Consider the following 72,089-nt stretch of genomic DNA (forward strand, 5'->3'; position numbering starts at 1 on the left):
TTTGTCTTAATGATCACAGGTTTCCTAAATTGCCCGTAATCACAGGCGCATTCACTAATGTTGAGTTTCTACTTCAGCTTGTTTTTTCAAAATAGTTTTTTTGATGTATGATTTTCATTGTTCATGGGCATAAATAATGAGGAGGACTGAGTCTGTCATCAAAAAATTAGGGACAAAAATGAAAGAATTGAATCTCAGTAATGAAAGGTGTACAGACTTTTGTGGCATTGAGTTCCTACTGTGGGACCTGCATCTTTATTATAGCAAATCTAAACTGTTTGTTTTTCATTTAATTGAGGTCAAATACCTCAGCTTAGAAGTAATGCATTTATACAATACAATTGTGAATCATTTGACATTTAAGTGATACTGCACAGGGATTTTTACATCTGTTGAATACTGTAAGCCGAGGATGTCATAAGCTTACACTTCAGAAAAAAGAACACTATGTATCAAGTGTAGGTTAAGTGTACTGTGTGTTAATATTTTCCAATATAAGGCACATGTATTACTACTTGTTGGTATGTGGGCATGCACTCAAGCACTCAATACCACACATGTGAGCACTGGGGTCAATTCCACTACCTATACTGCAAGTATTTATTAATGCGTCCATTAAAACCACTAGTCTGTACAAGTTACATTTGACCTCACAGGTACACACTTGGGTAATAAAGACATCCCACAAATACAAATACTGTACATGACACAATCAAGCTTATATATGATTTGTTGAAACAAGTATGAACCATGCAGTGTTATACCTACATATATTACCATAAACACACACATTCAGAAGTGGACAGTGGTTAATGAATCAGTAAAGACATTAAATTGAATTATCTAAGCTCTGCCATAACTCTGCAGTGTTTGAATGTGAATCATAATATTCACGCTGAATTCAATCAAATACTATATTTTCTCCCTAGTTCTGCCCCAGCAGCTCCTCTTTACTGTTGCACTGTGTACACAAGTCAGTGTACAGTTCATGATAAATATATTAAATTTTGACATGAGCTGCACTTCGTGTGTAATTAAACTTGGAAGTCTCTTTTCAGTCAAGTATCTGCATAGTATTTCAGTGAAATAAGTAATTTTAAATATCTTGAAATGCAAATAAATTAAATTAAAACTAGGATTGCTCATTCCCAAGTAGTGAAGTTGAATCATCAGTCAGAGGAACTCCAACTCAGCTCTGTTTCTCTGTTGATTCCCATGCATAATAGGGAGGAGGACACTCAGGATATAGTCAGTGCCACTACCAGTGAAATTCCAGGATTGTTTTTTATGTCAAATCCCTGAAGTCTGGACACATAGGAAATGTCATTAATTATAATTTTCTCCCTCCACAGATTAAATATGTATATATATATATATATATATATACATACATACATACATACATACATACATACATACATACATACATACATACATACATACATACATACATACATACATACATACACACACACACACACACACATATATATATATATATATATATATATATATATATATATATATATATACACACACACACATATACGCGCAGACTGGACTGAGCTGAGTCTGTCAAATGCTTTCTTTAGTGGTTTTGTTCATATTTGCATTTATGAACTGTTCTTCATATAAAATGTTTAACCTATTGTTCTGTGTCTGTAAACATCAGAGTTTTATCCTAATGTGTCACCTTTCTTCTCTATGAAGTGATGTGACCAGAACGCCATGTGCCTGGTTTGTTTTTAAAAAACTGACTTGACTCACATCAGCTCTGAGTTGGCTTCATCAAACAGAGTAATCATGGTTCAGTTTGTTAGGTTAAATCAAGACAAGCTTTTCATAATAATCACCCTGATTTTTTCTGAGCCCACTTTATGAAACACCCTGTTGGTCTTTGTCAGCCACCACAGAATAAGCAGCTTTTCCATCAAGCGCTGCAGCCTGTGAATAGCCACACAGAAAGTAGACAGCTACCACAGCGATGTTCTTGTTAACCATCAACATAGATCCAGACTTTTTTGTCTCCATTGTTTAGCTTCTTCTCTGTATGTTGACACTGCCAACAGTGTTGTTTGCTCTGCTGAGCAGAGTTAGAACCAGGCCAGACCTCCCTCAGGGCCTTGCCACCATTCCATGTAAACAACTTGCTCCAGTGTATATTTGCAGACACTTTGATGTTACCAGCTGACTTAGTTTCTCTTCTCTTACTCTTAAATATTTTATTGATTTAGGCATATTCACAACAGTGCAGTGAGATATTTACTATAACAAGGGCCATGACTGCTGTTTTTCCAAAACTCTAAGGGATAGGTCTGTTTGTGGTGATCACAAACATGGCAGCAGCACAAACTGCATGAAGATCCTATGCGATTTTGAATTAATCTATTTAAATTTCTAAAGGACCAATAAGTGTGCAGGGACCTACAGAAATCCTGAAGTACCCTCAGACCGCGAGAAACATGTCTGTTTTTGAAATGTGCAGGGACTCCTGATGTACATGCTGGGCTTTCTGTCAAGCTGTTTTAAATGTGTGTCTACCTCCCTCTTGTGGCCACTCTAATTAAATGCAGAGCTACTTGAGGAACCACAGACTCCCTCACTGGAGCCTTATGTCCCCTCCTTTGAGAGGACACATGGAAAGAAAGGACTTTTGTGTAAAACATGCCGTCCATGTCACTGATGTAATTAATTTGCATTGGACTGAGGCTGATTGTAAACAAGCAGAGCCTAAGCAGGTCTAAGCAGGGTTGGTTGTTTCTACAGACAGGATTTCAAGTCACATGAGTAATGTGAACATACACTGTAAATCCACATTTTATTAATTCCCTTTACATTCAAAAGACAGAAAATTTAGAAACTAAAACAATATCACATGTCTGGCATCCTCAGCACAACAAAGTTTTCTGTAGAAAACATGTATGAAGTTTCTATACATATACCAGTCAAAACATTACACCATCCATCCAGCTATCCATTATCTTTACACTTTGCAGTTCTCATTATGGTCGCAGGGGGCTGGAGTCTATTCTACCTGACTTAGGGTGAAGGCAGGGGACACCACGGAGAGGTCGACAGTCTTTCGCAGGGCTACACATAGAGACAAACATTCACAGCCACATTCACACCTATGGACAATTTTGAAATTCCACTTAACCTCAGCATGTTTTTGGAGGAAGCTGGAGAACCTGGAGAAAACCCATGCATGCAAAGGGAGAACATAGAAACTCTGTGCAGAAAGATCCCAGGCCCTGACCTGGATGCGAACTGGGGATCTTCTAGCTGTGAGGCAACAGTGCTAACTGCATTTAAACCAACAGTGAAGCATTCTGTCAGTACCACTCATGCCACCAAAGCATCAAAGAAGTTCTGAAACATGGTTCTGATGCAAATCATGAGCTCCATAGAATGTCTGGAGGTTCTGTTCCTGTGGTATAAGACACCAAGACATGAGCAGTAGATCCTTTGAGCTTTGGAAGTTGTGAGCTGAGGCCTCCATGGATCACACTCATTTTTCCAACACATCCTAGAGTTGCATGGTCAGACTGGATGGTTTTGGAGGCCAGTCCAAGATCTTCTTTGTCATGTTCCTCAAATCATTTCTGAATATTTTCTTTCAGTGCTGCAGGGTGCCTTACTCTGCTGATGGAGGTCTCAACACCAGAGAAAACTGTTGCCATGAAAAGGGTGTTCATCAGTGTTTAGATAGGTGCTATGTGTCAAATAACATCCACATGAGTGTCAGGACTCGAGGTTTCCCAGTAGAATATTGTCTATAGTATCTCCTCACCTCGCTTGACTTCCTCCCATAGTCCATCCTGCTGACATCTCTTGCCCAGGTAAGCAACACCATTCAAATGATGTTAAACAACACGGAATTCATCAGAATCAGAATCACTTTATTCATCCCCGAAGGGAAATTCAGTTGTCAGGGTTCTTATCTGTTTAATTTTGAATTGAAAGACCAGACCAGGCCGCCTTCTTCCATTAATCCATGATCCCCGTTTTGAAACTCAAATAGCTACCCACTGCAGGTGCTTTCAGCAGTGGACAGAGGTCACCATGGACACTGATGGGTCTGAGGCTACACAGCTCCATGTGCAGCAAGCTGTGATACACTCTGTCTTCTGACACTTCTCTATCATAGCAGCACTGAGGCTTTCAACAAGGTGTAGTACATTAGTTCTTCTGTGGGACTGAACCTTCACTTTCCACACAGTAAGCTTTGAATGCCAGTGACCCAGTCGTCTGGCCCTTTGCTCTTGTCAAAGTCACTCAGATGCTCATGCTGCCCATTTTTATCTGCTTCCTGCACATCAGCCTCAACAACTGTCTGTTCACTGGCTGTCTATTATGTCCCACCCACTGAGAGGTTCCATTGTAATGAGAGAATCAATGTTATTCACTTCAATGATTTTAATGTTGTGCCTGATAGGTGGTGAATGTTACCCTGTCTTTTAATGGTATTAGACATACACGTAGTTGGTTGTTATGCCACACACACACACACACACACACACACACACACACACACACACACACACACACACACACACACACACACACACACACACACACACACACACACACACACACACTCCTACATCCTTAAAGGCTGTCCAAAGTATTAAGCTTTACATTTATTGCTCCAAAGTTGTTTACCCTTAAAATGTGAATGCAGTACTTCAAACTGATAAGGAAGGTATCAGGATCTGATAAGGATCGCCTCTGGTTTCTGATGACAACTATTTTCTGTATAGATCAATTTAATAGCATACATTTTAACCTTTCACAGCAGGAAAAACAGATGTACATCTAATGGCCCAGTAAACCATTCTACTGAGTCTCTTTGCACCAATACCCTGGACCGACCAGGCACATCTAAATAAAATACTGTAATCAATGACCTTATAATCAACACTGTGGTTTTTCTGCTATGGCAAGTCAGGACAAATGTATTTATTAATAGCCACCATACGGTGAAACACTGATTCCATGAAGCATGCTTGTTTTTCTTTGAATTCATAATGTATTTTTCAACTTTTTGTGATCTACAATTAAAGATTTATGGTGAAATGCTTTAAATGAAACAAATAATCCGACTATCTTTTACTTTTGCTTCACTAATTTATTATTCATACACGTAACATACAGAACAAACATGAAACAGGGTATGTATGTAAAATACAAATAGGAGTAACCTTCATATGCTATTACAGATCTGTACCTGTGTAAATTGTGTATATATACATAATCTCATAAGTATCAACCGTATTTAAACAAACATGCTGACACAAAACCTACTACGCATCCCTTGACATCACCTTTATATCTGATTCAGATCATGAACAAATAATCTCTAATTCATGTTCAGTAAAGCATTAGGATTGTACATATTATTAATGGTTCTATTTATGAGAATTTGAGCATTAATATAAGATTAATATAGTGGCAAATAACTGTTTGTTATGTAAAGATTAGCACTGATGGGCAGCAGAAGTAGGAAGTTCACAAGTTGGTGAAACTAATTATTAATATCTCATTAATGCTGGTGGTGCATTAATTAAACCAGTTTCACGATGTAGAAAAGGCAAAAAAAAAAGAAGTTTGCATGTAGGCTGTGTCAGAGTAAATTGGAACATACCTGCTCTGCTGGAGCAATTCACAACCACATTCAGCACAGGCATGTTGACATTAAACTGTCAGAAAACAGTTGTGTGAGTAATAATGGAAACCTCTCTGTTGTATGTACTGACAGCTGGTCCAGCCATGTGTTGATATTGGTGCATATGAGTCCCTCCCTTTGAAATAGTTGGCCATTTTGCATTAATAATCAGACAGATGAGGAGATTCACCTCTCACAATCTACTTAAAAATGATAGTGAACTCCAGAGCATTCAGCCAGTGCCCTCACAGCTCTGTTCACATATTCACAGAACATTTCATCTTCAACCACACTCATGTACACCGATCAGCCACAACATTATGACCACTGAGGGTCATAATGTTGACCCCTCATAATGTTGACCCTCAGTGTCTCAAGACGCTTTACAGACATATGGGTTCTGTAAAGTGTTTTGAGACACTTTGAACTGTAATTGATGCTATATAAATAAAATTGAATAGAATTGAACTGACAGGTGAAGTAAATTATATTGATTATCTTGTCATAATGCAATGTTCTGCTGGGAAACTTGGAGTCCCGACATTTATGTGGATGTTTGACATGTACAACCCACCTAAACATTGCGGGTCAAGCAACCCCCAACGCCCCATGGCAACAGCAGTCCTTGATGCCAGCTGCCATCCTCAGCAAGACAATGCACCCAGACACACTGCAAAAACTGCTCAAGCGTTGCCCGGGAAACACAACAGAAGTAAGGCGTTCACCCGACTTCCACAGCCTCCAGATCCAGATCTTATTGAGCATCTGTGGGATGTGCCAGGATAAACCTGATCCCACAGGAACCCACAGAATTCACTAGCACCATTCAAGTGCCACAGGACATCCCCAGAGGTCCTGTGTCCATGCCCCAATGGGTCAGAGGAGTTTTAGAAGCATAAAGGAGACCAACACGATATTAGGCAGGTGATCATAATGTTATGTCTGATAGGTGTATGTTTCAGTAGTAATTGTAATGGCAATATAGACCATGCTATCTGACTAGAGATTTTGCTATATTCTGTACCAATCCTATTGACAAAGTTTTAGATTTGTGTTAGCCGTTGTATAAAGATGCCACCTCTCACAAACAATGTGCAAACAATAATGGTAATACTTTGGACTATAAACATTGACTACATCTTGTACATCTTGCTTTAATATAAAGTGAACAACTGAAACTTGCTCATCTTAAATTCTGTGTACACATCTGGATGTCTATCTTTGATATCATGCTTTGATAAGTTTAAGGTGTTTGCTTCTTTTGTTCCAAATGCTCAGTTACATAGTTTGCATATTTGCTTTTGCTTATCTCTTGTTCCTAACTTTTATCTCTCATCATCTGACTCCAGTGAAAATATCTCCATACTTGAGTGAGGATTTTTTTTCCTCATCCCAGCTGGATACTGTTGAATCTGCTCTTGCCACGTTGTTGTTGTTGTCCAGTATCTTCAGTATCGATGCCATTTATGGTCCTTTTGTACTTAAAGTATCATATTATGTATCAGATAAACTCTAATTAAAGAGACCATGTTTTGCACATTTACTGGTTTCTTTCTCTATTGAGGTGAGCTAGAATATATTTACATTCTTTGATGATTTTTACCACTGTCTCCTTAAGGCCCCCCTCCCAAAAAGCTCAGGCTGCTCTTATTGGTCAGCTGGCCCAAAAATCATGAGGCAGCATGGGTTACATATCATAACCTCAGATGTTTGAGTATAAACAGGGAGATGTGCCCCGAGCAGAAGCAACTGTAAAGAAGAAATATTGATGGAGTTGAGGCTGCTGCTTCTTCTTTGTTTGAAATAGTGTCCAGACAGTTGTTGCACAAAGTGTTGCATGGGGATGTAAATAAGTAATGGTAGAAAAACCTGGACTTGGACTTTGGCTTTTGTCCTTGCAACCCCTTTGTATGGACAAAAAACAGCTATATAACACAATGAAGGAAAAGGAAACCCCTCTAAAACATATAATGGACTCTTAACTATTTTTTCCACCTGTGTAACGTTTCTCTAATAGGCAGTCATTTTTTAGTTTTTGATTCTTGACACTTTTCTTCTGCCCATGTTTGAATTTGCCCGCTTTCATGTTAAGATATAGCTTTGGATTGCTCCATTGTACTGCACTTGTCCCTCATTGTAGAATGTGGGTCAGAAAGCACTTCGGTAAAAGGCCAACATTGTTCCAGCATTGACTATGTTGAGTTCCAAAGTATAGAGACACTCTGAATCAGTTTGTGGTTGAGGGAAATATTACTGCGTCTCTTTCTCTTTCAGCCAGGTTTTGCTTTATTTTCATTTCTAAAATGTACCACTAGATGTTGTGCAGCAGCCTCAGTGCAACAAATTCTGTCTTGTTTGAGTGCAGCATTAATACAGTGCTGCAAGGTGTTCCCAGCACGCCTAATGCTCTGCACATCTGGCCATTCATCTGGTTCCTCTAGAGTCCCTGTACACAGTGCCATATCCACCATGCTGTCACTTAAACCGAAAACTCTCTTTGCTCCCAGAATTCTAAAAACATTGTAAGCTTCACTGAGTCGCTTAGCAAATGTTTTTGCTCTTGTACACATTTTCCATTTGTTTTGTGTCAAGAACAAGATCATAGTTTCCAATCTTTGTCTAAAAAATTAACAGTAACAGACATGTGTCACTCTATTTATAGAGATGTTCACATATATTTGTAGATAATGTTGGATTATTGTGCCTTATTTAACTTTTGTTTATTAACCCGTGTGCCTTTATTGTAGAAGTTTAGAATAGTTCACATACATATATTAGTGGCTGTAACTTAGAGTAGTATGCTGTAGTGGAAGCACTAAAGCACTGGGTGTCTGGGCCCGTGTGAACCTTTTGTGTTTCAGAGATCAACTAAGGCAGTATCTCATGTTGAAGACTGCACAACCCGGACCCACTCAACGGACAGGCGGATTGGTGCGGCATCAGCAGTAATGTGGGCGTTGTACCGAACCGTCGTGGTGAAGAGGGAGCTGAGCCGTAAAGCAAAGCTCTCGATTTACCAGTCCATCTACGTTCCAACCCTCACCTGTGGTCATGAGCTTTGGCTGGGGACCAAAAGAACAAGATCGTGGATACAAATGAGCTTCGTCCGTAGGGTGTCTGGACTCAGCCTTAGAGACAGGGTGAGGAGCTCAGACATCCGGAGGGAGCTCGGAGTAGAGCCGCTGCTCCTTCGCATCAAAAGGAGCCAGTTGAGGTGGTTTGGCCATCTGATTCGGATGCCTCCAGGGAGACTTCCTTTGGAGGTTTTCCGAGCACGTCTGTCTGGGAGGAGACCCTGGGGTAGACCCAGAACTCGCTGGAGGGATTATATATCTCGTCTGGCCTGGGAACACCTTGGGATCCCCCGGGAAGAGCTGGAAAGCGTTGCTGGGGGGAGGGACATTTGGAACGACCTGCTTCGCCTGCTGCCTCCGCGATCCGGCCCCGGATAAGCGGAGGAAAATGGATGGATGGATGGACCCACTCAACGGGTCAGGAGAAGGGTTGTCCCCACCCTGACATGAGAAGGAGAAGAAAGAGCGAAGTCACAAGCTGTGCATGAGTAGACACAAGGTGAGAGAAGAAGCCAATCAGAGAGAGAAGACACCAAAAAACCTTACATGATTTTGTAGTAGTATATAAGTCTGGGTCAGGGTGAAACTAGGCGTAGTCAAACTTCACGAACTGACAGTGTCTCTGTTGCTGTTAAGGAAAGAAGTCTGGACCCAGAATTCTGTTCTGTTATATTCAATCTTCTGCTAAATGAACATTTATAGTAAAACCTAAATACCTTCTCCTATTGCTTCATTCAACAAATGTGCAGGAGCTGTGTCACACATAGGCTTTTTTGCTGGTAGATTGGGATTGAGCTCCAACAATAAACTCAATGCCTCACATTAACAGAACTTTTTTGTTTTCTTTTCTTTCTTCTATGTATCCAGATCTATTTTGATCACACTCAAAGCCTCAAGAGATCCTGTATATATAAAAACTGGTGGAAAATCTTGGCATCAACAAGTTGTAAATTTGTGATATGTGATAGCAACCTTTACAGTAGGCCTACTGTAATGTAATACAGTATTAACTATAGTTGTCTAATGTCAGTCACTCACCAAGACACATGTCAAGTTCTTCAGTCTTCACTGTTTCTCCTTACACTACAAATTAGTTTCTTGCTGAAGCTGTTATTTCTACTAATACTTGCCTGTTCTTCCTCTCTTTGATGCCTAGCAGGCTCATAATTACAAGGCTGTAGTGGCAGAACTACTTATTAAGTTTAGGTGGGTGATGACCATTTCACATTGGCCATTTACACCAATCAACCACAATGGTAAAACCACTGACAGGTGAAGTGAATAACATTATCTTGTTATGATGGCACCTGTCCATTGGTGAGATATATTAGAAAGAAAGTAAACCATTAGTTATTGAAGGTGTTGTGTTGAAAAAATGGACAGTGTAAAGATCTCAGCAGTTTTGACAAGGACCAAATTGTGATGGCTGGATGACTGGGGCAGAGCATCTTCAAACTGATAGGCCTTGTAGGGTTTTCCTGGTATGCAGGATCATGGACACCCAAGGCATATTGATATCCCTGGGAAATAATGTCTGATCCATGTGGTCTCATCCCACAGGGAAGAAAGTCTAAATGCTGGCTGTGACAGAGAGATTTCAGAAGACACGGTGAATAGCAACTTGCTGTGCCTGGGGCTGCATAGCTAAAGCAGTTGGGGTAACTGTGCTGACCTCTGTTCATCTCTTGAAGTGCCTGCAATGGTCACATGAGTGTCAGAACTAGGCTATGGAGCAATGGAAGATGGTGGTCTGATCTGATGAGTCACAGTTTCATGGTCATGTCATGTGAACAACCAGGTGTGTATGTCTTGTTTACCAGGAGGAAGGTATGACAGCAGGTTGCACTATGAACAAGGCATGCCAGCAGAAGAAGTGTGATTCTCTGTGCAATGTTCTTCTGGGAAACCTTGAGTACAGACATTGATGTAATTAAAGTTACTTTGACATGGATCACCAGCCTATACTTCATTGTAAACCATATAAACCCCTTCATGGCAATGGTAGTCCCTGATTGTAGTGGCCTCTTTTAGTAGGATAATGTGTCCTGAATGAGGACTGGTTTGAGGAACATTACAAAGACTTCAAGGTGTTGATTTTGCCTACAATCTTGAGACAGTATGGAGTTGTGCTCTGGGTGGTAGTGCACCAAAAAACCTGGGTAAGTAGATAGAGTCGACAGACTGTTACTCATACAGCAGATCGTCCTTCTACATATCACTGTAATGGTCTACTGAAACGGCAGAAGCTGGCTTCAACGCTGTTGCAGGAGTTGTCAAGTCATTGCTGTGTACAGCCTCGTGCTGCCTTGAACGTTGACAGATGTTCAGCTTTCAGCATGACAGTTACCAGAAGCACAAAGCCAGACAAACACTAAAATGGCTTCAAGTCAAATTTCTGATTAATCTTAAGTGGTCCAGCCAGACTTGAACCCTACAGAACATCTGTGGAGAGACCTGAAGATAGCAGCTCCCAGGTGCTTCCCATCCAACCTGACAGAGTCTCAGAGGATGTTCTCAGAATGGGACAAACTCCCCATGTCCAAGTAAACACATTTTCATGTTGTCATTGTAAGTTACTGACTTTAGATCACGCCAGTTTAAAATCAACGCACAGAATTTAGGTCATGTAACACAAGATGGAAGCAGCTATAGTATGTTCAGCTGGAGATGTGCTGTTTGAATGTATTATTTATGTTATGCAATTTTTTTCAATCATCTTTTAGGATGTTTAAAATTGACAGTCTGGTACAGAAATAAAGCAGGAACTTCAAAGTTTTTAATCTAAAGTGGCATTTTAAGTGCATTATAAGGAAAAGTGAACAGACGAGGGTACATCACAAAGTTCTCTGCCTCAACTGGAAACAAGAGGCATAACTTCAGTTTGGGGTCATATACTATAAAACCTTACAGCACTTCGCATAAATGCAAATGAGATTCAATACTTTTGAATACAGCAACAAATGTTATTAAATTCAAAATTACTGAAAATTGTGGAATGATTAAAAGTGAGTACAGTAACACTGAATAGTCTACTGTGTCACATGGATGACTGAATAAATCGGTTTGAACACTGAAAATTCAGAGTAACTGATTACTAGAAATGATGAAAATTCAATGGCAGACAATAAGCTACATAAAAATATTAACACTTAAAACTCAAGATGAATCACCTTTAAAGTGAGTTTTTAAGGTGGCTCTTTAAGTAAGGCAGAGGAGAGTTCTTATAAATTTCGGCAATTTAAAACACTGGCAGTGACATATTGAGGTGTTTTGTAGTCTGACTGGGATTTCCCATTCTTATCTGAAATTGTAAAAAGACAAATAAAAATGCAAATTTGACTGATTCCTTCAAGTACACAAGACATAAAGGAAAACGTAAATATGAAATGGAATACATTTTTACAAAAAAACTCAAAGTTCAAGTTAACTACTTTGTTGTCACTTCATTAAATAACTTAACAGCCACCCACAGCAAGAAAAAAACACGTACCGTATGCCATTACTTCTGGGTTATTATAGGAGAACCTATGTTTTGCTTCACCTCAACTTGTGAACTGCTCATAGATCTGGACGTTGGAGCCAAACCAGAGGCAAATGTTTTGTCAATCTGAAAAAAAAAAACCCATAAAACTGAAAGCTCAAGTATTGATGCTGAACCCTGAAAAGCACCATCAAAAACAACATTTTTTTAAATGTGCATGAGTGATTTCTTTTAAGTCAAATTTAATGTTTATTATTTTTTCAGTTTCTTTAAGTAAATTCTTTATTTTCTTTGTTTTAGATTTCTCTATTTTCACGTTTCTTTTTTCAAGTTTAAGGCTTTTCTCATGTAGTCAGGTGTTCCAGAAGAGTGATGTCAGACATCATGTCCCAGCAGTATTGAACTCATCGCTGTTTGCTGCCCCATAACGAGCTAAGAAGATGGTACGCTGAAATACAGAGATAAAGCCACACAAAGGTACGATTCATGCTTTTTAAGTACTGAAAATATGAAAAAATAACTTTGATTCAAGCTTCAACAAGTTTCTTATACATTAAGATGTTTTAATTGCTTTGCATAAGACACCTCCTTAAAGCTGCTGTCCGGAGTTTGAATCGCAGCGTCTCCCAAAACACTGTTGGTCCCTCCCTCCCTCTGATTTCGCCCCTTTATTTGTGCACGCGTGCAGTACATGAGAGAAGTGCCCGGAGTGCTGCAGCATCTTGCCTGTTTTGCTGTTTTCCCCTCTTCTGCATTTAGTACATTTAGTAAATAATAAAGGAATTACGTTAGAATGCTGTATTGAGTCTAACTTGTCCTAATACCAAAATAGCATGAATCTGCTAGGACAAACGAGTAAAGTTTCAATATGTGATTACACTCATGTATCCCTCTTGATGACGTTGTTTATCAAACTTAGTGCATTTACGCGTGTATATGTGTTAGATTGTTTATTTATTTCTATCTAGAGTTCAGAATTGCATGACTCCTCTGACGAAGAGTATGTCCCAGACGCCCCAACATCTTCCTCCAGAGGTCGGGCATCTAAACGAAGCCGTCAGGCGGGCTATGGAGGCCGTGGTCGGGGAGCGAGGCGAGCACCCCGACCACAGCATCTAAACGAAGCCCGCAGGCGGGCTATGGAGGCCGTGGTCGGGGAGCGACGTGAGCACCCCGAGCCAAAAAACGTCCTGCAGTCTCTTGGCCTGACAAGCCGTGGGATTGGTAACTTTTCTGGAAGTTGCTGATCCCTGATGCTCTCTCCTCCACAAGCAAAACAAATGTGCGCGCGGTTGCGTAGTGCGTAGCTCGCCCACCTCTGCATGGGCTTGCTTGCTGTGCGCGTAACCGTTGATTGACAGCATGACAAAGCTGAAGCTCGAACTTGATTGGTCGGCAGCAACCGGCGCTTTTTGGAATAACATGGGGGTCTATGAGAGGAAGGCGGAGCTCATGAATAAATTTTCATATCGCGTCATACTAACTTTATATTATAGTATCGAACTAGACTAACACATTTAAGCTTTGTTAAAAAATGATACATAAATTGAAAACAAACGGAAACTCCGGACAGCAGCTTTAAGAACAATGGGCCTCATTCATGAACGCGTTCATAGAAAAGCGTTCGTAAGAACGGCTTTAAGAACTCCCGAGAAAAGTACGTCGGATTCACGAAGCATTCTTGACAAGCCAAACCTGTTCTTAGGAGGGAGATGCACCGGATTCAAGAACAGTCTCTACGAACACCCTCCCCTCTCATTAACATGACATTTACATTGTATTGACTTGTAAATGTAAAAGGTACACCCTCTAAACTTCCTTATAAGGCAGCAGCAAGAGAGCGTTTGAGACACGTGAGCACTGGAGTGCAGGTGAAACTCCGCCCACCAGAGTGATGGTCATTTCTGCAGATGACAGAGCTTCAAACAGCCAATAAAGTCTGACCTGAGACAGCTAAACTTTTATACTCAGAAAGGGTGTGTGTCGTAATAAAACACCCTCTGCCTCTGCTGCAGTGACAGGTAAAACTGCCCAGGCCATGTCCGCCTTGTCTCCCCGGTCAGCGCGCGCGTGCACACCGGGGCGCGTGCACGTGGCGGTGGTCATCGCGCGTGCACGTCGTAGTGGTCATTGCGCTTGTACCTCCCACAGACCTCCAAACATGTTAATGTGACCAAGTGCAGCTTCAGATCTAAAATCTGATTTTGAGTTTAACTGGCACTGAACTATAAAACCATTGATCACTAAAATTCACTTGAATAAATCTAGTTTTAAATTAAATAATTTGTGGTAATATTTGAATCATTTTAAGAAAGAAATTCAGATTTTTGGATCAGTTTTGACTGTAACAAAATTCTAAAAGAGCAGATTTTTTGTGCGTAAGAGTCCTCCTGAGTGTTCTTAGAATTTGTTCTTACTTTTGTTCTAACAGGTCAGTTAAGAACACGTTCGTGAATGCCAAAAATCTTCTTAAAAAGGCTCTAAGAACAGATTTGTTCTTAAGAACGCTTCATGAATGAGGCCCAATGTCTGTTTTCTTTCAATACATAGATATTTTGAAAAAAATATATATACATACATAAATTATATACTTTGCTGAAACTTATGGCTAACTCTCCACATGATACTATACTGTAAAAAGGTGCATATGCATTAAAAAGCTCACATCTACAGGTTTACTTTGTATTGTCAAAATGTCACATTGACAGACCTCTAATCCACGTCGTTAACCAGTAAAATGATTTCACTCCTGTCACCCCAGAAAAGACCTGGAATTAATACTGACTGTATCTCGTGGTTTGAGGGAGACACCTACCCTGGTTCACCCCATTAGCACACATTACTGATGATACCAAGCATTGCAGGAAAATAACTGAAATTGTCTATTAAAATCTGGAAATGAAAAAAAGAAATTACAATTTAAAAAAGTGATACAACTGAGGTGAAGAGTTTTAGCTATGTAAACAACATTCGCATATGAAATGTATTCAGATGTAATCAAAATTACATTTGAACTGAAATCTGTTTCCGATAGTCTGCTGGTGTTCGCTTTTTTTTTTTTTTCAGAGATCAAGGTCAGCTTTCAGTTTCAAATAGTATTCATTTTCATTTTCAGTTTTGACTTTCTCACTCTGGCCATAATCTGTCTTCACAGAAGTGCATCTCTAACGGACCAGGACTTGTGAAAATCCTTGGCGCTGCATTTAGTTTTCATGTCCTGCTAGACAAAAGGTTAAACAAAACTGCTGTTATTACTCTTCTCCCCCAGCAGACCAGCAGGATCTCATTTTTGCCTCTCATTAATTATGGTGTCCTTGCTTAAGCAAACAAATAAATAGCATTTAGGGATTTGTATTTGCTCAAGACGCAATTGTCTTTGTTCTTCAGTGGGTGCCACGCTTCCAGACATTACCAAAGTATCCGTATCTTCCCTTTTAATGTACACTGAGGGGGACATATTTGTAAATCTTAAAGCTGTTTAGTACAATAGAGCATGTGTGGATTAGGCCTATTTAATAAAACAAGCACAAAGGCACTGTCATTTTAAGTCTTTATGGGATTTCATAATGTGTGTGTGTGACACCGTTTCCTGTCGGTAGTACTCCACACATCCCCGGTTCCTTTTCCATTGTAATTCCTTTAATTAAAGTGATTTTATTCACAGGCACACAGCTGGCACCGGCTACTTTCCATTAGCCATCTGAGTGGACACTTCGTTCGGTGGGAGGACGCGCACTGGGGCTGCTTCCTATGGAGCGCACAATACTATTTTCATCTCCCAGCTGAGTTTGTTGTGTGTTTTGAATTTATTAATCATTGATTTTAATGTGCTGCCTCTTGACAGTGGCAGCTACCCACGCATTAATTAATTCCTGCTTCCCAGCCTTACAAAATGGCATTTAAAAAACAATGAGAGGTCGGCTGGTGTTTCCTCTGACCTATAAATGGAAGGCGTCAAAAAGCAAAATGTCAAAATTTGCTTTTATTTGTTCTTCTCTTGGCAGATTTTATTGCCTCCTTTTATTTGATAGAGCAAGATAGAAATGAGGTTATTTTAGGTCTGTTGAAATGATGTGTAAATACAGTTGTGTCACCTTTAATATTCTCCTCGTCTTTTTGGGAGGTGGTGAAATGCAATAATGTCTCTTTTGTTAGGCATGTTTCCCTGAGTGCACCTGCTTTGCATACGGCATCTGCCAGGAGCGCTCTCAAAGGAACTGTGGGTCTTAAGTTGAGGATAGAGGTGCATTGCCAGCAACAATAGGTAGTCTGTGTTTATCCTTTGAGGTCTTAAACAACTATGTGTACAAAGATTTTCCTTCTGTGAATTGGTGGAAATAGAAATAGGGAGATTAGATCTTAAATTAAGCATATGGTACTGGAATTTGAATAGAGTTGGGATTTGAATGTATTTATGTAAGTATATTTTTTTTATTTATTGAGCAGACCTGAATTGTTCATCTATTTAAATGAGTGACTGGTTTGTGTGTTTGAAGAGATAAAAGCTCGCTCTCATAATCCTTATTGACTCTCCGGGATGCGTAAAGACAGCTATTGGTAAGTCCCTGCAGTGCCCTGCCCCACAGAAAGGGCCTCATCCCCATTCGCACCGGGTTGTTTAAAGCTAAAGATTTCCTGACAGATTGCTCTCAACAGATTGATTAGCGCATGTTGTGAGAGAGACAACTTCCCAAACTGGGTTTGAGGAGGTTTTGCATGCCTGCGTGTGTGTCTGTGGGTGCACGGTGGTGCTGCTCGGAGTGCAATGCAACCTCAGAGTGTGGGGGAGTTGTGCAGTGCTTATCGCATGCTTCAAAAAGCATTCCTGCTGTAATTAAAAAAAAAGAGCAAACAACCACAGTCGTAACCTGATGGCATTTAGTGGGAGCCCTGTGGAGCTTTGGCACAAAACCACAAACACTGCTGACAGCTGCAAAAGATAATACACTCGCTCCTCTCAGTTCACCTCTATCATACTTGAAACAGCTGTAATGTAGGGAGAAAAGAGGTAAATAGATACTGTGTACACACACACACTCGCAAGAAAGTGCTTATGCTTCACAAACCTACAGTAAAGCACGAATGATGTGTTTTGATTTCAGCATAAAGAGCGTCTGATACACCCAGACTTGTGAGATCATGAACCATTTTTAAAATGTGTAGAATAAAATAACTGGCCGTATTGGTTTGATAGGAATCTGTGACTTCATTCGGGAGCGTTCTCGAATCCAGACTTTCTGCTCGACGCTGCTCTGTGTGAACACTGAGCTGCTGCTCTTTGTTGTGGAGCTGAGCCAGAGGCCTCGCATCTGTACCAAAGTAAAAATAATCATTCCCATGCAAATGTACTGTTTGACTTGTTCAATTAGACCCTTGTGTAGAAAACAATCAGCATGTTGAACAGAGGCCGTTCCCACTGTTAGTGCACCTATGAAGCCCTAAAGCTGCTGCTGCTGCTTCTCACCTCTCCTCTGCCTCGCTGTCCTCCAACCTCCCCTTCCTGTTCCTGGCCTCTAAAGGGAGAGAGAGATCCATCGATCAATGGCAATCGTTGAGACCCCGTCCCGCCTCCTGTCTCCTGCCTCCTGCCTTGCATTGTTTTTATCTCATCTTGCAACCCTGTTGCCATGGCACTGAAGATGGCACTTCAACCCTTGTGCTTAATGATCTCTTGGATGATAGCCTACTTGTCAGACATTCATGTCCTGTTCTGTTGAAATGCAAGACAGAGAGGAATGAGCTGCTGCTTGCGGTGGGGAGGGGTGGTTATTTGAGCATTTCATTCTAAGCGTAACTGGTAGTGAACATGGTGTTATGGGTTATTTACCAAATGAACTGTCTTAAACAGCCCTTTTGTCTCCTGTTCCTGGCCGGCTGAACTGCGTTCTTAGAGATGGACACTCAGAAAGACAGAGAAGCCAAATTGCATTCGTTTGGTGTCTCCTTTTGTTTTTCAGCATTACTTCAAAAGCCATCGCTCTTTTCTGGCAGTTCAGCGCTGGGTGAGAGATTACTGCTCGTATAAATAGCTGTCGCTGATTTGACTAAGAGAATACTTTGTGTCATTATGAAGGCAGAAAATCCTAATTGGGAAATTGGAACACAAAAAAAGAGCCGAGCGTTCAATTCATATCCATAATCCGCTACATTGCATGAAATCAAGGGTGTAACGTTACAATGCTTGATTTTAGTCATCGCTGTGATTGAGACAAAGGTAGCGCCTGGAGCCATCATGCGGTGCTACTAAGTAAGGGAATGTGTCATTTTATTGTCTTTCATCTGGCAACCTCTCTCTGTGCTGTACTGTGTGGAAGGCCTATGTAGGGAGAGCATAGTTGTTTTCATCCTGGAAGACTGAGGTAAGAGACACACAATCATTAGGATTCTCTGAGGAAAAGGTAAACAATTAGATGGAAATAATGTAAATGCTGTTGAGCCTAATCGTATATAACTTGAGGGAGCTGATACATGCAACAGTGAACCACCCCTGTTATTTAAATATGAATTTCATGTGTTTCACTCAGTTGGAGACATTATTGGCTGCTTATTGATTGAGATTCCTGGGAAAAAAGAGGGGGAAAAGCACTGGGTTGGAGCTGCTTTGATCACATATGACCTATTGTTCATATGTGTTTGGCCAGAGCTGCTGCTTTTGTCTTGGTGCGACTGTTAAATTCCACATTTTTTGGTCATTTCTAAGAATGAAATTACTGAAATCATCACTCTGATACATTTATTCATGGTCAAACATGACTATTATATGATCTAAGATTTCACTAAATGTTACGAAAAGGCTTTCAATATGGAACTTCTGGTGCACTTGACTTGAAAAGGTCTGGCAACTTCTGGGTCTGAATTTGGTATGTCATCACTTTGAGAGCAAGGAAAGAAGTGAAATATCGCTCCAGACTGAGTTTAGTTAAATGTGTTAGCTTGTGTTTTGTCTCCTGAACACAGACAGGCAGCAATATGAAGCGACTTAATCCTCTCCTCCCTTACAGAACAGAACACAATGAAAAACACACTCCTCTTTTTATCTGCTTTTATCTCCTTTTGTGCCGAAGAGCTTTAAAGAATCAGCGTCTTTATCTCTCCCTTCTTCCCATAATGCAATAGGGCGAATGCTTCCTGTGTGTCATAAATATGGTATTGAAAGGTCCAATTGAATTAAACTAAAAGATCTGGGAAGAAAATGGGAAGTACTCTCATTTTTCCCCCTCTCATTTTTGACAGCGGGAATTTCTGTAAATTGACACTGAAATGGTCTGTCTCGCCTCAGCCACCCCTCCTTCACCCCGCTCCTTCCCCTCCCCTCGCCTGCCCACCCTCGGCTCCATACGCCCCCTCAGTGCAGTCGGATAACATGCATATTAAGAGGCTCTGGGCAAAGCGTGCTGAAATGGGACAGAAATGCAGTAAATGAGATATCCATTGTCTAGCAGATAGCATTTCTCCTCATCGGAGTGGCTTGCTTGATTACCTCCCCGATTGACGCCTGATTGGTGTATGACGTAGACACCCCAAATTAACTGACCTTGGCCTACCTGTCTACACACAAACACACACACTCACACCCCATGTAAATATACAAAACCTATACATTGTAGCTACTTATTTCCTTGGATTTAGATAAACAGTGACAGATATCTGAATAGTTGCTTTTGTTCTGAATGACAGGTACTGTATCAGAAATAGATCAAGGACAACTATCTATAATGTAAATGCAGATGATGGTAATAAAGAGTGAACAGAGATAGTTTCCCTCAACTCTCTAGATCCTATCAGCTCTGTGGAGAATTTTGATAAAGTAATGTTTTATTGTGTTCATTTGTTTTTTTAAAGAGCCAGATGTTTATTCTTGAGAACCTCCATCCATCAGGTGGCTAGACACATAACTCCAAATGAATGCTATTATTGCTCTGTCTGCTGAATGTGTAAATAGACAGCTCCTTGCTTGTCTTTGCAGGCAAAACGACTTTATATTGACAGTATCAGTGTTTTGTTTTAGGTACACTGATAAGACCGAACAATAAAAACACCTGTCTAATACTGTATAGATCTGTGCCACCAAAACAACTCTGACCCATTGGCTCAGTTCGGCATCAGGACATTGGGAAAAGATCCTTTAGGTCCTGTGGGTTGTGGTCCCTCATGGATCAGGCTTGTCAGCTTATCAGATGTTCAATTAAGATCTGGGCAGTTTGGAGGCCAGATCATTGTCTTAGGCTCTTTGTCGTGTTCTTCAAGTTGTTCATGAGCAATTTTTGGTGGCAGGGGACATTGTCCTGCTAGGGGAGGCTGCTGGTGTTAAGGAGTGTTATTGCTCTGAAGTTGTTGGTAAGGTCGTACATGTCAGAATAACATATACATGAATGCAAAGACCCAAGGAGTCCCAACAGAACATTGCATTATAACAAGATATTGTCATTCATTTAACTTCTCAGTTGGTTTAATGATGATGGATGCATGTTCAATACAATTTTGAACTTTAACCCTTAGATGCATAAGTGGGTCAAAAATGAACTGGTGTGCTAATTTTCTTGCAATATCTTTGTAACGAAAAGGTTTTATTATTTCATATTCTAGCTATTCATCAAAAACATATTTTTGATATCATTCCATTTAAATTTTTAAGTTGCCTTTTTTGCTTTTAAAGAAAATGTAATGTTTGTATTACTACCTCATGCTCTTTATCACTGATAATGTCATACAAGAAGTGATGCAGTGTACAAACTTAGAGGGACAGAGCATAGCAACAGCTGGAGGAAAAGAGTGGAAAAATATCAACAAAATGGTTGTAGACATTCTTCTATTGCTGTTCTGTGTAATATATATTTATATTTATATATCTGTATCTATATATATGTATATATTAATTAGTGAAATGTTCAAAATCTGTTATAAAGTAAAAAATAAACATATTTCAAGCATGGAATGAGTCTTGTGTGGACAAAACTATAATAGAAACAATAATACAAATTGCTATTCTTAACCAAAACGACAACAATGTTACAAAAACACACCGGTTCTTGGGCAATTCATGGGGAATTTTTGACCCACTTACGGAAGAATGTAGGGTTCAATCACTCATATATATATATATAAGGGTTAATCAAGCTACAGTATAAATGCTGTATTTTTGAACCTGACAATTGAACCTGTAAAATTACCCCACATGAAGCTAGAAGCTGACAAAATATGCTCTATGGATCATTTTCATGCAAAATCCCATATCCTAGACTTTCACCCGTACCAAAAATCCTGTTGCATTTGTGTCCGTTTTACACTGCCCCTAAAAGTGAACAGCATGTGCGACCTTTTGTAGTTGAGGAAAACACAAGAAAGCACAGAGTGCTGGTGAATTTCTCATTGATACCTGTGAAATGTAGGTTAGATGTTTCATGGAACTTGCATCAGTGTTTAGTGATTGTCATTTCTGCTGTAGCGCGGCATTATGGGGATTCTCTTTTCTTCGAGTGGCAACTGTCTGGGAATATTTTGGTGCGTCTGAAAAAAGGGAGATGCCTTGAATACACATGCAATTAATAATTAACTCTGTGCTTTATTCCCCTTTGAAAGTTATTATGCAGAATTAATATTTCATACGGGTACAGGCCCTACATGACAACTGCGCTAAGACAAAGGATAGTAATGGCACAAAGTTTGACAAGTCTTTCTGGGCTTGCTCTAAAATTATTGGCCTTCATCTTATATTTAGCATTCAAGAGATGCCATGAGATGAATCTCTATTTTTGTTCACTTTCCTATTCATGAATTCTTCTTTCCCACCCCTATGTGCAAAGTGTTCTATTTTGAATGAGCATGCACAATGGCAGGCCTCCTGTTTGGAAATGATAACTGTCATTTGCCTATCAGGACATGAAGACAGCTCTTGTGATCCGCATCGGTCCTTAACACTTAGACCCTGCAGCCACTTTCAGCTCTCTAGAGAACTGGCAGCTAACCCACCTTTCCTCTGTGACACTTCAGGGACACTTCACTATCAACATATCTGGAAGTAACTCCAGTAGTAATAACTTTTCCTTTATATGTAGCCTTTTCTATTCTTTGCATTTAAATTTAAGGCAACACTTACAAATCAAATCACATTTTTTAAAAAGATAGCTGCCATAGAGGTCTGAACACTTGAACAGCAAAACCCTTTCTTGACCCAAGTAGAAAAAAAAATTGTCCCTCCATACAAGAAAACAATGGCATGTATTGGTTTGGAGAAGTTCAGTTTAAGACCCCCATGACAGATGATATTACGGACAGAATTGTTAAATCACATCAGCCACCTCTTGAACCAATTACTTGCCTGAACGAAATAGAAGCAATACTCGTAGCCAATGTAATTTCACAAGAACATGTACACTATTTTAACCATCCTTATTTAATAATGATTAAGATAAGAGTCAAGATTATCTGCTCCATTACAAATGCTATTCATAAGCTGGATCACCCCTGCAGATTAGCTTATGTGGGAAAGACAAACAGAACAGAGCCTTGAAACCTCGGATTCCTGAGCACCACAGTGCAGTAGGCACAAGTGATCTAAAAAGCCTTTTTGCTAGCAATTTTGTGGAAGCCAAATATTCTGTGGCTACAGTAAAATATTTAGGAATTGAATGTCTTCAGGCATCTAAAGACAAAAAGCGTGAGACTGAAAAACGGCATAGGGTGCCATATTGGATTTATCGACTTCAAACCAGGTAATCAACTGTTTTAAGTTGTGATGACGGCATTTCTAGAATTTTCTGAAAGTTTATTTTGTCGTATAGCTTTTTTTGCTTTTCTTGTTTTCCTTTCCTCTTACCGGACCTGTCTCCACAGCACTTTGTCAGCCGGAGAGTGGTCTGGCTGAACCCCATCTCTGTTATGTGAAAGCACAAAAAAGTGCTCTTATTTCTTTACACCAATCACAATTGTCCTAGACAATACTAAAGTAGATACAGCAATAGTGCCCCTGTAAATTAGTGTCAGGGGAACTGGTTTGATGGAACATTAGCACGCAGGGAGGTGAGCGCTGTCATTAAAATGGCTAATTAAGAAAAAACAAGCATGGCTGTGTTGCTGTAAAATCCAAATGATCATCAAAACTTTCTATTTTCAGCATGTTTGTTGCTGCTTGGAGGTTGTTGTTTTACACAGTCAAAAGATTTTAAAAATGGTAACATGGAGATGTATAGGGAGGGGAAGAAAATACAGCATAGAATACATGGCAGAAATGGTAAACTTACATACCGACAGTCTACAGCTGGTGAGTCAGGTTACTTTAATACAGATTTATTTTCTTGGATATTTGTTAATATGTTGTGGAGTCCCAATGTTTAATTAATGTCCCCAGGGATGATGGTAGAATAACAATCAACCCTCTGCTGCCTCCAAGATTTTCGAGAGTGATTCAAATTGTGGCATGATTTTTCCAAATGTAACACATCCTGACCAGTTTCATTTAGGAATGCAACAAATAACTAATGTTGTCACCAAAAATCAATGACCAAATGTCTTTAGATTTTGAGAATTTTCCATATGAATTATATAAACAATGCCTTTTCAACATACAAAACTGTGTGAATTAGTTTAAACCTGGCTTAGAAGTGTTTTTTTGTGGCTGTATTTTGCATGCAACCTATATAAAAAACATCTCCAGATAAGAAACTATATATTCAGTTAGATCATTTATTTAACACAAATCCTGTGATACTGTACATGATACTTCATGTACATAAATGGCAACAGCTACCCACATACACACAAGATGCTATAATGCTCTTGCCACCCACCATGTGATCTCAGCTATGATAATTGGTAAAGCAAAGCAGGACAACTTGTTCACTGGAAAAACTGAGAAACATGATGCCAGTCATGGAAAAACTGCTATGACTTATCTTGAATATACATAACATACACTTCTTTTTTCTGGAAATAAGTAAACATATAAGTAACTTATCAGATATTTATGTTAAGCATGCATTCATTGTGAAAGAGTTGTACAGCAAGTGAGCAAAATATGGGAAACAATAGACAAAAGAAAGAGAAGGCGAAAACAGAAGAAAAGGAATGGATAGAACATGTGACTGGGGATGATACCTAAGCTTTCTGTTGGTCCCGTAAAATGAATATTCTAATATTCATCCGGTGGGCCAGGATGGGTTTCAAACCAGCCAAGTCCAGATCACTAGTGGTGAAGAGGGGCAAGGTCACAGACAGGTTCCATTTCAGCGTTGAAGGGGCAGTGATACCATCAGTCTCAGAGAAGCCTGTGAAGAGTTTGGGCAAAGTCTTTGACAGTAGCCTCAGAGACTTCGCATCTGTCCAGATGACCTGCCACGAACTGGACAGTTGGCTGAGATCTGTGGATAGATCTGGCCTCCCAGGCAAGTTTAAAGCATGGATATACCAGCATGGTATATTGCCGAGGATACTCTGGTCACTACTTGTATATGATGTCCCCATCTCTACTGTGGAGACCATGGAGAGGAAGGCCAGCTCCTTTCTTAGGAGATGGTTGGGGTTGTCCAAAAGCCTCAGTAACATTGCACTCTACAGGAACACCACAAAGCTCCGATTGCCCCTAAAGTCTTTGGAAGAGGAGTTTAAGGTGACATGGGCACAAGAGGTGCTAATGTACAGAGACCCGAGGGACCCAAAGGTGGCCCAGACAGGAGTGGTGGTGAAGACCGGAAGGAAGTGGAGTGCCCAGGCTGCAGTGGCGGATGCTGAGTCACGGCTGCGGCTGTAGACCTAGAGGGGCAGCTGAAGTTCCCCCAGCACATAGTCCGAACCACCCTGAGGCCAGACATCCTTCTGGTCTCAGAGAGCACAAGGAACATCATCATCATGAAGCTGACAGTGCGATGGGAGGACCGTCTGGGGGAGGCCCATGAACAGAAGAGGACCAAGTATGAAGATCTGGTCATCGACTGTTGTACACAGGGCTGGAAGGCAAGGTGTATGCCCATCGTAGTTGGCAGCAGAGGATTTGTGAGGCAATCTCTCCACAAAGCCCTAAGAGCCTTGGGTATCACAGGAATGGCAAGGAGCAGAGCCATCAAGAACATCACCGAAGCAGCGGAGAAAGCTTGGAGATGGCTCTGGATCCGGAGAGGAGAACCATGGGGGGAAGCGAATTCTACCTGTACACAAGCTGCGGCTTGATCAACCACAGCTGGGTCACCTGGGCGAGGGTGTCTAATGTTGAAAGACCTGAAACACCCTATGGCCCCAGGATACATTACTGATGATGTGTACAGGTGCATCAGAATCATCTGGTGTTTTTTAAGAAATAGTGCGTGACAGGAAAAAATGAACAAAACACAGGAAAATGCTGCTCCCTTTGCCAGTTATTCAGTGTTACTTATGATATACTATGTGTAATTATGAAAGACTATTCTAGGATCTAGATGACAGAACAACGTATTTGTCAGAAAACAACTTTTAATGCTTGCACACAGATATATGGTGGAACTTTGAGCATATTACAGTGACAATGATCAGAATGCTTCTGGACCTTAAAAGCACTGTGTATAGTTTGTAGGAGGCACACTTTAACTTTAGGGATTGGGTTGTTGACCTGTCAATCCTTCCTGACGACATCAGTTTTTATTTGTATGATTAGTGTATGTATATGTTGTGATGTTTTATCTGGACCCCAGGAAGATTAGCGACCACGACAGTGGTAGCTAATGGGGATCCGAATAAAGAATAAGAATAAGAATAAGAATACTGATGCTCTTTACCTCATAAAGAGCCAATTTGTGCTTTAAAAGATCTTTCTGCATATCCTACTATTAAAAAATAATTTTAAGGAGAGCAGTCTTTAGAGTTGTAAATTCCAATTAAAGATTCACTTTTTTTCCAACTCTGCATCTGAACAAAATAAAAAAAATCGCTTTGTTCATTGTTTGACCATTTTGAGAAACACATGGTGATTCTGATATGTCTGTTTGATTCCATGTGTTTCTTTGAAGATCTGCATCAAACAGATGTTTTACTTAAGAACAAATCACTTTCAAGATGATTCTCTTCTTTCTAGTACAGTGTATCAGTTATGTCACTGCTATTAAAAGAATTAAGAGTGTGTCTTAGCAATAATCAATTGATTATTGCCTTTAAGTTCTGAGTATTCTTAAAAGGAAACACATTGAATGATGTGTGTCTGGCCAAGCTGTGAAGGGAAAGGCTCAAACATGTGGGATGACAGGGATACTTCTGGCATCTGCTCTTCTCAAAGTGTTTCATGGTGTTCCTCTGAGCTCTGAACATAAAAAGTGTATTTGTGTAAGAAAGAGAACCTGGCCAATTGTTGTTTTGTTCTGTCATTTAGCCAGCAAATTTTATAAAACAGTGAGCGAAGCAAAGAATGAGTCATTTCCTTGCTGTTCTTTAATGATCAGTGAGAGTTTCTGGCAGTCAAAGCTTTTCTGGTTGAGTCACTGAAAAGTCACAAGAAATAAAGTTTCATGTGAGTCGAGGCATAAAACCTTGAGGAGTTGTATGTAATACTGCTAACGTAGTGCCTCTCTGAAGCTCAGCATCTTTGAGTTGAATTGAGTATATAGGGTGGTACCATTAAAGCCAGAGCAGGCAGTATTTCTTTGGGATCACTGCACAACAATTCCATACTAATCTTGTAGCATATTGTAATTTAATTGGTCTCAGAAGAATCTAGATTTCAGTACCTCCTCCTGACTCAGCGGGGCTCCAGACTTTCTCACTGGTAGCACCGGTGCAACCAGCTTTCTCTTTTGGTTGCACTTCCCCCCTTGTCACAGGCCAAATGCATCATTTTCTGAACATCTCATCAATAGACACAATATTTTACTGATGTTGCCTAAATGCCCCACATTGTCGCTGTGGTAGCTGCTGCTTGATAGCTGTGGTGTGTCAGACAAGTGTGTGATCAAAAATTTGAAATTTTGGACCAAAAAGTTTTACCAACACCAGTACAACTTAATGATCATCATACACTTGCCCAATGTGACCACCTGAAATTTTAACTGGCACACTCACAAGAAAAGGTCACAAACGAACAATTTTAGTCGCGTCTGGAGCCCTGCTCAGGTTTCAGGATTTAGGAAGTACAGTCTGAGATGGGAGATTTGAGCCAATCACAGGGCATTTCACTGATCAGCTTAGGTAGTATAAATAGCCATGAAGTCTACAGGATGTGGTGGTGCAGTGGGTCAGCTGGAGCATAGTAAAACTTACATTTTTATTATGCATTTGCCCAAAGGCTGAAGACGATTGCCACTGCCTTTTAAAGTGTTAGAGCTGTTTCCATTGCAGTGTACCTTACAGCGTTTCACTTTTGTCTCATTATATCACATACATTAAACTGTACAAGCCTTATAAATGCCACTGTCTGCCAAACTCTAAGTCATAGTGGTTACAATGTGTTTCTCTTTTTTAATTTTATACATCTGTCTGTCTCAACATTCTCTCTCCCCCTCCTTCGGTCCCGTTCTCTTTTCCCTCCTCCCCTCTTGTCTGACTCTCTTGTCTCATGATAGGCCACAGAGAGACACAATTATCCACTTCATTTGAGTCGTGGTGCTAATGGTGGCCTCTTGGGGAGTTGGGTGATAGGTAGCAGTAATTGTAAATGGTGTAATGAGTGTGGAACGGCCACAATGTAGCGCTCCACCATTACAGGTGACCCAGTCCTGCCCCCTCCTCCCCCGAACATCACACCAACAACAAGTGAGCCCCCCTCCACCCCACCTCTCCTTCAGGGTTCAGCAGAGACAGAAGAAATATTAGCCTCACAGACCATTACTCCCAAGTGGTTTGGCTGCTGCTCCTTTTTGCCTCGTTGCGCGGGTGGCCCCCTCACCTCCTGTTTCACTTCTCACCTAATCAGATTTTTTTTCCTTTTGTTAATTTTTTTTTCTTAAATCTTTTTTTGGTTCTAACTTTACAATCTTTGCTGATAGATAAAATGAACCCTGTTGCTCTGGGCTCATGTCCGTTTTTCCACGAAAATGTTTCATTAAGCACCAACACTCCTTTATGTCTTACATCGATTTATCTTTGCATTTTGTGATGTGTGGATTTGTTTTACAGAGAAATATGACAGCTGTTCTATCTATGCCAACATTGCTGATTGAGACAATCAGATTTGTGCAAATGTATTGAAACAAAACATATTAAATATGAAACAAAACTGAAATTTGGAGAAAGAATAAAACTCACTGAAGTGCTGTTTATCACTGATCACACTTTTGCCTCGTCTAATCCTCCCTACTGTGATTTGAGAGGTTTAACTGTTAAATGTCGATTGTGATTAGATTGCTACCTGCAAGGGCTGAATGTCATCCTAGTAGCTGGTGTATAAACAATGTAGTATGGAGAAAAAAGTCAAAATATTTAAGTTTATTAGAGAGCCAGTCTTAAAAGTTTTAGTGTTGCCATTTTTGCTGTCAAGTGCAACGTCCACCAGTGAGGGGCTGGGAGCAGTGGTGGCTGGTGGTGAAATTTGTTGGGTGGGCTAACAAAAGCATAATACCGATTAAATGGTTAACAGCTGCAAAAGCAACATCACCTATGATACACACAGTTACATCAATTACAGGTACACTATACTTTTTTAGTGCTCTACATCAGCACTCTCTCTCACTCACTCACTCTCTCACTCACACTCACACACACACACACCACTACAAAACGTGTTCCAACTGCAACGACTGCCCACAGATAGCCTGCTGCAACTGTCTTATTACAACTGTTTGGCAAAATGTAGTACAAAACACGCCTTCAGTACAACAGATGACCTCAGCAAAAACAAGGTGTCCTTTAACAGGTCAACATGGGCCTACCTTATTTGAAAAGAAGCTCACATCGACGGCCGATGTGATCCCAGTCTCTTAACTTCCAGCTTTTCCTCCAAAGACATTGAGGAAAATGGACATAAAAGCAAATAATCCACCTCGTTCATGCTAATGCCCGCCATAGCTTAACCTTCTCTCCCTCCTTCCCAACTCTGGCACAAATAGCAGCACCGCTGCGTCAACTCGCTGCTATTGGTCAAAAGTTAGTGGCCTGTGGACTGACTGAAGTTAGCCCAAATGATCAGTAAATCACGGGGGCGGGACATGACACCTGTCAATCATTTACAAGAACGAAATGAATGAAAGCGGACTGTATCTGCTGGGGCTGTAAAAATAAGCACATTTAGAGATATTCTATGTTTTTCTTTTGACTGATTGGTGCTGTTGCTACCTTTGTTTTCACCTAAACTTAAAACAATCTGTTGTAAGTTATTTAAAAAATTATATTCTCATCTTTTCTGTGTTGGCCTGGGAGGGCTTAGCCCTGTTAGCCCATTTATACCAGCCGTCCCTGGCCGGGAGCATTTACATCCTACGATCTACAGTGAATGATATCATCCACAGGGTCACAAACAAAATATCCAGCTTCAAAACAGGATCGTCTGTTTTCTACCACCTGACAAGCTTCAAAGTGTTGGTGCTGGCTTTGTACTGTAGCTTTTGGAGAACGAAAGATCAAAGTATTTAAGTGTTATCTGCAAAAATGACCAAATATGAAAGATAAAATTACTAATTCCACAGAGCAATGATTTCTGTTGGCATCTTATTTAATGTATGAACTGTTTTTCATATTAAAGCTGCATTATTTCTGTATTGCATTTTACTGCCATAGTTGTTTAAGGTAGAGTTCATTTTAAACTACTTTGTATACTGTTGGGCAGTGTACTCTAAAGGAATGTGTCATTTTCTGACACTGCATGCCTAAAAAAAAGAAACGTTTCATGGGCTTAGACAAACAGCCACTTAATTTTTACAGCTTTTTGACAATACATATTCCAGCTAACCCAAATGATTGCTTTAATACTTAATTTAGCTTAAGAAAAACATTTCTCCTACCTGAAAGAATAATTACTACTAGTAGCTGTGATAAAACATTCAATGATGAATGTCACTCCATTCTACAGGGTTGCAGTCTGACTTTTAGTGTATAGGGGAGGGGGTATGGGGACCAAGGGTTAACCAAGTTGAAAGCCTGGTTAAAAAGATGAGATGAAGTTTAGTTAGAGGTAAAGCTAAGCTAAGTTATCCAACTTAGCTTTCAAGTAATTAACTGTCGCTAACTGGATACCAGTGATGATTGCTACCTTAGTAGTGCAAAGCGTCTGTGTCCGAAATCATTTACTCATTCACTACTCACTACTCCCCATCTTGGGATCTATTTATAGAGAGCAATACAAGGAGTTTCTCGGCAAAATGAATTAACACTTTCCGACACAACTCGGGTCCATTTCTGGCCACTGGTAATTATATTACTGTTCTCAATTTAAACGTGCCAGATTGTCTACTGAGCCTACCAGCATTTTAGTGATAAAAGACATTACACTAAGCATACGTTCCAAAATTAATAAATACGAATAATGTTTTTGTTGTTGTTGTTTGTGTTGTGATGCATTTCTCTGCTTCCATCAAACATATTAAAAATATATTCTTTTTGCTCCATAACTAATGGATTCATCTCATGCCTGTATTCATTTGGACAATACATGTTAACACTTTAGAGATCAGCTGAAATGCCACCTACTCTCAATTTTCTACATTTTAACAATCATTCAAATATTTATAATGAGAAGAAGAGACCAAATTATTCTACAAAGAAGACTGAGAATATGATGCTCTGCCTTTTTTTTTTAAATAATTGTAAAAGATATGTGTATTTGATGATTTCAGAATTTTCAGTTACCAATTAGTTGTCATGGGTCACGGTCAGACTATACCGTCCCTCTTAAACATGACAACTTCCATACCAGTATTGTAAACTGTGTCAACAGAATGTGAGCTTGAATAGTCACATGGTTTTATTCATACATTCAATTTCTGGTTTTATCAGTTTGAATATCTTCATTTACAAACAACCATATCAGTGCGATGCACTGAACCGTCAAGTTCCTGTCTTGGCCTTACACTTTGAGTGACCTGTGACCAGACTTTCATCTCTCCAGATCCACATTGGCCCATCTTTTCCTGACCCTCCACCTTCCGTCTGACCATGGCTGAAGTCAGAACTTAGAGGTTGTGATGTTTCCATTTTGGCTGGCAAGTGCAACTTCCTACTATGGAGGGCTAAGAGCATTTGCGCCCCACATTCAATGGTGAATACTATCATCCACAGGCTAACAGACAAATAATCAGACTCAAAAACAGGATCATCTGCTTTCTACCACCTGATGAGCTTCAAAGTGCTGGTGCTGGCTTTGAACGCCTGACTGGATCTGTGGCCTTTGGAATGGTTGTGGGAAGCACTGAGAGCTGTCATGTAGGAATTCAGCTGTTACGTACAGATGCTCAGTGCTATTTCAACAACATTTTTATTGTGTTTGAATGTGAGGAGAATATGGAAAACAATTTAATTTCTGGACTTATTTGTTGATAACCCAGGATCAATCTTGAAAATAGCTCTTCATATGAATGCAGATAATGCCCACCTGATGACGACTGTGTTTTTGGAGACCGTAGATATCCCCGGTATGTCCGGTGCATAAGCACCAGCAGCAGGTCAGAGTTTTCCTGTCTGCAGCATGCATGGAGGTGATCCTCCATTGTTCTGCTGGCAGAACTCACGGGCCCCTGGTATCTCTCATCATGGGCAACTCCAGGAAAGGAGAGTATCCAACCCCTCTCCAAGAGTTTGGTTCCTGAAAACTTGCTGTATGTCAAGCTGAGCCCAAATATATCTAGCCGGTATTGCTCTACCTCCTGCACCAGCTCAGGTTCCTTCCCACAAGTGAGATGATGTTCCACGTCCCCACAATTAGTCTGTGCCACCAGGGGATGGCACGTCTAGGTCTCTGCTCCCGTCCAACTTCTAGTGTGCATAGCACCCGACCCCGATTGTTAACCCTGTGGGTGGTGGGACCTCTGGGGGAGACCCCATGTTAATTTTTCAGGCTGTGCCTGACCGAACCCCAAGGGTCCCCCAAGGCTTGGTCACCAGACGCTCCTCATTGAGCTCCTCTCCCAGACCTGGCTCCAGGATGCCAGGATTAGCATAAATCTTTATTTTGCAGGTTTAGCTAGTGATCACTATTGTGACCAATTTCATTTTTAACAGGGCAGGTGCTAATCTCTTTCCTTTCAATATTGATCATTCCTGGTAATTAGTTGGAATTAGTAAAAGTGATGTAATTGAGGAATATTACATTCAGTATAGACTCTGTAATTAAATTAAAACAGATGGTAAAGCTCAGAACGTTTTAGGGCGACAATACTTTGTGATCAACGGGTTGCTACGATATCAGTGTTCAAAGTGACTTTGGGTTAAATAGTCAAGTGCACCGCTCACTCCTTATGTGTGGTTTCAAAAAACCAAGATGGCAAAGAAAAAATGCCAAACTCAAGACTTTAAACTTCCACAACAAAGTGAGTTTTGTCATCATCATTACATCCGTTATCCGTTATATATATATATTATATTGCCTGATATAATTAGCGATTACAAACAGAGGGTAGTCAGGAATTATTGTCAAGATTTTGTGGTTGTTCCCGCTACAGTTGGTGTTCCCAGGATCACATTTTGCCATATGACACAAACACGCAGTCAAAAGGGGGAAACAATCAGCTTTTCTGTTGAGGCTGGTGGACATCAATAGGGTTTGTTCCATTCTATTATATATTTGTTCACTTTCTTCAACAGCAGCTGTTCAGGTGGTTAGTAGTAAAAGGTAGAGGACGATGAGGAAGAGGAGTGGTTCCTCTCCACTGAGCGATGATATGGCAGCACCTGCGTGGAGACAGGTGAGTGAACGCAGTGACGTTACCCAATTATCACAAGTGACACAGTGTCAGCAAATTACCTCCCTGCTCAACGACGCCTGGAGTGCCGCGGAGCAGCTGGAGGCCTGACCAACTTTTTCTCAGGAGGAGAAGCAACACACACACACACACACACACACACACACACACACACACACACACACACACACACACACACACACACACACACACACACTTTCTGCTCCCTCTTATACTCTTACATGACCATATCTCCACTGTCATTTTGCCTTCTCTCTAACAACCACATGAACACATATTTATTGATATGGCCCTCCTCAAATTCTGAGTTCAAGCTGTAAAAACTGACAGTTAACACCTTGAGATGGGTTTGTCAGTCCACACTTTAATGTGAAAGATTTACAAACATTTTTTTTGGTGAAAATAGTATCTCAACTCATGTCACTTTTACATGACTTCTCAGTTCAATTTGTGTTTTTGTGATTTGTGACTTAGGTCCATCAGTTATCAAAACATGTGGCTAAATAGCCTGTCTGAAGTATTACAAAACTCTTTTGAGGCCTTTACAGCCAATATACAAAAGACAAAATCTACAGTGCCTTGTGAAAGTATTCGGCCCCCTTGAACTTTTCAACCTTTCGCCACATTTCAGGCTTCAAACATAAAGATATAAAATTTTAATTTTTTGTCAAGAATCAACAACAATTGGGACACAATCGTGAAGTGGAATGAAATTTATTGGATATTTTATACTTTTTTAACAAATAAAAAACTGAAAAGTGTGGTGTGCAATATTATTCGGCCCCTTTACTTTCAGTGCAGCAAACTCACTCCAGAAGTTCAGTGAGGATCTCTGAATGATCCAATGTTGTCCTAAATGACTGATGATGATAAATAGAATCCACCTGTGTGTAATCAAGTCTCCGTATAAATGCACCTGCTCTGTGATAGTCTCAGGGTTCTGTTTAAAGTGCAGAGAGCATCATGAAGACCAAGGAACACACCAGGCAGGTCCGAGATACTGTTGTGGAGAAGTTTAAAGCCGGATTTGGATACAAAAAGATTTCCCAAGCTTTAAACATCTCAAGGAGCACTGTGCAAGCAATCATATTGAAATGGAAGGAGTATCGGATCACTGCAAATCTACCAGGACCCGGCCGTCCCTCTAAACTTTCACCTCGAACAAGGAGAAGACTGATCAGAGATGCAGCCAAGAGGCCCATGATCACTCTGGATGAACTGCAGAGATCCACAGCTGAGGTGGGAGAGTCTGTCCATAGGAGAACAATCAGTCGTACACTGCATAAATCTGGCCTTTATGGAAGAGTGGCGAGAAGAAAGCCATTTCTGAAAGATATCCTTAAAAAGTCTCGTTTGAAGTTTGCCACAAGCCACCTGGGAGACACACCAAACATGTGGAAGAAGGTGCTCTGGTCAGATGAAACCAAAATGGAACTTTTTGGCCACAATGCAAAACGATATGTTTGGCGTAAAAGCAACACAGCTCATCACCCTGAACACACCATCCCCACTGTCAAACATGGTGGTGACAGCCTCATGGTTTGGGCCTGCTTTTCTTCAGCAGGGACAGGGAAGATGGTTAAAATTGATGGGAAGATGAATGGAGCCAAATACAGGACCATTCTGGAAGAAAACCTGTTGGAGTCTGCAAAAGACCTGAGACTGGGACGGAGATTTATCTTCCAACAGGACAATGATCCAAAACATAAAGCCAAATCTACAATGGAATGGTTGACAAATAAACGTATCCAGGTGTTAGAATGGCCAAGTCAAAGTCCAGACCTGAATCCAATGGAGAATCTGTGGGCAGAGCTGAAGACTGCTGTTCACAAACGCTCTCCATCCAACCTCACTGAGCTCAAGCTGTTTTGCAAGGAAGAATGGGCAAGAATTTCAGTCTCTCGATGTGCAAAACTGATAGAGACATAAACCAAGCGACTTGCAGCTGTAATTGCAGCAAAAGGTGGCGCTACAAAGTATTAATGCAAGGGGGCCGAATAATATTTCACGCCCCACTTTTCAGGTTTATATTTGTTAAAAAAGTTTGAAATATCCAATAAATTTCATTCCACTTCACGATTGTGTCCCACTTGTTGATTCTTGAAAAAAAATTAAAATTTATATCTTTATGTTTGAAGCCTGAAATGTGGCGAAAGGCTGAAAAGTTCAAGGGGGCCGAATACTTTCACAAGGCACTGTAAATCTGCTATGTACCAAATGATTTAACTGCAACTTAAGAACTGTGACAGCCACTTGTTTGAAGGGAACAAAAGTACACATTATGACTTGCCATTAGCTTCTGACCAGTCCTGTCTCCATGTTGGGGATGTTTTGTAATTACAAATAATTAAAGAAGTGACCTCTGTTGTTGGATGCATGTATTTGCAGCCTAGACACATTTTTGGGACGTGTAAAACATTCCAAATGGGTGCAGTAAAGGCCCTTTATGGTCATTGCATCTGCCAGGCCAGTTTTATCAGCATTTGGGTCCTTCATGTTTGCTCTAAATACCTGACAAATGACTAACTGCTGAACATAGTGGAGCGTTTAGCTGCCAGATATTTCATTCAGGTGATGGTCCAGACCAAACAGACAGCTAGAAAACAGTGACTACTAGAATTACATTTCCGTAGCAGGTAGATGTGTAAAAAAACTGCTAATTACTGATCCATATCAACTTCAAAAGGGACATGTCAATGTTTCTACTTTTTTTCTCTCCCCAAGTTAACGTGGTCATATAAACTGACAACAGCCAGGTCTGAAACAATCCAAGGAGCAAATATTAGAAGGAAAGTTTCATTTGAGTAATGAGTTTAAAGGTCTGTCAGAATTCAACATGTTCGAAATCGATGAAAGTATGAGGCCACTGATGAGACCAAAGGAACAAACCAATGAAGGCTGCACTAAGAGAAATCAGCCTTCTCTACTTTTTAAGCACACTGGTGACCCAGCTCAAGCACAGAGAATAGTTTGCCTGTGATCTCTAAAGCAGGAAACTGGTTAGCCCAGAAAGTTATAACTTTGGCTGTCCTGTGTGCATGGAGAGGATGTGGTCAAGGCAAAGGAATCTGTCACAGAAAAATGGAACTAGATCTCCCATTGTGGTTATGAAGCTCCACCATGGCAGTGTGACATCACAGTGCTCAATTACAGAGAAAACGCTTAAAGAGGAACGCTTAAAAACACACAATAGTTGGTACAACATGTACAATAGCACAGAGATGGTAAATGATTCAAAAATAAAGCTTAAGTGTAAATTCAGTAAGGATGATCCGTTTACTCACAGCTGTCTCTATGGGCTATCTTCACCGCTGCATTCTCTCCATCATTTTTCCACCCAGTCAAAGTCACTACATGTCTTTTCTTCTCAAAAATGATCTGTCTTCCTTGGTCTGCAGCCCAATCAGCCTGTAGACCTTGCTCTTTAAATGCATTCATTAATCCATCTAACATTCACCCTTCAGGCCATTGAACATGCACCGCTTCTTCTTCCGATCTCCACCAAATCTGGATGGCTCAGGCAGCTTAGCCAGTCTCCATTAGACATCTGGCCCACCATCAGCAGCGTCTAGACTTTGGGGGTCCTGTTCTCATTTCCTACCTCTATCTGTTACCACAGTCCATGATGCTGCCATTCATTGCAGTCTGGATGCCAAAGTGCTGGTTTGCATCCTGGAAGAAAGTTATTTTTTCTCTACTTTCATGTAATTATTATAATTTTGAATAGTATCAACTTACAGGTATTACTTTCAATGCTCTCATTTTTTATGACAGACTCAATCCTCCTCAACAGACAGAATATGTTTTTGGAAAGATGTTGAGTGAAGTGCATTTTGTACTGGGGTTAGCCAATCTAAGCTATGCAAAACTACAATTACACCCTCTCTATTTTTGAGATCAGGCTTAAAATTTCTTCTTTGATAAAGGTTTAAGCTACACCCGTCAGACGGTCACCTGAACCATATGCCTGGACAGCAGGGGGATTTCAGGATCATGCACCAAGCAGCTCTCCTCTTTCTCACTCCATACAACTATGTGCACCATTGCATGTCATGGGTATCTTTGGATTCAGAGTTGCACCCACCTTCAAAGTGTTTATTGTTACTGAATGCATTGTTTATATGTTCTCTATCCTGTCCTGTCCAACCAGTTGCTTTACAGTATCCCAGTGGTGTTGTATTGGATTAAAATCAGGTGACATATTGTTTTCTTCTTCAGAAGCTCTTGTAATTTTGGCAGTGTGCTTTGGACCATTGTTATACTGGAATATTTCTCTTTTGCTAATCTTCTGCAGAGCACTGAGGATCATCATGCGAGTCAGTATTTTGGTATATCCAAAGGCATTCATTGTGTCAACTCTCCAAAACCTTTTGCACTCATGCAGCTCATATCATCACATTCCCACCTCTGTTCTTCACTGTCAGGAAAGGTTGTTGCTAGAGGTACGGACCTGTACCCGTAGCCTGTGGCCTACAGATACGGCACTTTCCATTTGCCAATCAGATACACGAGATCTGGTCACGTGACACCCGGTAGACGCTTGCGGTATGGACCGTAGCATCAGTACTACAGGTACAGACCCTAAACCTAACCCTAACACTAACCCTAACCCTAACCTTTGCTTACCTTTCAACAGTTTGCAGTGGTTAGCAGCTTCTTGACTCACGAGTCTCGCGTACGGGTCCGTATCTGTCTGGCAAATGGAAAGTGCCGTATCCGTAATCCACAGGCCTAGACACTACTGTCAGGAAAATGCATTTACTGTGGCTGTCCTGACAGGGTGCATGTCAAATACACAGAACCCCAAGTGAGCGGAACAAGTTTATGTTGGTCCCGTCTGCTAAAGAAAATTAAAACATGTCAGATGAAAATTGGGAGAACACTGTTTCGTCAAAGATACATCTTAAGATTTATAAAGAACAGTAAGTTATTTTTTAAATCCTGTTCATAGATTGATATTAGGCAATTAGTCTCAGTGTCCAAGCTGTCACAAAAAGATTTCTGTCAATAACCCCTGTGCCAGGTTTGAAACACATACCCGTCTGTGTTTCAGAGCTAAATTGTGTACGTATTGCATTATTGAGACCATTGTAGGACAGCCACTACAGCTCTGATAATTGGTACTCAACCATTTTTCTAGTGATTTTTAGTATGTCACATATCTTTCTTTATCCATGTCCATTTTGTTGAAGTCTCATACTCATAGCCCACTTGCTCTGGTAACTGTTATTCCACCAAGCAAGGCAGCAGAGTTATGTGACGATCAGAGTATGCCTGTCTGTCTATCTTTATGAGCGCTAAATTACTCAAAAACAGTAACAGATTTAGCTTACATTTTCAAGGAGGGTCAGAAGTGACACAAGGACCACCTGATTAGATTTTGGTAGCGACACGGCTTAGAGTCTGGATCCACGGATATGTCAAAGATTTCTGTATCACTGCGAGATAGCGGCACAGCGTCACTGTCACTATGACAACAAGTGAATGCTATACGTCAGCTGCCTGCTGATGATCACATAATTGTGATCCTACTACAAATCATGATTATCGGGACTTATCTTTTGGAAATCATACAACTACTGAGCAGCCTTGGCAGAAGACTGCACTCTCCGAGTGCTTTTCTTGTTTTAAATCTGGTGCCATGATACAGACATGCAGACTGACACAGCCCATAGGTCACATAGGACATTTGCAGGGATGCATTCATTGCTGTTGTTCACTGCACATAGTCAGATGTGCCCAAAGCTAATATGTTTTGCCAGGGCAGTGGTAAGAAGAAAGGAGAAGACAATGACGGATTCATTTTTCTCTCTTAGTCTGTTGAATGATCTGCTGCTGTGTGTAACCTTGTAACTATGTTTCCAATTCCCACACAAATCCACAAACTAGTATATGGAAGCCCAATAAAAACTATTCTAAACCTCAAGATATAAAAGATAAATGAAAAAAAGAGCGAAATAAAGACCTGTTAAAACAGGAAGGTGAAACTTAGAAACACTCCACAGTTTGCCAATTCACACACAAGCATTGTATGTTGATATGATAGCCTAAACAATCCTGTAATTGCCTTTTAGAAATGTAAGGATTTGCTGTAGATTAAAGTTAACAACTTAAAATTGCTCACCTTGAATTCAGTGCACAAACCTTTCTTTTTCCACTGTGAGGTGTTCTGTGACACAGTTTGCATGTTGGCTTGTAGTTATCTCTAACTAGTCTCTCACCATCCACTGCAAATGAGAAATATCTCCATACTCCACTGCAGCTTTTTTTCTTTTACACATTGCAAGCTGCATGTTGCTGCACCTGCACTAAGCAAGGCCATTCCACATGTTGATGTTATTGTCTGCTATTTCCAGTTGCTATGCCATCCATGACACCTCTGGCACCTTTGATACCAGAGAAAAAGATGTACTGTCACATTTTTAGAATTTTGGCTCCAGCTTAGCATCAGCTAGTTGGTATCGGTTGTCATGACATTCCTATTGTAAAAAGTTACTTGTTTACAGCAGTTCAGTCCTCAGAATTGTAGTGAGCTGAAATCAATCTTCAGGTCATCCTTATGCTAAGACTTTGTCTTGAAAAAAGATTCAGAACTGTAGTTCTAAAGACATGAATTTTTAAGCTGACATTGTGCTCATATGGTGTCAATCAGGAGGCGGTAGGTCACAAACATAATGCACAGGCGGTGTGAGAAGTTGAGAACAATTAATTTTTTGCCTTGGGGCTCTGTGGTGGGTTAATTGGCCATAGCAGGTTCATTTGATTTTTTGGTTTAAATAAAATTAGATAGCAAATATAATTTTTACAAAGCTCATAGTATTTTAGTCCTGCTGAGTAAGAGTTCAGTGTGATTTTATTTGTTGTGCTGCTCTTTTTTTTCTTTTTCTTTTTTTTTTTTTACAGACATCCTGTACTTCAAGGTGTCCACATTATTTTGTCCACCCTCTGTTCTTGTCCGTCTACACAGGCTGGGCCAGAGCGCGATCCATTAGCATCTTTCCTCCAGCAGGGGGTGGTATTAGCACTTGTTTCTCAGCTGGGGCCTTTTGGGATAGACAGCTGAAATGCCAGCGCTGCCTGCAGAGACAGAAGGATAGAGGAGGGGTGGCAGAGAGAGGGGGTGTCAAAACGACCCAGCAGTATCAGACATGTAGTCTTAACAGAGTCAGGAGAGCTGATTGTTATTCAAAGTTCTGTATGCCAGGGTCGTTAAACGAGTCGATGACAGGGATTTCTACTGCAGCCTGCCGCTCGATCCCACACCGTACCAGGAGCTCACATCTATCTCAATTCCCTCAACATATGTGTTTGAATGGGAAATAAATCATGGTTCATCATTGGTGTCTCAAAACACTGCCAGTCACTCCTGCTCATCATGTTTTTTTGTTTTCCCTCTTTCTTATTCTGCAATTCTATTCTACTCCTTTTCTTTTCTCTATTTTATCTTTTCAAAAAGACAATTCTATCACCCAAGCATTAAATTATGCATCCCTAACATCTACCCCCTCCTATACGGAATATTCTGAGTCTGGTCAAGTGAAAAAACAACCCCTGCTGATCTACAGTTAAAGAAATAAGCTTTTTTCTTTTTATTCCAGTGGATTTAAAGGCAGTCAGGAACATTATCAGGCTGGGCCCAGTCGAGCAGAAACATTCCGTAACCCCAACCTTCCCGCTGACCCCTCCCTTGCTTTTAACAACTGCCGACATAGTTTGGCTCTGTTATGTGATCATGCTTGGATGAAATCTGTCAAACAGCTCCCTGAGTTATTAGGCTGTCTGCGCCTGACCTTTCCGCAATCAAAGATATATGACTTAAGGGCTCGGATTTGCCATGGCAACGGCTCCAATTTGCCGCCATGAGAAAAGGTCTAATTGTTGCAGAAATTTAATGATCTAGCCCCGACATCAGGGGCTGTGAGATTTTATGAACTGTTTACGCTATAATTTTCTTTTGTTAATGCATTCTGCCTTAACCCCTTCCCTGCTGGCTGCCTGCAGGGAGGGGAGGAGAGACTGAGAGCATGTGTGTGTGTGTGTGTGTGTGTGTGTGTGTGTGTGTGTGTGTGTGTGTGAGTGTGTGTGAGCGGGGTGAAGTGAGTGTGTGTGTGCGTGGGGGGGGGGTCGGGTGGGTGCGGGAGGGTGGTGGTGATGATGAGGAGGCAGCGGAGGAGGAGGAGGGTGTTTTCTGCCCCCAACCTGTTAGCTTGTGTGTCTGGCGCCTCTTTAAAAAGGGCAGTTTTGTCTTTAAGAAAAGCAGCTGCCTGCCGCATTATCTGCTCTCAGCGATGTAGACATCAGTAATATATTCTACAAGGTCAAAGACAACTGAGATTAAAATGTCTAATCAGTTAATTTGTTTTATTGAGAAGGACTGCCGTGTGATTGGACACACGGAGAGATAGAGGGAGAGAAAGAGAAAGAAGGAGATGTGGAGGAGGGGGTGGAAGAATATGGAGAGATGGAAAGATGGAGGGGAAGAGGTTCTCAGATTTGCACATTGGTATTTTGACTGAGCTTGATGCTGGAAAATATGGCTGTGCCACTCAGTTATAGCATGTTGATGAAGCTCTGACACCCTTTGTTTTTCTCCCTCATCTCTCCTCCCTCCTCCTCTTCCCTCTTGTCTCGCCCTCTCTCACCATTCATTTTCAATCTATGGCACATTCATACAAGACTGATTTTATTAGTTGCTGAAATAGACTTATATTTTATATCTCATTAAATATTCAAAATAAATTCAGCATATTTGAGCTGTTCATACATATTCAGTTTCTGTAACTAGGATCAGAATATTTTGATTGAGCCCGTACAGCAGAGACACTTTGAATTTCTTTTTGTGTGCAGATAATTCCATTCAGAGGAATGAGTTGAATCACAATTGATCTCATTGTTTTCTTTTCCCTCCACTTACAATTAAATGAGCAGGAATATATTTCTATGGATAAAGTGGCTACAGAAGGTATTGGTTTGTGCAGGACAGCACATTTGGCAGCTTGACTTCGAGAGAAGAACTAGCTCCATAACGAAGACAGCAGCATTAAATCAGCAACTACTATTCATAAGTAGAGACTATGGGATATAGAGTAACCTGAGTTAACTCATGATATCACAAGGATTACTGGAATGACCTTTAATGCCTCATAATGACCTATATCAGCTTGTAAGGGAGGACTGTGATGGAGCACTTTCTAATTAATTTCATGAAATAAGATCTCCTATTAGGTTACACAGTATGTCACTGTAGCATTCTGTGTAGCTTTACACATGTAGGCTTCAAGTTGACGAAAGCATAAATTCCATTTTAACATTTTTCTTTCAAATACATGTGGTAGCACGACTTAAATGGGGATACTGCAGGTATGTCACAGAGTACATAAATACTTATCTTTACTTGGACAACAACAGATAAACTGATTGACTTCTGTGATTTATTTCTAAGCAAAAATGCTAATAATTCTTTGATTAAAGCCTGTCAATAATGACATTTCATCCAATTTTAGATTGACTTTTGTTTAGTCGTAGGTGATCAGGTAAAATTTGCAGTTAGAAAATGCCATCTTGTGTTTAGGAAAATGTAACTGATGTAATTTTTTACAATTTCAAAACATTTTATACAGCAAGCGATTAATCAATTATTCAAAAACTTTAATTATTAAAAGCTCATAATCGGGGCGACCCGATAGTCGAGTCGTTAGTGCACATACCACATGACTGCAACTGCCTTTAAGCAGTGACTTCCTGGTTCATCATTACCCACAATTCCTGAATGTCTTCACTGTAACTGTCCAATGAAGAAGGAAATGCTTAAAAACAATACATGTATATAAAAGTACTGATTGATAGCTGCAGTTTTAGCTTGAAAAGACATTTTAAGGCCATAAAGGAATTATATGAAAACTGATTTTCCAAGGATATGCAAAAAAAATGCACTCAATATGTCTTGGAAGAACTAAATAAGTTGCATGCATATTAGTAAATGCAAGCAATTATCTTGCCTACATGTTTGAATATTATACACATGGAGCATCTGCATTTGAACACTTCTGTGTAGCCTAAATGACAGTAAAGTGAATCATATTTAGCTAGAAGAGGAAGATGAGAATGTTGCTCACAATAAAAAATAGACTTTTTAAAAAATATTAAAGTAACAGTTGAATTTTTGGTGCACTGAGTCACATGTAAAGGGATTTTTATATGGTAGGATCATTAAAATTACTCTTCCTCCACCTAATGATTAGATACCAAGACTTCGCGTTTCTGCATGTCTTCTCTTTTTTTTTATAGGCATTTGAGTAAACGTGTGTCTGTGAATGTGACCTCCATTAGAAGCAGCTGAGGAGATCCATCCAGGGGCAGTTTGTTTTCCAGAGAGGAGCAGTAATGGCGGACGGCCCTTGATTTATTAGAACCATGAGCCAAGTGACCATGATGGAGTAGATTTCCATTTTAAAATACTATACAGCTTCATCTGGAGAGGAAAGAAGAAAGTTAAAGAACAGACAAACACGAAGAGAATGAGCTGATGATGAGAGTGAAGCAGACTGCTGAGCTGCAGTAATCACAAAGACAGAGATGACTGGAGAGGAGAGGAGAGGAGAGAAAATAGATACAGCGGAGAGTCAGTTTTAAAAATTGAGGCATATTATAAAAACATTTAGATGTGCTAAATAAGATATTATTTTACTTTCCTAAACCTAACATGGAGTATTAGTTGATGGTAAGAAGGGAAAGAAGGCTTTTAAAGATGGCGAAAGATGTTTTCTTTCTTTTTTTTTTTTTTTTACAGAGGATACTGGTATTAGATATTTAATCCTGTGTAAAGTTGTTAACATAGAGTAATGCCACATTCATAAACAAGAAAACATTTTGGGACAGGCAGTGCCAAACCTTGCAATCATGCAAGGGTTGTGTAATGAAAGTGGGGCTTTGCCAGCGCATGGGTGGGTTTTTTTAATGTCTCTGCCATCCTCAGATTCATTCAAAATCTAAAAACATCTAGATGAAAATAAAATTGAACATCCAGATACATTTTGTTTGGACTGTTGAGCTTGTGTGAATCCTTCACGCAGAGTGAAACAAACAGGCTCTCATCCGGAGAAGTGATGGAGTGTTTCTTAAATGAAAATACACCTGTCTTTAGGACAAATATGTGCCACTAATTACCTGTCTAACCTAAATCTCTGGGTGCCAGATGTTGCAAAAACACAGAGAGACAGAGACAAATTGCAGCATGCTGTAGCAGCTCTGCACGTAAATATAGTAGTGGCTTAAATCATCTTTTCCTTGACCCTGTTAGACAAGTTGTTCAATGTGATTTTGGAGTGTGCTGAGCCAGTAGGAAACTAATTGTAAAGATAGGGTAAGGTATCACATAATCTCTCTCCCTCTGTCGTGGTTTCTCTCTCTCTCTCTCTCTCCTTGGCTTGACCGAGCCATAAGCAGGATTACATTTAGATCTGTATCCTTGCTTCCAATTCAGATTTCTATTTCAGTTATGTTGACTCCTCCTCTCCTCCTCATGCATCTCTTTTGCTTCAACAGGCAAGTGGAGGTGGAGTAATTTGCGCCTGATGACTTAGAAGTAGATTTGCACAGGACCTTGAAAAACTTTACAGGTCTAAGTTCTAGTAACCCAATAAGAACCCTTTCATACAGCACTCTCTCCTTCTTCCTGCTTCTCACTTTTCTCTCCTTCTCATCTTCTCACCACACATCTCTGGTTCTCTGTTCTTCTTCACCATCGCACAATTTATATTCGGTATGAAAGATGTCATTTATCTTTTTCTGCATCTGTCAGTGGCATGAAGGTTCAAAGAAAAATAACAAAACACCAAATATATGGAGCATGTACATTACCATTCAAAAGTTTGGGGTCACTTAGAAATGTCCTTATTTTTAAAAGAAAAGCAGTTTTGCTCAATGAAGATAACATTACATTTATCAGAAATACAGTCTAGACATTGCTTATGTGGTAAATGACTATTCTAGCTGGAAACGGCTGATGTTTAATGGAATATCTCCATAGGGGTATAGAGGAACATTTCCAGCAACCATCACTCCTGTGTTCTAATGCTACATTGTGATAGCTAATGGTGTTGAAAGGCTCATTGATGATGGGAAAACCCTTGTGCAATTATGTTAGCACATGAATAAAAGTGTGAGTTTTCATGGAAAACATGAAGTTGTTTGTGTGACCCCAAACTTTTAAATGGTAGTGTACTTGTCATTTACTTTCTAAGCAGTAGAGCCACTGTTTACAGTATTACAGCAGCGGCTGAGGGATGTAAATCCTTTAAGGCCAGATGGTTTCTGTGTGCTGACTTGTACGGAAGCTGAAAGCAGAAAGCAGACACTGCTGTGCTACAATAGGTACCATAGGCCAGTTGTGTTGCCTCTCAATACCAAAGTAGTTAAGCCTTTCTTGTGGGTGTGGCTCCAACCACAAAATCTGTGCTCACCTTTAAAGGCCATTTCATGGTTTCTGCATGACTGATCCAGGCTCTGAAAGTGAAAAGCGGACGTGCGCACAGTTCTCTTAATACCACAATAGGTATACAGTGGGTGTACTGCCTTCATTCTGGACACAGAAAAACACACTAAGCGTCTTGTGGATATTTGTGAAAGACTGTGACTTTGGTATTTACAGGATGTAGGAGTTAGTTACAGATTGAGCTGTGGCACCTTGTCAGTGTGATTTTTCCTGAGGTGCACTGAGCACAGTGGTCAGACACAGCACAGGATCTCTGGATATAATTTAGAGCTTCTACTGAGTTTAGCCTCTGCTGACAGAGAGCATGCACCAACCAAAGCACCTCCCAAGTTCAGCAGTGACTACTTCAATTACAACTCTTTAAATGATGAATGACTAAGGTGTGGATCATTCAGAATCTCCTCATACAGTCTCTCCTCATAACAAGCATTTGTTTAAAGCACCTTTTTCCCCCCTCATTGCACAAGTTGGTGCTCTTGCAGTGTCACATATTTCAGGCTGCACACACACGTTTGTGGACATTCGGACACCGACTGCTTGAACTGACCTTTACTTTTCACATTAAACACAAAAGTTAAAGAGCACAGTAAAGATTGGGTAGTCCTGATTACATTTTTTTCTTTCTTTTCAGCAAAATGACTTAGAGGAATGAATGAATTGAAACTGTCCTAAACAGCAGAAAAAGCTCAAATTAATGTAATTAATTTCAGTTTGATCCACTTATTTTAAATGTTTATGTTGTATTCACGTTTTCCATTATTCTCTTCCTTTGTGAAGTTTGTATGACAAACACATTGTTAGATTGAAAAGTATAAATTAGATAGAAAAGATATCAAGCATTCTTTTGAAGTCTTGGTTCTGTTTGTAATATTTCTGAGCATCTCTTCTGTCACTGAGCCAGAAAACGAATCACTACTCTGACCTCTGACCTCTAACCTCAAGATGTCTGGGGCAATAGAAAGTCCAGTTGTTCTTATACTGTGTCTGTATATGCTGTAAAGCTGGTATGTCTGCATTAACACTACCAAGACAAACCCCTGCTCAATTATCCTAAATGAAGTGCCTCTGATTCTTCTTCATCTAACTGTCCAGTCCTCATTTTCATTCCCTCACTCTTCACGTGTCTGTCTTCCTCTATTTCCTCAATGTCTGTATTTGAATTATAAGTAAAGGAGTAATAATAATAGGGGCACCACAAACAGTCATGTTCAGCTTTTACTTAAAGGACAGGATAATGAGACGGAGTATCTATTTGCACAGAGTAATGTGTGTGCCTGCAGACGCTGTTAAGACACGTGGACCTCTCTCTTTCAGCTCTGGTAAGAGGTGGGTGGATGGGAGTGGTGTAGAATTATACTGGCTGTAATTTTTATTTTTATCCAACCTGTTCCCCAGTTCATTTTTAATAAACAGTCAGAGGATCTCCTACTTACACTTGCAGGAATTTTGGAACAGATTAAGGTGGAAATTGCTCTTGTTGGGGAAGCATCAGGGTTAGGAAGTGCCCACTCATTGGTGCATCAACCTGCCAGTCTTAATCACAGATAACCAATATGCAGCAAAGGCAAATATGTCCATTAAAGGCCCTCAGGGGCGGGATTATAAGCGGCCAGCGGCCTATGAAATGCAGATTCTCCCATTCAGAATGCTACACACACCGCTCTCTTGTGTGATATCAGCCATGAGCGCTCATTCTAATTATTTGGGCAAATGTACTAATTAGCTATCAGGTGACCCCACCCCCTCGCACCCACCCCCACCCCCATCCTCACTTATCATCCTCCCCCGACATCTTTTGTATTCAAAATAGCTTCCCAGCATGGTTGGAATTTTTCAGGCCATCAGCAAATATTTACCAGTTCCATCTCATTATGTTCCAGGCTAAAATGCTGGCTATGAATATCTTAAGGCCCCTGGTACACACCATCTAAACTTTGCCTTGACCTTTTACTGCTGGCCGCCTGCACTCGCAATTGAGCTGCAGTTTCAATATGTAGGCACACATGCACATGCCCACAAACACATGCTCACACACTATCTGTGTCATCATGTCGCAGTGCTGTTTCGCTGTAGACTTAAGACCAAAGCAAACTGATGATTATGTATATGCACCTTCCTTTGCATGGCTAGCCTTGCCATCCCTGCCTCCTGCTCTGATCAATCCATTAACTTACATCTTGTTCTATATATCTGGTTTAGCACGATCAACGGAAATGCTGACAGCCCTTATTTCTTTGGATTTGGCGATTAGCAGCTTGGGCCTTGTCAATACAATAGTAATGAATGGGCCAGATAAATGTGATTTGGGGGCATAATCACTTTTTTGTGATAGTTTGATATTGCTGGTCTGCATTTTTGCTTAAAAAGCAGAGTGATTAATCAATAATTAATTTTGAAGCAGGGGCTCTGATAGAGGCAAAACGATGAAAACATTTGCCATAAATCTGCACTTTATTGCTTATTATTGAAGGATTCGTGACAACACCTCGTCTTTCTTGGTGAGTATGTTGTGAGCACTGTATGGTTTGCAAAATGGCTGAGAGAAAATATTCATGTGTCTTATTTACTACCGAATGTCTTTTTATGCAGGGGATATTTGTGTACTTATCAATTTTATTTAAGCTGAAAGCTCATCTCTGCAAAGTCTGATGGTGGTAAGTCAGCTCGACAATCACAGGAGTGAGGGTGTTGTGGTTGTTAGACTATAATCCTCTTTCACTGAGGCTTTTGAGACCATGACTACTGACTCTATGAACCACATTTCATTTTTCAGGTCCTCACATGCTTTTTAATAAAGTTCCCATAAACTGTTAAATTGCAGATTCCTGGATGGAACACTGTACATTTTGGGAAATATGCCTCATGTACTTGCCAATTTGTAGATGAGAACAGACAGCACACAACAGAAGGTAGTACATCACTGTGCAATATCCCGTAATTGTGAAATTGTTCTAAATTGCATGACCTTACATTAATCACATTATTTCTAAATTAAACAGGGTATTTGTACTTGTGTGGATTTATAAATGGTAGATTAGATATACCATATTAAAAATACAGGCCCCAGAGTAGGAGCTCAATGTAACTAAAACGAGCACACTTACTTCTCATGACTGAGTTTCAGATCTTTTAGTTTTTCAATTCATTTGCCATCTGTTACTATTGATGACAGAGGGTGGTAAAGCTGATCGACTATTTTTCTGAAGCTTTTTTTTCAGCTGGTCTTTGCTGGATGAGTAGTATTGTTCTACTTTTTTCTTTAAAATATATCCAAAGATGTTTTACTGCATTCAATTCTCTTGATATATTTGTGCAGATCATAGTTTCCCCATTTTTCTTCCTCATAAACTCTTTTGTGCTTTAGATCATTATCGTGCTGGAATACTTTTCTTTTGCCAAGCTTCTGCAGACTGGGAGTCATCTTATCAGCCAGTATTTTGATACAGTCATCCATGGTGCCATCTACAAATGTCATTTCATCAACATCTTTTACTTCATGCGGCCCCATACCAACACACTCCCACCTCCATGCTTCACTGTCAGGACTATTCTTTCACTGTGGCAGTTCTCAATAAACACACTGGACCACATCTGAGTCAAACTAATTTATTTTGGTCTCGTCTGACCAAAGAATGTGCTTCCAGCATCCATCAGGCTCCTTTTCATCCTGCAGTTTGTTCTAAAAAGCAAGCAAGGTCTTCTGTCTTGGATGTCATCCATTAGGATTGACATCATACACTGCACTTCACACTACCTGAGCTGTCACAGAGACTCCAATTTCCACTGTTTAGCCCTGCCAGGTCGAAAGCACTTGCCCACATTCTTTTTCAGAAGTAGACATTACAAATTCACACTGTCCTCATTGTAGGAGTAAGGCCGCTGTGCTTCTGATTAGTGGCACTATGGCTTCTTCTATACCTCCTGATTGTTGCTGCAACTGTTCTTTGGTTGGACTTTTTGTTTACCTTAGGTTTATTATCTTAATGCTCCAAGGTCTCACATTCAGATTTTTCATTTTCTCTGGCATTTCTCTTCTATGTGGCTCCATAATGCAGACATGCAGATTAACCAGTGTTGCTCAAAGTGTGTTACGTGGCCCCCTGAGGAGGTGCAGAGGCATGACAGGGAGGGCGAAGGGACTGGGAGGAAAAGGTCCGAACTAATTAGCTGAACTATTGTTTTTAGAAAATTAAAAATTTGACCAGGATGAAAAGGACAATAGAGCAGGAGACAAACAAGATACAACCTCCTGAAAAAAGTCAAGAAAATATAACAAAGCTTAACTTACTCTTGGCTTCACAGTCAATGTGGTAGGAGTTGAGGACAGACTCCTGTGTGTTTTATGTCATAAAAATGTCACAGTGGACAGTAGGAGACCAAACAAAAAAGAAGAGACATAGAGACATTTCATCCTGTGCTCGCAGCAACATGTCTTGCATTGAAGTGATACTGAAGTGCTGAGACGATAAGTAAACCTTTTGTTGCACAGTTTGCACACATCCACACTTTTATCCAACGTGCCATTAAGAATTTTTTAAAAAGGAAACTTTCAGCTCAACGCATTCTTGTCTTCCTTCACTGTTCACCAAGCTTTCTTGAGCGCTGACATCCCTCAGTGTGTGCATCTTCTTCACAGCTGGCAAACAGACTTTAGGTTCATTACCGCCACCTACGGTCCATCAGTGTTACTGGTGTGCCAGAAATAAAGGAACTGAGAAAGGTGCGACTAAATGCGTTATTTTTTTTTAAATTGTGGTTTTTCTGTAATTCATTAATCAAAATTAAAGCATTAAAGTCTAAAGTCTAATCTATCCCTAATTCTTATGTGTCATGGTTCTAGCAATGTGATTTTTTTCCCTCTGTTTTTGAAAGAGGACACAGACTTATAGATTTTTGTTATTTTTACTGAGCATGTTGTTAAGTTGTTGCACGATTTGATTGCTCATGATATGTGTTTAATTTCAGTACGTTTAAACTTGCCTCATTTTCTGACTATCTAAGCAGGTGCGGAAGGGTAGTGGGTGTAGAGGGTGGGGTGCAAAAGTTTTTTGTCCTTTGAAGAGGGGCCTGACAGAGCAATTTTGAGAACCATTGAGAAAGACACAGCTCCAAAACTGAACAAAGTTCTGACATTCGTGTTTCATTTTAAAACAGTGTTAATGCTAGTACACTAGTTATAAATCACTGTTGTACTCAGGTTTGCTTCAGTGACCACAGGTTTTCAAATGTCTGTGTCACTGATATATTTTCAACAGTCTTTCCAAAGTATTTGTTTTGGTATTCCTTGCTTGTTCATGGGAGGAAAAATTGTTAACATGAAATAATGGAATGATTAAGAGGTGATACAATTTTGAACCATCTGACATTGAGACAAGATGGTATCATTGTGTACTTCTATTGTGTATTGTGTGCTTATTCACTTTCTTTACAAGATCTAGATGAGAAGGGATAACGCTCACATCTGCATGCAGCATATGCAGTGACAAAAGATAGTTAGCCTAGCTCAGCATAAAGACTAGAAAAGGAAGGAAACAGCTAGCCCGGTTTCATATTTAATGAACAGAGCAGAACAGTACAAGAGCGGTATCAACCTTGTTAGCTACCTCTTCATAGGGAAGTTAAAATATAGACATTTTGACCTCTACATTCCACAAAAAAATTGCAACATCCAGTGCTAAACAATCCAATGCAGCCTGTGCTAAAACTTAATACCACTTAGTTTACGTGTGTCCGATATTAAGTCTTACCTTTTTCTTGTGTTTCGTAGCAGCGTCTCTGACTCATAATCCACAGTTACAGAACAAAAAGGATTTTAGCCCCCCAAAATATCCCCCCACATCATCATTTTAGATGTATAGAGGCTGTGTGTATGTGTGTGTGTGTTTAAAGAAGACAATGGTGTGAATTTAAAGACAATGCTGTGTGTTTGGCAGGGCTTTGATGTTGAGCCAAGTCCCCTCGTTCCCAGAGGTATTTACCCCCGTCTCTTCCTACCACATTGTTAAACACTACCTCTGTACGTTTTTATAACACTATTGTTAAGCTCAATAGATTTTTATTTGGCTGCTTTACCCCTCCCTCCTCCCTCACACTCCCATACTCTGTCTGTCTGGCTAGATGTGTTTGTGTGTTTGCATTGCCCCGTCCTTTCACCTGGAAGTGTCTAGGTGTGTATTTATAGTTCCTTAGACAGCAGACATGAGACCCAAGACCAAACATCCTCTTCCTCTCTGGAAATTGCAGAGACAGGAAAAGCAAAATGTTGACTCTAAGATGTCTTGTGTCTCTTCTTAACACAGTTTAGGTTTAGCATTTTTATGAGAGATATTCACATTTGTTAACTAAAGTTCCCCAAACATGTTACCACCTTTTATTCTGTTATTATTTAAAAAAACACACACACACAAAAATAGCTTCAATCATGTTTTTAACTTAATCCACCAAAAACATGCACAGTTACACTATTTTTTTTGTTGAAGAAATCTTCCTTCTCTGTGTAGAACAGCAGAAATGACCCAAATAAGAATCAGTGTGTTTTCATGCCAATTTGATCATTTTGGTTAAGAATAATCATTTGTATTATTTTTTGTATTATAGTTTTATCCACATAAGAATGATTTCATGTTTGTAATACATTTGAAAAAGAAGATTACACAGAACAGCAATAGAATATCAACATCCATTTTATTGACATTTTTCCACTCTTAATGTATTTCATCACCTCTTGTATGATATTATCAGTGCTTGGGGTAGTAAAACAAATATTACAATTTCTTTAAAAAAGTATAAAAGATAAATTAAAATGGAAGGATATCAAAAACATGTTTTTTAAGGAATAGCTGGAATATGAAATGATAAAGAACTTTTTGTTATGGAGATATTGCAAGAAAACGACCTCATCGGGTCATTTTTGACCCACTTATGCATCTAAGAGTTAAAGTAACAGATAAATAAATACATCTTCAATGCGGCAGACTGAGTTTATTTGGCAGGGTTTAGTCATGTTTCTTACCAGACACCATAAACAGTGCTATTTTGAGTTACATGATCTTTAGAATTTTTAACATCTAAATTCCTTATTTGACATGCAGTGAACTTTGTGCAAAACAGCAGGGAAAGCATTACAGCCAAATATAGATTGCAAAATTTAGCTAATCTCAGCAAAACCCTGAACATTACGGAAAAAACAAATCTGAAATATTAGCTAGCCCACAATAACCAACAAAGGGAGGAGAGTCTATGAATAAAGAACAAGTTCTCCCTGAAACCCATTGCAAGATTATGACTCCAATCAGGATAGGTGATTGCAATTTCAATTTAACTGCTATTGGGCTAAATACATATTTTATGTAGGTCTGTTGGTTTACTGGATTTACATGAAATATTTTAATGCACAACATTGATTTAACGGTGCGAACTTCATCTTAAACTACTTAACAGATGTAGTTTAATGTTCTCAATCACAGTCACCCCACTCCAAGATCACACTTAGCATCTACAGTAAAAATATATGTTGTCATGTCTTCTTCAAAATAAGGTAATGAGGAGATTTGTCTTGGTCGTGTTTTCAGCAGAACAAACACTTTTAAATGAACATAGAAATCTTAAAGAACTATAATGTGAATAAAACAGGCAGCACTGTGTGATCCTCTTGGTCTACACATTGCTACTTGTCACTTTGATCAGGAGGTTACTTCAGCACCATGGAGAGAGCCATGGGTTTATCGATACACATCTCACCTGAGACCAATTCATGCTTTCCACATCAGTGAGTCTGCAAGAGCTTGTGTGATGTCAATTTTGTCATCCACCAAAGTTTGTGCACAGCCCAAAATTTTTGACTGCATGTACTATCTGCACTGCAAGCATGCGGACTGTCACATCTGACAGGGAAATAAATGATTGATGCTTGATATTATATATACTCTACCATTCAAAAGTTTGGGGTCACCCAGGCAGTTTCATGTTTTCCATGAAAACTCACACTTTTGTTCATGTGCTAACATAATTGCACAAGGGTTTTATAATCAACAATTAGCCTTTCAACACCATTAGTTAACACAATGTACCATTAGAACACAGGAGTGATGGTTGCTGGAAATATTCCTCTGTACCCCTATGCAGATATTCCATTAAAAATCAGCCATTTCCATCTGGAATAGTCATTTATCACATTAACAATGTCTACAATGTATTTCTGATTTTTTTTAATGTTACCATTATCGAAAAGAAATCAAAAATAAGGACGTTGCTAAGTGACCTCAAACTTTTGAACAGTAGTGTATATAATTTTAAATTTTAAAACAGTCAAACTTTGGAGATGCTTTGGTGAAAACAGGCTTTCCATTGATGCCTAAACAGAGTGGGAAGTTCTAAATTCTCCAGAAGTCCTACTCACTGTGCCTGATATGCCTCCAAAAAAATCACTCACGAGTGAAAAGTCGCAGTCTTTTAGAACCATCAACAAGAGCCCTGTTGCTTGTTTAATGTCACACTGACATGCACCTGTAGTAGTATGAACTGTTCATATTTGCTGTCTGCTTCTGACATGCGGAAGCCATGAATTGGCCTTTAAGCTACTAATATTTTAGTGCCATGGTCAGGGCCATAGATTTTAGCTTGCACAGTCAGATACAGGATCAATGAGTCAGGCTGATGAAACTAATACATGCAGCTAATCAACCCCTCTGCCCTGCACTCTCTGCAGGAGGTGGCAGGTTAACAAAGGATACACATTTTGGCCATTTTGCTAACACCGAGGAAGGCATCCTCTCTTAAGCTGCCTGCTGTGACAAGGAGCTTACATTTCTCCAGTGACACTAGCATTCAAATCGTGTTCAGCCCTCAAGCTAATGATAGACAATATAATTTTAATGGCATAATTTTTTTTTTTAAAAATAGATATTTCTGTGGAACACACTGCAGATTAAAATGACAGACAATCAATTTGATCATTAATGTGATATGACACAGAAGACCAGATGCAAGCTAAGGTTTAGTTAGGCGAGGGCACTAAAACAATGACAATATACAAGCAACAGACACTTCATCAATAGCAATAAGAAAAATTCTTCGTTTAACATTTGGTTGTTTCACTTAAATGCATTTGATACAAATCACCATCAAAAGCATATTGTGAAAACACAAAGTTTGGCTGAATCAAGTGTTCTCCCTCTCTGACTCATAACAGCCGATGGTCCATTATCCTGTACTTATTATGGAGCCCTTTATCCTACATCACTCTCCCATTGGCTTCCAGCCTTTACAGGAGCTCTAGTCTACAGCAACCTGAGCCTGTCTTCACCCCATCCACCAACTGGGTGATGACAGCCACAAAGACCAGACATGGGTGCCCATGCAGGGTCCCTGTCCAGTGATTCTCAGCCAGCCACTCTGAACTTTAACCTCACCATAGTGGAGGATCTTTACCCTGCTCGCCCTCCGTACTAACTTTACTAAGCTGAATGGTCACCATTAGTTCAAGCTTTAAGGAGCTTCCATGTTGGCTTAATTTTCAGACCACTTAATATACAGTCTGTAATAGAGATGGATGCATATATATGTAAAACATGTCCAACAGTTCTATCATTCTTTAATGATTGTAAAGACAAGAGTAAAACAAATATATTACCAAGAACTGCTTTCATCTTTCTTTCATTTATTTTTTTTCAAAGTTCTCTCACTGGGTGGTCCTTATTCTGTGATCTTGGAAATAAACCATGTGTCAAACCAGAGAACAGGTTCTGCTCCTGGTTTGAGGGAGCCACACAAATGTCAGCGAATGTAAAAGCTACTGGGTCTATGGTGTACTTGTGATTAGCAGTCATCAGCCAAAGTGCAAAACACATTAAGAAAGAGTGAATTATCTATTTTTTTTTATTGTTATGTGACAAAACAAACAAAAACATGGGCGTGAAAGGCCAACATGGACATTTGTGAAAACATCTCAGGCAAAAGACTGGTCTACATCTTAATTAGGCTTACAGAAACACATAAAGTGTGTGTGATGTTCATGCTGCTGCACACTAAGACGGTGCACTGTTGTAGCTGGATTGGGAGAGGTCAGTTTTTGCGACTTTGACTTCAATTCAGTTTTTGAACAGCTGGACACAATGCGATTGCTGGCAGTCAGGTTTTTAAAAGACACAATATAACACAATGCCGCAGAAGCCCCCAGTAAACCACAGCGTTTGGCTGCTTACATTGTTTTTAAGTCAGGTTTGCTGTTTGTGCTTGTTTGCTTTACTGTGTCTCTTTAATTCAATGTCTCATATGCTGAACATATTTGCCTTATATTTAGGTTAAAGTCCAACACTCAGTAGCTACTATCTGCGACAGTTGAGATAGACAGGGAAGTTGGAGAGTGGATGGATAGGAAAGGAAGGATGAATTTGAGCGCAGAGCAAAAGAGAAAGAGAAGAAAGTGAGAAAGGGGTGAGGAGAAAGACAGTTGTGTTTCAGCCATCTGTTGTGTGTTCCCCAGCAGTAGCAGTAGAAGAAGGTGAAGTCTGTCCGCATCTATCCTCTGGCTGCACATCACAGGTCTACCACTGGCCCCGCTGTCACTCTGTGTGTGAGTGTGTGTGCCCGTACGCTGGTGTATATGCACATTATATGGCCAGCGTCGACCCCAGACACGAGCTGTTCTGCCTGATTTAATGAGAAGGGCTGGGTTGCCACGGCTAGGGCAAGCACTGTCTCTTACACATACACACACACACACACACACACACAAACACACAACCATACATGCCCAGCCTATTCCCCACCGCCAAGTCAGTCCCCTCCAAAATCACACACACTTGTCAAAACTCACACAGCTCTCCGGGAAAGTCACGGTGAAAATATGAGAATGGAAAAATCCGGCCCGTCCTGGATGTGTCAACCTTTATGCATTTCTGCAACCTTTCTGCATGTCTTTGTGGAATTTGGGGGCGTTTCAATGAATGGGGGCAAAAAAATGCTAATGTGTGTACGAGAGACTGTCTGGTCTCTTGCCTGGCCAGCAAGTGTGGCAGTGTTTTAATGATGCATCTGCTTGTGTCAAATGATTCTGGGCACATGGTGACACCCAGGGCTGCTGGCCCCTTTGATGTCACAGAGCATGCACACGCACACACTTTCTTGAAAATACCCAATACAAGCACTTCTGCATGTGCCCACACACCCTTTCACATACTCCCACCAACACACACACACGTGCACACTCCCATACAGCTATGTACCGGGCAGCGGTTCACTCAGGCCCCCTCTGGTGCTGTGGTGGCTGGTTTTAATGTCCCTGCCTAATGATCTGGCACACGTCAAAAGGTAAATGATAATTTGCTTTAAGTGGACCGTTTAGGCGGAAAAGCCTTGTAGGGCTTAGCTGTCTCCCTGAAATGACAGTGTTTACCACAAGCAGTCATCGACAGAATTCATTTCAAATATGATTTCTTTATGAAAATGCACTGGAGCAACACCCCAAGTATGCTGACTGTTGCACGAACAGACGTGCATTTGTATTAGTGTGTGTTTGTAATTCTGAGAGATCCTCCATGAAGGCATCCAGGAGATGACTGAAGATGATTCAGTTGGAGACGGATGCCGGTGGATGGACACAGCAGCAAGAATTACCCACAAGAGGCAGAGGAGAAAATCTTTTTTTTTTCTTTTTCTGTGGGAATCGTTTTGAGGCTGTCAAAGCACATTCTGAGGAGACAGTGTGAACATCCAGCCTTGGTGTTGTGTCTCTTTGTAGGAGAAATCTGGGCAGTTTCAAATGAGTTTCTCATCACTGAAAAGGGGACTCATTATCACTTTTGTATACTCTCTACATTCAATTCTTCATCAGGCTTTGTAAGCACAAAAAGTGCTAAAGCAATTTTTTTTTGTTGCCCAATTCTCCTCATTTGTAAATCAGTCAGGAGTTACTTATGTGATGAGCAAGTGGAGACACTGCCGAAAGTAAATGTCTTAACACAATAACATGTTGGGATTGTGACAGCATTCACTTCTTTCTTTCTTTTTTGGAAATACAATTGATCGCATTTTCGTTGTGTCAGACACACAAACCATAAACACAAAGCATTGCACCAATAGCATCTGGTTAAATTCTTCTTCTCTTGTAGAATCACTGAAAATCCTGCCACTGGAAGTCATGCCTTTTATTCTGGGAAGCAATTCACAATGAAATGGTCTTGAATAAGGAGATATGAAGAAGAAATGCGGGGCAACAAGGGCAGAGAACAAAGTAAAGGAGTTGAGCCTAAACATCAAAGAAAGGTGAGGGGAAATAGACGACAGTTTGGTAAAATAGAAGGCAGATCCACGGATGAGAGATGAGGAGGTGCGTACTTGACAGGTGATCATAACACGTGGCTGTGGGGCGGATGTCTTGTCCGATCTCCTCCTCTGCCTTCCATTTTACTTTCATCCTTTCCCTTTTTATCCTCTTTTCAGCATCTCCTCCTTTTCCTAACCCCTCCATATCCTTCTTCCACACCTCTTCCTCTCCCAACTCAAATATTGCATGTTCAGAAACATCTTTCACACATCCACACCTTCAACTTTTCTGCAGTTTTGCCGTGCCATTTCTGCTGAAAGAGCTTTGCATTGTGATGGCACATTTGAACCTGTTTCGACTTTGTTCGCTCTCACCATCAAGTTAATAATCTAACTTTGCTACACATGACTGCAGCCTGCTTTTTGTGAAATACGGTAATTACAAACCAGGCTGCTCTGAGATGGTTTAAACTAAAGCCACTCTTTGAGCTTGAAATTTTGTTTTGCCATTTTCTGAGGATAAAAATGTCGCCACATATGATAGCCAAATTTCTTCTGAATAAAATCTATGGGCTCTCAAATATTAGAAATTCATTGTTTTAGTGCTGCATAATTGGTATATTGTTATGCCTATATATAGGAACCAATTTTCATACAGAATCAGCTTAAACAAAAAGGGCTTAAACTAAAAAAAATATAACTTTTTTCTTTATAATCTGGCGCACACTACTTTATTATTATTATTTTATTCCAAGGCATAAAAAGCTGATTTAGAAATGTGAGAAATTTGTATATATTGGTGAAAAAATAAATGTTCTGTGACTGAATAAGGAATGTGACATTTTCCTTTGTTTGAATTTACTCTTCCCTTTTAATAGATAAAACACGACAAGAACTCCTTCACCTCAATCAGTTGTTTAACACTGTTAAAGAAGTCATAATTATTCACACATTTTTAGAGTGTCAAGAGAGCGATTAGTAACATTTTGAGTAAGTTAAGTGAGCTTTTTGTTGAGTGAAGCAAAGCGTGTAATTATTTCTCCCTGTTTTTCAGCAGTGTGGCTATTGCATTTCTTTTCTCTAAGGCATTTTTCTTGTTAAAAACATCATAAAAAAAACATGACTCTCAACAGTCACATCTGGAGGCTGACGTCTCTCAAGGTGCAATGCAGTGGTGTAGTCCAGGGTATACGGCGGTATACGGCGTATACCCACTTATTTTTCAGTTAGCATCGCGTATACCCACTTCTAATGCTCCCTGGTGCGCATCATTCAGTAATATTTGTGTGCCAGGTAGCCCTCTTTTCCCTAAGGATGATGAAGCCATGAACAACCCTCCTCTGCCTGTAATTGGCTGGTACATGCTACCTTCACTGATTCGATTGGTTAACTTTAGGGATGAGCCAATCAGAGGCAGAGTAGGGCGGGTCATACAGAGGAAAATTTTGCTAACACCACTGTGGCACTCCAGTTGATTGACAGGTCTGCTTGAAAGATGCGCGGAAATGCGAGAAAGTCAGAATAAACACCTTTCAAGTGAGTGGCACGTATCGCGCGAACCTACTTTCATGGACGATATAATTCTCAGGTAAGTTTTAAGGTGGTTTCCAAATGAATCATTGTTTTAAACTACTGGCAACATGACTGCACGTTTCAAGGAGAGGATATTTTGTCGCCAGTGGTTAAAGCTGCAGTCAATTCCAGCCATTTTCAGTACAAAAAAAAAATCGCTAATATTCTATTTGTAAATAAAATATGACGAGAAATACAGGGAATATTGGACGCGCATCGCGAGGTGCATTTCCTCGAAAACGACCTATTCGTGGATCGTATACCGTCTTCAAGACATGTTTTGGACAAAATAGTTTACTGGCTTGTTTCGTCTGGATGTCCAAGGTTGGATTATGGCCGTTTTTGTGGAATATTTTTTTCTGTGTGTAATAATAAACCCGGAAATGTGAGTCGCGCTGTGTGCGTTGAAGCCGTGTATAGAGAATGGATGGATGGATATTCGTTTTTGTCGGACAAATGTGTTTTTCTCACCCGCTGTGGTAATCACATCTGAAAGTAGTTTATACCGGCGGATTCATGAGAATCTAAGCTTTCCATCGGCGTATAGTGTTTGTATAATTGCGTTTGCAGTTTCAGACATTTAGCAAATTGCTTATGCAGATCTCAAAGTGTCCCGCGGGCGGGACACTGAAGCATAACTGAAGCGCAACGGGTTAAACTGAGTGTCGGGCCGAGTCTGACTAACGTTTTGAAAGGCTAACGTTATTCTAACGTAACTCTGAAGCTAGCTAGATTGGGATAATGTGGGAAAACCTCTAGGCTGGTAGTTGATTTTAAAGTAAGTAAAAACACAAGAATGGGGACAGGTAGTTTAAGATTCAACCTAAAACAATATTGAAGTTTTATTCATGATGAAATATGAACAAGGATGCACTGTCAACTTCATATTTGAAGTATTTTATTTAAATAAATGTTCAAAAGTAACTGAAACACCATGTTTGCCTCATGATAAATACATGTTACATTAATCCAGTTTGCTTGTGTGACCAGTAATAACTACAAACTGCTCCTAATCAAGTCATGATAATTTTATAATCGTGGGCAAGTAGAAATGACTGAATAAATTGAATAGAGTAGTCTTCTATGTCACTGTTTCTAAAACAGGGCGTTTTTCTGGACTAATTTAAAATAAAAGGTGAAAATTAAGAGTATACCCACTTCTCCAGGGACCACTACACCACTGGTGCAATGCCACCAACCACTGCAGGAGTCCCATTCAAAACTTCTATTGAAACGTAAGAGGAGGATTTTATTTCAGTGAGTCACTGATTTATTTCAACAAGATCACTCAGAGAGCGCAGTACTCCGCTAAGGCTGCTCAGTCATTGTGTCATTTCCGGCGGATGAAATCTTTAAACAATTTGTGGTCTGCAGCAGTTGATTTGTAGTAGGATCGCGATCATTTGATCGTCAGCAGGCAGCTGATGTAGCGTTCACTTGTAGTCACAGTTACAGTGATGCCATACCGCTGTCTTGCAATGATACAGAAATCCTTTACAAATCTGGGATCCAAACTATAAGCCGCATCACTGCCAAAATCTAATCAATTGGTCCTTGTGTCATTTCTGACCTTCCCATAAAATTTCATCAAAATCTGATAGGAAACATTACTCAAAAGTCTGTTTTTGAGTAATGTTGCTGACAGACCAACAAAAAAACAGCGACGGTCACAGACAGTAACTGCTGCGATCCTTGGTGGAGAAAATAGTAATCAGCTCCAAAACAGAAAAGAGGGCATCGACCACAAGCTGCCACTATTCACCTCCAACTTGCACCAATGGAAACTAAAGGGTGACGTCATGCATTGCTACGTCCATCTTTATGTACAGTCAATGTGTTATCTTTTATCTCTTTACTTGTCTTAAACTGGTGGGAAATGGCATGCTTTTAAAAAGTGATGGTGGTAAAGTGATGAGGAAATGTGATTTCCAGGCATTAGTGGTACATGTGTATGGTTGAAGTAGCCGCAGGGAAAGGAGATGCTGTTGCTTTAGCTGTTGATTTCTTCCTGCTCAGGGCGAAGAGAGAGGAAGCCCTAGGGGCACAAAGCCTCAGGAAATGTCTGGATATCTCTTAAGAGGCTGTTTCCCCCCAGCTGTAATGGAGTGTGGAAGATAGAAAAACTGTATTTGTAGCATAAAGTTCACTTCATGATCACTTAACTGTGTAGATCAGGACAGACCAAGGCAGAGGGAAGATACTGAGACTGTGTTCACACACTGTGCTTGAAGTAATGCTTTAAAGGCGTTTTATGGGCTCAAAAGCAAAACATAAGCACATAGTCAGTAAATTATAATCATTATAATCACAGGACGGCAGGATAAATGCATAATTAGAACTGCAGCTACGTATATTAAATCTATAAATTAATATTTTGACTTCATATTTCACTCACACCAACTGTTCACTCCAGGAAATAATTAATATTTTGAGTAAATAATAACAAAGGTCAATCAAATTACCTAAGACATATCATCAAATTCCTCATGGTGTTTAGTTATTTTGCTTGATGGCACTAATAAATCAGTTGTTTAAACTGTCAAGCTAATCAGTTAATGGACACTTGACACTTTAGGAGTATTTAAACTTATGTGATATCACTGGATTGCGTATAAATAGCACATCGCGTCACATTTTGTGTGCCACATCAAAGCGTTTTAAGGTTTTTGTGTGTAAGTTGTTCCCTGTCTCCTCATTAAAAAATTCATTTGGACCAATAGTACAAGCCTCTTATTATGTGTCAGTGTTTATAATTGTATTATCTTTTTTTTTTTTCTCTTTGTCCGCACTTAATGCTGCCTCTTGTCCAGGTCGTTGTCATAAACGAGAACTGGTTCTCAATTGACCTACCTGGTTAGATAAAGGTTAAACAAATAAATAAAATGATGATGACAACATTAAAGCTACTCTCTTACACTACACTCTTCATAACAGACAGTAATTTTCTTTGGACACAATATGTGAAACAGCTGCCATTTTGCACATCCAGCAGACATTCACTTGTAGTCATGCTTGTGTTTGTCTGGCAAATGTTAGTCCATTATTTACCTACCTTTAAACTGCAGAAAAAGATCGTACTCACCCTTACTGCTCTACAACTACTTAGTGACTAACTCAGCGCACAGCCAAACAGTAAAGCTGTGTGCTGTAAAATCAAAAACAAAAACCTGAATAATGCTAAAAGTGACACATTTCACATTATGTGCAGCAAACTGTCCCATTATTAATGTTACAAATACAGCATACAGCAGGTCGAATGACTGGTATATTGTATACTGTTTCCTTTAAGAGGCTGAAGTTCAAATTTGTTCTTTTTCCAGCAAAAGTGTTCATTAATTTTCAATGGCTGTAAACACTGTCAGACCTTTCCTGAAAAGTGAAAGTTTGTGATTGTTCACTTTGGCTTGTGGCAGATGTTTTGCTTGTGTGTATATTCTTTTGGTGGCCTCCGCCCAAGTCAATTTATTTAAAGACACTGACTAACTCCAATTATGTCGGACACCTCCTTTGATACACTATTTTCCTTTCTTCACCAGCCATCTTTGATTCCTGGGCTGATCTGCCTCCACTTGCACACAGCTGCCTCCTCGCTTGTTGTTCTTGGCACCACATCCAAAAGTCTTGCAGCCTTTCTGCGGTCCCCTCAAAAAGAAGAGGGACATCAAAAGGCTTTCACAGGGCTCTGTCGACATGAACATTGCTGAACCTTCCTTGTCTCTTAGACGCAGAGTGGATTCACTGTATGTAAGGACCAGCGAAGGGGGTGGTGGGACCCACAGACCCCCTTTGGCCTTCTGTGTGTAAAACGCGACTGAGGAGGCTAAGGACCCTCTCCTTTTCCAACACAAAGAGCCCCAAGGTTAAAGCTCAGCCACTGATCCCATTCCAGCAGCTACATTCCTCCTCTGCTTTCTCTTCCTCGCGTCATTTTCTGTCAGTCCATGTCATGCCACGCTATTCCTTAGTTGTCAAACTGACACAAACAGACGCTGTTTCTCTCACCTTGACTCTTGCAACAGATTATATAGTTAGCAGCCTTCATGTTTCTTGCTGACAAATAATGTTTCTATTTCCTCACTTCTCTCCACTTTCTCTTTTCCATCTGTCCTCTGTTGCAACAGTTATGCTACAAGTGCAAAGAGGCACAGTGATGCAGTCCATCACCTCACAGCAAGAAGATTCAGGGTTCTGGGCTTTTCTGGGGGGATTTCGCATGTTCTCCATGTGCCTGCGTGTGTTTTCTCCAGCTGCTCCAGTTTCCAGCCATGGTTGAAAGATATGCCTGGTTAACTGGTGATTCCTCATTCACTATGGGTGTGGATGTGAACACAAACGGCTGTCTGTCTCTCTGTGTTAGACCTGTGATTACCTGCTGAACCATTGCTCGCCCAGTGAAGGCTCCAGCCTCCTGCGACTATCTAAAGGATAAGCAGGTATTGCTATTGGCATGATATGGCAATGAATGAAATACTGCAGCATTAAAACTACTTACTAGAAATAGTGGGCTAATAGTTATAACAATGTGGAAACACTCTGTAGACACTAGCACAGATATTTGCTAATGAAATAGAACAAGCACTACCCAGGATAGTGTGTTTGAATGTAGAACAGTGTATGTAGTTGAATTAACCACATTCAATGAGTCCAAGATGGCATAGTATGGTCTGTTCCATTTGCTTGCAATGCATTTGGGTAAGATGATTCAGTTTGATATTTTAGATTTGATACCATGCATCCCGAATGCGCATTCAAAATCATCCTGTGTCCCCATATTTCAGCTTAATCTGACTTTTTGAAGTGCATCTCACTGCTTTCATGCAACAGCAAAGGTGACATCATGGGTCCCGCTACACAGCGCAGTGGGCTGTTCACTGCATATGTCTGGTTACTGGGTGTAAATGTATCTAGCTGTTGTGTTGTGGCCCTGCAATGCATCCTGTGTGATAATAGACCTGGCAGCAAACAGGGCAAGGAGGGGAGGAAAGGAGGGTTTTGTACAAAGGGGGGAAGGCGTTGATGGGACACTGTGCGTGTGTGGCATATACATATTCACATGGGTGCATATACATGTTTATATGCAAGTGCGTCCCTCTGTGTGTGCCTGGGCCCTTCGGTTACCAGGGAAATGGATGTGTTGGCCTCATCAGAGTCTCCAGCTGGTGGAGAGGCTTCGGAAGCGGCGCCTTGGCAGTCGCCCGGTCAGGGGGGAGTTTGCATCTGTGCTGCCTTGGCACTGGACTGGATTGGGGTTGTGGTGGATGGAGATGGATGGAGGGGAGGTGGGTGGGTGGTTGGGTGGGGGCAATGGGGGAGTGTGTGCGAGTGTGCTTGTGCGTGCAGGGGTTTGTGTGTTGAAGGTTGAGGGGGCTGGGGGCAACTGCTTTTCACCTCTTTACAAAACCTCACCTCCTCCAGACAATGTCCTCATGGGATTCCCTGGAAATGCCCTTTCACACATGTAGGATGTAACAGGAGATTGTGCGTGTCTGACACATTTTCACTACTAGAAATAATCTGTTTGGTTTAGGTGAGGGGTGGGGCCTGGGTAGAGCTCGCAGGAGGCAGGGCACAACACAAATAGGATGCATTTTGTTTACAGCATGTAAGCCCGCTCATAATTTGATCAGAGACAACCACAGAGTCCCTTTCGTTCACCAAATCTGTGTGATAATTGTAGCGCTGGCCTTTATCGACGTAAGCCTCCCAAACTCATCCGTCTAGTTAGACATTTTAGTTGATGGCTTTGCGTGAATGAGCCTTCTTCTTTACTGTCTAATATTTCACGTCATGTCTTTAACACAGCCACGCTGTCGGTTCTCTAGACAGTGGCCTGCTCTTTTCACACGTGAGCTAAAGTGGACAAGGACTTAATACATGGAGTTGGCAGAGTAAAGTCTGTTTAATGTCCAGTCCAATTGATTCGGACATTTTCGTTCTCACATACAGCTCCTCTGGGTAACGTCTACATAGGGCTGCAATGCATGTGAGACCAGCTCTTATGTGCTGACACACACGCACATGCGCACACACACACACACACACACACACACACACACACACACACACACACACACACACACACACACACACACACACGTCTTTTAATACTTATGAGAACTATCACTGACACAGTGATCATTTTAACTATTAAATTCCACACCCCAACCCTGAGTTAACCTCAATTCTATCAGATTTTTTAGGCCACTTGTGTGCCACAAGAACAAGTCATTAACTCAACACTGAGTGGTCATTCCTTCGGTTAACCAAAGCCCAGTTGGTTTCAGAGCATTTGCCTACTGTGTTCTGGTGTTTAATTAGTCTCAAAACCTGTGCACATGATAACCAGGCACAGGCATGTGATACGAGCTTACAGAACAGTCGCTGTGAGCAGAAAAACATCTTCATGAGGGAGCGTTTCTGCTACGCATGCAAAACTGTGATCCTGCTGTGATGAGTGCGAGCTCATCCCTACGTGCTCACAACTGCTCAACACTCGCTCGCTTGTTAAGTAGACTTCTGAGACTTTGGAGGCGGGGACAGTCACTGATAACTCCGCTCCCTTAATTGGTCATTTTCTGACAGTAATGGAAGAAGCACTCAGATCGTGTAAGTAAATAAAAGTACTAATACCAAAGTGCAGAAATACTATGTCACAGGCAAAAGTCCTGCATTCAAATTCCTACTTTGGTAAAAGTACAAAAATATTAGTAGCAAAATGTACTTAATATACTCAAGTGATGTTACTCTTTGTGCAAGAATATTTCTATTATCTTACTAGATTACAGTTGCATTAATATGTTTATCACTTGATAATGTTACAGCAGGTAAAAGTGAAGCTGATTTTATTGCTGCTTAGATTGTAAATTTCCAGTTGTATGGAGATCAATACAGTTTCATATTTATCTAATGATAAGGCATCACTACAGGACTTTCCAATAATAACAAGTCACATCATGATTTATTTTCTGATTTTATTTTGTGTTATAAGTCAGACTATATAAATTAATAATAGTGGAGTAAGCACACCAAAATTGTACTTAAGCACAATACTTGAATAGATGTTCTTAACTGATTTACACCGCTGCCCACAGACCTATGTATATAAAATTTGGCTGTTGAATGATGTTGAGGGGACTGCTTTATCATGTACTAAGTACTGACATTTATTACATTTTTGTTTAGTCTCTGCTATCTTTGTGTTTTATGAGTGGTAGAAAACTACATGTTGGCACGTTAAGTTGGAACTTCTCACTTTCTCTTGAAGCAGGTACCTTTCATTACCCTGGCCAGTACAGGGGACATCGAGTGTTCCACCATATTGGCTAGACAGTAGCAAAAAAGAGCTGTCAGTGACCAAAAACAGCTAGTTTGTTAATTAGTCCGTAGCTAAAATAACCAACCAACACAACTGATATAACCATTCAAAAGGGTGGAGTTATCATCCGCCCTTCCCACCTTCATAGTCTCAGAAATCAAACTGATGAATTTTTTTTAAACTATTTGTTTAACTCTGATAAGGATGCTTATTAATTTATTTTTTTTAAAATAAGATATATTCTAACATGCTCTTTTTTTCTCTCATATTGAAGCAATCTAGTAGATCAGCAGCAAGGTTTCGGCATTACAAAATGTGACAGCTACCTTGAAAAAATTACACTGGCTCACTCGTATATTGAGCAAAATTTTACACTTACAAATTTAAAAAAGGCCTATGTGAAAATGTTGGAAATCATAGGCAGTCGATTATGTTGTACTTTCTTATTTTATATACTTTAAAATAGTTAATTTGTAGGTTACATTGTGATTCACATGCAATAAAAATAACTGAGAATGTCAGGACTTGTATGTCCAAAGCTTAAACTTTCCTTTAAAAAAAGGTAACACAAACGTATAGATCTAAAATAAACCTTCCTCTACTTATGATTGTAGACCTCAGCTATAAATTTCCCCTGTCTTCAGTGCTGAGTATGAGATGGGTCAGAACCAAAATAGCAGCTGATGTTGAAACAGCTAAACCAAATCAAGATCAATATGATAGCATCAAACAGCCCTTTGAAGTAGAGTCAAAGTACCTCACACTGCAGAAGTGGCCCCATTATAATGGCTGAAAACTGAAACTGGTTTGTTTTTTGTAGAGCTGCTCAAAAGTGTAAATTGTAAAAGCAAAATTTCACAACAAAATCAGGTCATTTCAATGTGTTTGTTGCTTTGGGACAAACAAAATTCAGCTGTTACGAAAACCCTTCTGGTGACCACAGCAACACTTCTGACCTTTCAGCCAGCAGAGTGCTGAAGTATGCAAAATGAAAGAATCTATCATAGCCTATTAGCTGTGTTGCACCATCCACTTATTTATTCTTTTCTGCTGAAGTATAAGATAGATAATCTGCAGACAAGAATACGACAAATATGTCTTTGGAACACGTGAGATTTTATTTAGGGTAGAGCAAATAACCGATTTCAAATCGAAATTGCAATTTGAAACAAATAGTTAAGACCTTTTTAGTCTGGCCTCAGGTTTAAACTGTCATGCTAGTGCTTTTATAAATTTATTCAGTCTTCCCTGTGTGACAGTCACACTTTGAATGGTCTCACGTGTTTTAAATACATTACAGAGTGAATATTGCACTGAGGCTTGACTTTAAGAAACCGTACTAAAAAAAAATCAAATTCCAATTGCAATTTCTGTCAGGAAAAAAAAGACACAAATGCATACACTACCATTCAAAAGTTTGGGATCACTTTGAAATGTCCTTTTTTTTCAAATGAAAAGCAATTTTCTCAATGAAGATAACATTAAATTAATCACACATACGTTCTAAACATTGTTAATGTGGCAGATGACTATTTTAGTTTTTAGTCTCCATAGGGGTACAGAGGAACATTTCCAGCAACCATCTCTCCTGTGTTCTAATGTCCGACTAAAACTAAGTGTGTGAATAAGGTCATGAAAGAACCTGGGAGCACCACAGTTTCCTTGATTTTAGCTGGGATTGTCTAATGCAGCATGGCTCCACATGGTAAGGAACTGCCTGAAACCAGATTGTGAGGCCTCATAAAGCTGAGAGAGGCTGCAGGAGCATCAGGCTACTTACCATAAACCAAAACACAGTTGCTGCACTGATTATGAGGTATAAGTAGAGCATTACCACCAGCAACAGAAGGCACAATAGAAATCCTCAAAAAATGACTCCTTGCACAGTTAAAAAAAAAAGCAAAGCAAAACAAAAAAACTTATATATTTTCATCATCTGGCCCTCAGTTTCTTTGCTTTCCTGATTTTTAACATTAAGATGAAATGTGTATTTACAATGCAAACCACACCACAGGGCTTTACAAACTTCCAGACCTCACATCTATATTTACATCTAAAGCAGCCCTGCGCATCATTGTCTTTTAAGCACTCTTTAGGCGATTGTGTGTAAGCACTTTTGGTGCTCACACATCTAAAAGTCAACTCCTAGACTGTAGAGCATTCTGGTCTCTCTCTCTCTCTCTCTCTCTCTCTCTCTCTCTCTCTCTCTCTCTCTCTCTCTCTCTCTCTCTCTCTCTCTCTCTCTCTCTCTCTCTCTCTCCGTGTGTGTGTGTGTGTGTGTTGATTTGCTGGGGTTCTGGTGCTTCACTTCCATGTTCAACAGCATGTTTGCGTGTCTCAGCTCAGAGCGTCTCTCAGCCTAATCCGTCCTTATCTCCCAGTGCGACAACACAACAAGAGGATCTTTAAAGAAGACATTTCTCTTTTTCACAGTGCCGAGCTGCTCTAGTGATACTGTTTTAGTGCCGACTGCTTGTGCTTATGCGTTTGCGTGTGAGTGTGTACTAGGTCTTTTCTCCTGGTACAGATTAATTTCATTTGAGCACATATGAGTGCCTTTTATTCTGTTAGAAATGAGTGTGTATGCGTTTAAGGCCCGGGTCTGAGCACGGCAGCATGAATGTGAATGCTGTTGTCATTCCAAAGCTCCTCCAACATCAAACTCAGACTAAAGGTTGTCTGCAAGTCTTGACATTAGATAAATGCCTGGTCTGGTTGTACACACAGCTGTACCAATTCTCCAATAGGTCTCTCTCTCTCTCTTTCTATATCTCTGTCTCTCTCTCTCTCCATCCAGCCTGATCTAATGACTCATAGGAATGCATCGAGCCGCTTGTCAGAGATCAATCATCTTCCTCAGGTCGTTCTACCGATTGTTTGAGTAGTGGGCCATTAGAGAGGAACTGTTTGGAGGTGTTTTGTGAACCTAAGTGGCTCCAAAGGTCAGGCGGAGAGAGAGACAGAGGCAAGGAGTGAGAGAGAAACAGACAAAAAAGTCTGTCAATGTGTGTGTGGCCGGTGCAGACGGTAGGAGGAGAGGCAACAGACAGGTAGAGGTATGGAGGTAGAAAGACAGGCCTTGTCAGCCCTGTTGCGTGACTCTGCTGCCCTTTGTTAGTATGAATCCTTAAACAGCTCACCACAAGTACAGAGTCTGAGATTAATAATTCCCACGCACTGCCTGACATCCATTCCTGATCTGAAATATGCATGGCGGAGAAAAGAAGAGAGACAAGAGGATGAGGAGGAGAGGGGGAGAAAGGGGAGAGACCAAAAGGCCCCGCTAGATGGTGGCTGCTGAGCCTTTTGGAGGAGCGATAGATTCTGTTTTATGTGGCCTGTCAATAGTGCCTAATGAGGAAACCCACCTGTGATTTGCGTTGTGCAGTGAGCAAAACCCCTGGCCGTAAACTGCGAACATGAGGTGCTATCAACTTTTCAAAGGTCCTGCCTCCTGAAACAGCCACATCTTCTCTTTTGAAATGAAGTTGTGAGATGGTGCAATTTAAAGTTGTTCAGTAACTGGATAGAAGATGTTTCTTTTTTCTTTATTTCTGAAAGAGCTTCGTTGTGTATGATTGTGTGTTTGCATGCGTGCGTGTGCCTGTGTGTGTTTGTGTGTGACACCGTCTGTCCTTTGAAGAGGAATGGATTGGGATTTCGGCAGAAACAACAATTGATGATTAAAAGGTTTTATTGCCAAGCTTTCTGCAGAGTTACAATCATAATGCTGAGGTCATTTGAAAAGGCTGAAAGTTTGCTGCTCAGCCGTGAGTGGCTGCAGGAAGTAAAATGCTGTGGCATCTCATTTTAAAACAGAAGAGGTGAGCAGAGTTGACACCAGATATGAAACCTGAATTTCTGTTGAGGTTTGGCTTTTAAACCTGCTGTCTTACAGTAATCTGACCGCTGTGGTTGAAGTTATGTTTATAAATGGAAGCTGATTTAAGGTGGTTGCAGCTCACCAGTAATTGGCAGTGTGGTGAAGACCTCTGTTGCAGACTCGGCTCCTATCAGAAAACACTTCATAGGGAAAAAGCTGAATTAAAATCAGCTGTTTAGCAGCTACTGTAAAGGCAGGTTTCTGTTACGGGGATATGAATGTGATGAATAGTTTCAGGTTTCAGATTCAAAAGGGGAGACAGAGAAAAAGGAGCGAAAAGAAAATGCCAGTGTCTCCTTCTTAATAAAAGTCTTCTGCAGCACAAAACTGCGTGCTACAGCTATCAAACTGAAGGCCAGAAATCCATCTCCTTTGCGGAGTATGATTGTTAAACAAAGGCCATGATAAATACACAGTCAGGCAATTATTGCATTTCCTTTGGCTGTTAGTTTATATTCCTAATGCTACTTTAATCTATGTTTTTGTTTGTTTATTCATTTCCCCCCGTTGTTTTTCATTTTTTTGGTTGTTCCTTCCCAGTTCTCACAAAGGGGGAGAGAAAAAGTAGGGCATTCACTTTGCGATTACCACTCAACCCCAGACTACTTCTTTATAAAGCACTGAATTATTTTGTTTTAAAAACAAACAAACGAAAAAACAACTTTCAACCGGGAAGAATATTTAATTGTTTTTTGATTACTTACGAATGGACCATGGGAATAGACTTTTGTAAATATTTAAACAGATTCAGCATGACGCCATATTTCCATTCTGCCATTAATGTTTTTAAATTATTGTCACAGTCATCTGGGTTTAATTTCCACTATGGAAATTTATTAAGCACAAAAGTAGACGTCGTATGTTTCTTTCTGTGTCAGTTCAGGTAAGGGCAGTGAAAGGCGATACAGAAGTGAAGCTGTACCTCGAGAGTGAACAGCTGCTCCACGCAGCTTCACGTTGAGTCCTGCATTTCCTCTGCTTCCCAGTGGGTGGCAGCAGTGAACGGGAAGCCCTAACAGAAGGCTGCCACTTAGTGATTATAATTTATGATCCATTTCCATTATAGGTGGGGTGTGCAGAGACAGTTACAGTAATAATTATCTGGACTGAAGTGTTTCCAAGGCAACCAACATACTCACCACCCCCCTTAAATAGAGACAGGGAATGTGTTTTTGTGTGTCTGTATGTGTGTGCATTGCTTGACATGGTGAGACCAGAGAGCCATGGGACCTTGCTACTAACTAAGCTTTGGTCTTCGCCACACACAAACAGGCATGCAGTGACTTTCAGTCAGTTTTCCCTTCTGCCTGCCTGTCCAGTTATGCAATAACTGACTTCAAAGCCTGCTTGTTTAAGATCACAGTCAATAGTTTGTAATATTATTTGATCCTTCCTTGAGTGACTGGGAACAAAGATATTTAAAGTGCAATTAGATCTTACCTTTTTTGTTAATCAACATTTAAAATATGTGCAAAACAACCACCCCACCTGCATGTTTTGTGTGAAGGTGTGTGCCTGATTAAATACAAGATTTTGTTATT

The sequence above is a fragment of the Acanthochromis polyacanthus genome, chromosome 2 (assembly GCF_021347895.1).
Source record: "Acanthochromis polyacanthus isolate Apoly-LR-REF ecotype Palm Island chromosome 2, KAUST_Apoly_ChrSc, whole genome shotgun sequence".
In the NCBI taxonomy this organism is placed as follows: Eukaryota; Metazoa; Chordata; class Actinopteri; family Pomacentridae; genus Acanthochromis; species Acanthochromis polyacanthus.